Source organism: Dermacentor variabilis, chromosome 2 (genome assembly GCF_050947875.1).
Source record: "Dermacentor variabilis isolate Ectoservices chromosome 2, ASM5094787v1, whole genome shotgun sequence".
Taxonomy (NCBI): Eukaryota; Metazoa; Arthropoda; class Arachnida; order Ixodida; family Ixodidae; genus Dermacentor; species Dermacentor variabilis.
In genome coordinates this window covers 254,982,735-255,054,823 of record NC_134569.1, presented here as the reverse complement: position 1 = coordinate 255,054,823, position 72,089 = coordinate 254,982,735, and the positions used below count along the sequence as shown (strand labels likewise).

General features: G+C 45.3%; 1 protein-coding gene across 1 annotated transcript; it reads left to right on the top strand.

Moving 5' to 3' along the window:
* Positions 1-20,803: 20,803 nt before the first annotated feature.
* LOC142570765 (uncharacterized) lies at positions 20,804-22,830 on the top strand. Its single transcript, XM_075679103.1, has 3 exons — positions 20,804-20,926; positions 21,990-22,299; positions 22,457-22,830. Exons 1-3 carry the CDS (start codon positions 20,804-20,806, stop codon positions 22,828-22,830), a joined length of 807 nt encoding a protein of 268 aa, XP_075535218.1.
* Positions 22,831-72,089: the final 49,259 nt, after the last annotated feature.

Here is a 72,089-nt window from a genome sequence, read left to right as displayed (position 1 = left end):
AAGAGAATCTTGTCGTCGCTACCTACCTCCAGCGCGCCGAAGAAGCCCGACAGCTCGCCCGTCTGCGGATCAAAAACCAGCAGCGTACCGACAGCCGACACTACAACCTCCGACGACGCTTCGTCGAGTACCAGCCCGGCGACCGTGGTTCGGTATGGACCCCGATACGCCGACGAGGACTGAGTGAGAAACCATTGCGACGCTATTTCGGACCCTACAAGGTCATTCGACGTATTGGCGCACTGGACTATGAGGTCTTGCCAGACGGCATTTCGCATTCACAGCGACGTCGCGCACGACCTGAAGTGGTCTACGTGGTGCGTCTTAAACCGTTTTACGGACGCTAACGATCTGTCCTTATATTGTTTTTTTCCTTTGCTACGAGTGCTTATTTATTACTTTCGTTTATTTGCAGCATCGGGTCGATGCTTTTTAAGAGGGAGGTATTGACACGTGTACTTGTCTTTATCGGGCGACATGTTTGGCCGCCTAAGAAATGTTATCGCACAGCGCGGGACGCGCCTGCATGTATCCGAAGTTTCTGGAAAGTTATCGATGCTTCTATCCGCTGTCTGTTGTCACTGAACCTTGTGTTATCTGATTTCATCGCTTGACACGAATGGTGTAGAACTTTGTAGAAGGCATGCGGGTCCCAACGATTAGTCTGGAACATTCGATGACTGCTGTATAAAAGCCGACGCGCTTGACCCGCTGATCAGATTTTCGACGATCGCCGAGCGTGTTCGCCGCTGTCGTTGTGCTATAAGTGTAGCCTGTTTTGTGGGCATAGGTTCGCCCAATAAAGGTTAGTTTTGTCGTTCACAGTATTCATCATCATCAGCCTGGTTATGCCCACTGCAGGGCAAAGGCCTCTCCCATACTTCTCCAACAACCCCGGTCATGTACTAATTGTGGCCATGCCGTGCCTGTAAACTTCTTGATCTCATCCGCCCACCTAATTTACTGCCGCCCCCTGCTACGCTTCCCTTCCCTTGGGATCCAGTCCGTAACCCTTAATGACCATCGGATATCTTCCCTCCTCATTACATGTCCTGCCCATGCCCATTTCTTTTTCTTGATTTCAACTAAGATGTCATTAACTCGCGTTTGTTCCCTCACCCAATCTGCTCTTGTCTTATCCCTTAACGTTACACCTATCATTCTTCTTTCCATAGCTCGTTGCGTCGTCCTCAATATAAGTAAAACCGGATTCGTAAGCCTACATGTACCTGCCCCGTAGGTGGGTACTGGTAAGACACAGCTGCTATACACTTTTCTCTTGAGGGATAATGGCAACCTGCTGTTCATGATCTGAGAATGCCTGCCAAACGCACTCCAGCCCATTTTTATTCTTCGGATTATTTCCGTCTCATGATCCGGATCCGCCGTCACTACCTGCCCTAAGTAGATGTATTCCCTTACCACTTCCAGTGCCTCGCTGCCTATTGTAAATTGCTGTTCTCTTCCGAGACTGTTAAGCATTACTTTAGTTTTGTGCAGATTAATTTTTAAACCCACTTTTCTGCTTTGCCTCTCCAGGTCAGTGAGCATGCATTGCAATTGGTCCCCTGAGTTACTAAGCAAGGCAATATCATCAGCGAATCGCAAGTTACTAAGGTATTCCCATTAACTTTTATCCCCAATTCTTCCCAATTCCGGTCTCTGAATACCTCCTGTAAACACGCTGTGAATAGCATTGGAGATATCGTATCTCCCTGCCTGACGCCTTTCTTTATTGGGATTTTGTTGCTTGCTTTATGGAGGACTACGGTGGCTGTGGAGCCGCTATAGATATCTTCCAGTATTTTTACATACGGCTCTTCTACACCCTGATTCCGTAATGCCTCCATGACTGCTGAGGTTTCGACAGAATCAAACGCTTTCTCGTAATCAATGAAAGCTATATATAAGGGTTGGTTATATTTCGCAGATTTCTCTATCACCTGATTGATAGTGTGAATATGATCTATTGTTGAGTAGCCTTTACGGAATCCTGCCTGGTCCTTTGCTTGACAGAAGTCTAAGGTGTTCCTGATTCTATTTGCGATTACCTTAGTAAATAGTTTGTAGGCAACGGACAGTAAGCTGATCGGTCTATAATTTTCCAAGTCTTTGGCGTCTCCTTTCTTATGGATTAGGATTATATTAGCATTCTTCCAAGATTCCGGTACGCTCGAGGTCATGAGCCATTGCGTATACAGGGTGGCCAGTTTCTCTAGAACGAACTGTCCACCATCCTTCAACAAATCTGCTGTTACCTGATCCTCCCCAGCTGCCTTCCCCCTTTGCGTATCTCCCAAGGATTTCTTTACTTCTTCCGGCGTTACCTTTGGGATTTCGAATTTCTCTAGACTATTTTCTCTTCCATTATCGTCGTGGGTGCCACTGGCATTGTATCAATCTCTATAGAACTCCTGAGCCACTTGAACTATCTCATCCATATTAGTAATGATATTGCTACTGTATACTGTGTTGAATAACACAGTATTGCTACTGTGTTATTCAACGTCACCACCACGTGACAGTATTCAGTGAAAACAGTGAACAGACAGTGGAGATACAGGGCCAAGAAATACCTCGGATAACAGAATATAAATACCTTGGTATATGGATAAACGAAGGCAATGGATATATGGAAACACAGGAAAAAACCATAACAGTCAAGGGGAAGAGAAGTGCAGCCATAATGAAGCACAGAGCGCTATGGGGATACAATAGGTACGAGGTCCTCCGAGGTATGTGGAAAGGGGTAATGGTTCCAGGACTTACTTTTGTAAATGCGGTTGTTTGCTTTAAATCAGGGCTACAATCAGGACTCGACAGGAACCAAAGGTCAGTAGGTCGCCTCGCATTGGGCGCTCACGGGAAGACTACAAATGAAGCTTTGCAGGGGGATATGGGCTGGACTAGTTTTGAAGTGAGGGAAGCTCGCAGTAAAATTGAGTATGAAGAACGGCTGAGGAATATGGAAGAAAGTAAATGGGCTGGGAGAGTGTTCGGGTAACTGTACAGGCAAAACATTGATTCACAGTGTAGGAAAAGAACTAGGAAGCTTACCAGCAAGTATGCGGCCTGTGGGGTGGGCAACACAGCAACAAAGAAGGTCAAGCGGAAAGTCAGAGAGGCTGAATTAATCTCATGGGTGGCGGCAATGGAAAAGAAACCTGCCATGAGTAACTACTTAAGAGGAAAAAACGATATCAGGAAAGAAACCATTTATGATAAATAAAAGGGAAGCTCATCACTTTTCGAAGCGAGATCGGGATGCCTTAGAACACGCACCTATAAAGCGAGATATAAGAAGCAAGAAGAAGCATGTGCTTGCTGTGGTAAAGCTAGGCAAACTACGGAGCATGTTTTATTAGAATGTGAAGACGTCTACGCAGTGGTCGATTTAGGCACCACTGGCCTCCTTGAAGCCCTTGGGTTCAGCGGGAGCATGTGGTAAAGCAAACAGGTCCGCAATAGACATTAGTAAGAGGCGATTGGAGGATTGGTGGAAGAAAAGTAGGGAAACGACAAAAGACGGAGACGTACAAAAGCACAGTTCGCAATAGGGGATCAGAAAATTGGGACGTGGTAGTTCATAGTGCTTTTCTTTCTTTCTTCATTGGTTAACCTAGGTAGGATATTAGGCAGCATAGTAGCAAGAGCTTGGTGGCGCAACCCACCGCCCCGTTCCAAAGGGGACGCTCATAACATCCATCCATCCATCCGATGCAGTCACGCGGTTGCGCACACGCGCGCAACCGCGTGACCCGCGGTGTCTGGCCGGCGCGACAGCGTTCCTGTTTCTTCGCGGCTGCCAAAGTGTTCTCTCGTTTACGGCAATATGTGTTTCGCTGCTGACATGTTAATGTGAGTGCCGGACTTCGCCGAACAGATGAATTCCAACGCAAAAAACGCGAGGCATCGTCACTGCTTCGCCCCTGGCTGCACGTCCGGCTATGTGTCGTCGAGGCAGCAGGGAGGGTGCTCTAAACATAGGAGGGTGCTCTGAGTTGCATATTTCTTCAAGGTCGAACGTCTTAATTTTTTTATTTAGTGGAAAGTAATATTATTGCCTCCCCATTTCTTAGTGGGTGTTCAATGTTTAATGTTTTTCTTTCAAATTACACAGAAGCATGTGTAAATGTGATATCTTGTATTTTGAATTACCCTGAATGTATGATGTGCAGTGCTTTGTTATTACTACGATGTGCAATAAATTTTTGCTTTGCTTTGTATTACGTGTTCTGAACCCCACTCACATTTTTTAGGAGTAAGCTGACGCTTCATATTACCGAAACTTAAGGAGTGGAAGACACCGGCCAAAGAACAGCCAACCTTTCTTTCTCTCATTTAATACCCCTTTTAATTTCCTTTCTACATATTCTTTTATGCCCTGAGGCAATAAACAACGTTATTTAAAAAATGCAATCGCACGGACCCGAAACATATTGTAATCCTAATTCTTTTGGTCTGTGTCTCCTACTGTCGTCATGCACTATCTTGACGACACGGGACTCATTCGGACCCTTCAATTCCTGAAACTGAAAGGATTCGCGAATAACGCTTTAGATAAGCCGATGTGCTACGCAGCAGATGTATTGCAGAGGCAACCATTCGATTTTAATGTTTTTGTTTGTGGTGTTTCACGTGCCAAAATGACTCAGGCTATGAGAGATACCGTAGTGGAGGCATGAAGGACTCTGGAAATTTAGACCACCTGGGGTTCTTTGACGTGTACTAACATCGCACAGCAAACGGGCGCCGTGTTTTTCGCCTCCATCGAAAAGCGGCTGCCGCGGCCGGGGTGCCATCCCTCATCCTCGGGCCCAACAATCGGGCGCCCTAACCACTGCACCACCATGGCTTAAAATTGCTTCCTGTCAGCCGTAGTCACGTTCGACTAGCGTTGAATGAGCTAAACCAATGCTTGCAACAACATCACTGAAAGGCCGACGCGTTGCGTGCACGGCAGGCCTGTGTCCTTGCGTATGCTCAAAGCCAGCGGTGCGTACCATGCATCGCATAACGGCCAACAGCGCCACCTACGCCCGGCTTGAAATGGAGGAGCGGCTTCCATGTGCCGTTGGCGTCACCTCTCTCATCTAGCCACCATAGAACATAGAGTTTCTTACAACAAATAATTTTTGTTGGAAACTCTATGGGTCAGACAGACTTTAAACCACGGAGGAAGTATAGTGCCTAGAATGTACTAGCCAGTGTTCCGTGCACCCGCTCTTTTCAATGGAGGAGCGTGGTGCCGCCTGCAATGAATGCCCACGGTGGCCGACAGAGGTCGCTGCCATACGGGTGGGTGCAGACTGCGCGTGTCGTCTGCTTCGCACATCAGTTTCGCAGCGGTTGCGTCGGTTTCTATGTTTGCGTTTTCTGTCTTATTACAGCGTTGCATGTTTGTTCTTGGTGTTGTGAAAGAGTGAGTGCGTCGCTGCTGTGTTTGTGTGTTTGTCATTACCAGAACTATGCGGCGCCAGTGAAAAAATGCCGAAGCTAGAGTGCAAGGAGAGGACCTGCTTTGTGCCGTTGTGTAGAAGCGGTTACAGCTCGAACAAAGGACGTGTATCCTTGTTCACTCCACCATCTGATACGAAGCGGTAGCAGAATGGGCAAGAATGACCAGGAGAACGGACAAAAGGCTGGCACCAACTGCTGTGGTTTGTGCAAAACATTTAGAAAACAGTTTAGTCCAGCGTGCGTTCTCTATCACCGTGAACGGCGTTGTCCACGAGATTCTCCGCGATAAAACACGCCTGAAACCCTACGCCATACGTTTCCTGAGTATCCTAAGCGTGCACGTTGTGAGTGCCAGGAAAAAAGAAAAACAAGAAAGAAGGAGCAGTAGTGCTTTGAACTACGATACTACAGGTTATGCTGCACGAAAGATCACTGCCAAAAATTATTCACCACAGTGTGCAGGCTTAATTTCTTTGCGTAAGTAAAGCTGAAGCTAGTGCCGACGCTGCTTCATATATTACACTACCCATTTTGACAATGGAGGCCTTGTCTATCTTAGTCAGACCTTGTCAACCGCCGTGAAGGCTATGGAAGATGCTTTTGCTGTGTTCTTTAGCAAAAACAAGTTACATGTAGCGAGTCTAGCTGATTTTTCAGATCAGCACCAGACACTGGCCTTTCCACAACTAGGGTGCCCAGAGCATGAAAAACTAGCTTTGACAGCAGTTGTGAAAGTTCTATGTTTTCTTGAGGTTTCGGTTTTTTGTAAACGGCATCAACAAAAAGAGGGAAGCGCGAAGGCAACGGCAGAAGCTCCTTAAACTGCGTCACTGCCACTAGATCTATATTCTTCATGTATGTGTGCATTATATCATCTAGTGCTGTCTTGTGCCTGCGTGACTGTTGTTATGCTCGAATAAAATCTTTGTTACGCTTAAATAAAAGATCTGTTTCCTATTTTTGTTCACATATATCAGAAATAAAAAGAAATCTGCACGTATTTACCAGGTATAAAAAAATGTATAGTACACGGAACACCACAGTCCATTTTACAGGCTAATTTATTTATTCATTATCATACCCTCGAGGCACAATGGGCATTATGAGGGGATGGGTACATGGTTTACACAAAATCAAAAACATTCAGACCTATGAGGACAACAATAAGATAAATAGGCAGAAACAACAGCAAATAAAATAAAAAGAATGAACAGCGAAATTCCAGTCATTTCGAAAGATGATCGGTTACAGCGGTCTTGAATGGTTATGCATTAATATACCATTAATAGAACAGTAACGTACCCTTATAATTCTTTTCCTTCATTAGAATAAACAATGTAACCTAAAACTTACCCTTAAAAAATTACGCTGCCATCATCGCTAGAATAAAAAACAAGTGGTCTTAGCTATCGCCTAAGAGACACGAAGGCGAACGCCTTGTAAAGCTCATTGTAATTCACCTTATTCTCCTGTAATCCTCTTTCATCCACTGTTGTCCACCTTAATCCTCCTTAATGCACATTATACCGCCTAATTCACTTTAATCCAATCACTAATCACTAATTACATTCGCTATTCATTAATCATTTCTTATACACGGCTGGACATGCTTTGGCTCGCTTCTGGTCTTCCTTGGAACGCGTGACATGTTCTGTATCTCACAACACGACTTTGAAACATGGAGATCTAAGGCTTGTGCCTTAAAAATTGCATTTTCTGTTCGCCAGCACAGAAACACGAAGTCCCCCGCTCGAAGCCGAGCTGAGCTAGCACAAGCTTTTCCCACAAGCGACAACGGCTAAAGGAGCCTGTTGTAATCAAAACAAACCCTAATCAGTAATCATCTGCCTACATTTGAACTGTGCTGCTGCTATGGCTTAGTAAAAAGAAGAAGCGAAGAAGCCCGCTTGCCGACGCTGTGGAAACACAGCGGGCTACGAAGACCGGATGGTTGCCGCGGCACCCACCTGCACTGCAGCGCTCCTAGCGGCAGGCGCCGGCATTCATTGCATCCGGTGCCACCCGGGAGGCCGCGGACGGCACATGGCTGATATATTCTAGGCACTATAGAGGAAGGAAACTCACGAGAGGCCCTGCCGTCACTCTTTGTGAAGCTAAATAGCGTGCTCGATCACCTTGCCCCGGGGTCGCCCCGAAAGCAGAACAGTGCCGGGCGATATTAGCAGGACCAGTTTTGAAGTGAGGGAAGCTCGCAGTAAAATTGAGTATGAAGAACGGCTGAGGAATATGGAAGAAAGTAAATGGGCTGGGAGAGTGTTCAGGTATCTGTACAGGAAAAACATTGATTCACAGTGGAGGAAATGAACTAGGAAGCTTACCAGCAAGTATGCGGCCTGTAGGGTGGACAACACAGCAACAAAGAAGGTCAAGCGGAAGGTCAGAGAGGCTGAATTAATCTCATGGGTGGCGGCAATGGAAAAGAAACCTGCCATGAGTAACTACTTAAGAGGAAAAAACGAAATCAGGAAAGAAACCATTTATGATAAATAAAAGGGAAGCTCATTACTTTTCGAAGCGAGATCGGGATGCCTTAGAACACGCACCTATAAAGCGAGATATAAGAAGCAAGAAGAAGCATGTGCTTGCTGTGGTAAAGCTAGGCAAACTACGGAGCATGTTTTATTAGAATGTGAAGACGTCTACGCAGTGGTCGATTTAGGCACCACTGGCCGGCCTCCTTGAAGCCCTTGGGTACAGAGGGAGCAGTGGTAAAGCAAACATGTCCGCAATAGACATTAGTAAGATGCGACTGGAGTATTGGTGGAAGAAAAGTAGGGGAACGACAAAAGACGGAGACGTACAAAAGCACAGTTCGCAATAGGGGATCAGAAAATTTCGGCGGGGTAGTTCAGAGTGTTTTTTTTTCTTTTTTCATTGTTTAACCTAGGTAGGATATTAGGCAATATAGTAGCAAGAGCTTGGTGGCGCAACCCACCGCTCCGTTCCAAAGGGGACACTCATAATATCCATCCATCCATCCGGTGCGCTTTGCGCCGTGGTGGTGGCGCACTGCGGAGGGCGCGGATAGAGTTACTCTATGTGCTACCAAAGGTGCTACCTTGGGTAGCATATACGCCCCGTGCACGCCGACGGACGCGCCACTCGTGGCAGCCTTGCGCAGAACACGCGGGAGAGGAGCCTGGCGCGCGCCGTAGTTTGTTGTGTCGTTGATCGTGCTTCTCTGTCTTATTCATGTTTTCAGAGCAAGATAGGCAACACCATTCGCACGTGTGGGGTGGCCATAGATTCAGGGAATGTCGAAGAAGAATTGTTGCAGGGTGGGGGGCTCAAATACCGGTGAAAACGTGCCGGTGATACGGTTCTAATCATGCCCGGCAAAGCGTCAGCAGCGGGAGCAACGGTAGCAAAAATGGATCGTCACTTCGAAGGGAAATTTCTTGTTCTCATCCTTTCCTTTGTCTCGTCGGTGTTTTTTCCACTCGATCATAGTTAGACGCGTGAGCAACGAAGTTCGTCTGCAGTGCAGCATGAGGTTTAAAGGCATTTCGCTAAAGTTCGGAATGCTGTTTGCCGCTTATATTGTTTTCCGCTTCTTTAGAGCGTTGCGCTAGCTATAGGCAACACGACTGCACGAGCGCATTGCGTTGTATGTCTAAACTACTGAAGTTTGCAAGAACTGAAATGGTTGGTTTCATGTAGCGCAGTAAATCCTCGCACCAGCTGTCGCGCACTTCATGTATTTACATCTATTTTATGCCTGGCTTTGCGCATGTTTAACTGTTGCTAGTTGCTTCATGCATAACTCTTGTCGATTCTTTTAAGCTGCGAAGTTGTCACCCTGCTTTGTTTGTAAATGGTATAAATCACGCTGTGTCTTATCGGAAGGGCACCAAGAAAGTGCTTCTTTAACAGCTTTATTCTTTTCGCCCGAGGGCATCTTAGATATTGTTTGCGTTTTTGGAAATGTGTTTAGTAAATAGGTACTTCAGGGCGAGAATTGCTAATAGCTAGCTGCTGCATATGGTATTTTTGTTCCATTTCTCGCTGAAAAGTTCGCGTTCCATTTGGGAAGTCATCACACATCGATCTGCCTCAGCAAACTTAACACGCCGAGTGATTTGTTTGTTTCACAACGTAGTCCCTTCTTGCATGTGAGTTTTGTACTCAACTGAATTCTTTCTTATACTTACGCCGCAGACGACTAAACCGGGCCTTGGCGCCAGCGCTCATCTACTTTGACTGGCGCTGCTCTGCCTTTAAGTATATCAATTGGCACCTCTCTCTAGTAATATAAAAAGTTACTGAAAAGTTAGTCAGTCTTTAGCTTTGTACGTTTCCAAGCAGCTCCCTTGGGGAATTTAAAATTGCACAAACTGCAGCGGGAACGGTAGTTCATCGGCGTATGCAACAGAATTGCATCAGCGGTACAGCACTAACACGCGCTTTTATTAACCCGTGTGTTTGGTGACACCGTTAGCTAGTGTACGCGTTTCAATCAATAAATTGGCAATTACTCTTTTTGAGGCGACTTCGACTGCATTTATTCGGCGATGTCACATGTACTCATCCGCCGAGAAATCACAACGGCGTATGCAGAGATTGCACCTTGCGGATTTTGATATAAGTCTGCACTAACGACGGGTGCTTATTATTCAGGTGCAGAAGCAGCATTGCGGCAAGGGTAGAATAAAAAAAAAACCATTGAGAAATCGCATCACTCAACAAAATTTATCGGCTATAGTGAACATGAGCTCCACGTCATGTAAATGGGGTTCATGGCGTTTGTCTGTGGGACACACCTTGCACGTATGTGGATCATGTTGTCCCAAACACCGGTAACATCGTGTTCATACCCACTCGCACAGAGGTCAGCATCGTCCCTACAACTGTCACCGCAGAAGAGGCAGCCTGGCACCCGAACAAAGGAGAAATCGCAGCCGCGAACTTCAGCCATCCTTGCTGCAAAGGGTTGTCGTCTGCTACTGCTCCCGCGTATACTGTTGGAAGCGTCCGCTAGGTGGGTTTCAGTGGCGCCTCTATAGGCGGTGCACGGGGCGTATACAGTAACTCTAGGCGCGGAGGGTCAACATCGAGGCACGGCTACAGTGAACTAGAAGCAATTCAGTGCAACGAGCGGAGGGGGCTTCGCCTTGCGGCTCGTGTCACCCGCAGTGGCACCCGTGGCGGCGGCGCTGCCGTCGACCACTCTTGAAGGCGACAGGTCTGGGCACGCAGTACCATTGCATTTCAGCGGTGTGTTTTGGTGGTGGCTTTTTGCTCTGTGCGGTTGTGCGTCGCAAGCGTTCTTTTGTGAATGCGGCCACTTGCATCAATGAGTGCAAAGCAACGTCTCAACCATTGCTACGCTCCAGGGTGTAGCACAGTATACGCCCGAACTAACAATGCGAAGAAGCTATCTTTATTCAAGGCGCCTGCAGACCCGGAACGGAGGTGCGCGTGGGAGAGAAACCTACATAGAGCCGACAAGCCGCTAACCACAGACTGCGCGGTATGTGAGCTGCATTTTGAGCAGCGCTTCATTGTTCGGGACTATGTGCACCGTATAAATGGGGAGGAAGTTCGCATCCCACGCGGTACGCCTACGCTTACTCCGGACGCAGTCCCCACAATTTTGCCAAATCTACCAGCTTACCTGAGCAAGCAGCCTACTCCCTAGAGGAACGAAAGAAAAAGGAAGGGCGATGACGAAGTCCCACCACGAAAAAAGGCACGAGGGCAGCTTGCAGAGACGACAGAGGTTGACGAACCTACGGGTGCGACGGTTGACAACGAAGTCTGTGTGGCCGCGACTGTGGCTGCGGTGATGAAAATAAAAGTGCCTGGGAAGCGCTGGACGCTACATGAACTTCACGACGCAGACGGAGTATGTTTTACTTCATGTTCCCTCGACTCGCTCTCAGGTGAGGTGAATGTGGAAAAGGCCGTGTTCTTCACTGCAAACAGGGCCGGTGCTTTGCACTCGAAGACGTTCGTGCTGGGTAAGCAGGTGGCTGGCGCGTCAGTGGCAACTATTCAAGATGCTATAACCACTCTGCTGGAAGCGCATGATATGCATCTCTGCAAAGGCGCAGCGTCACGGAATGAAAGCTGCCTAACTACCAGCTTAACAATGAGATTGCAAGGCCAAATTAGGCGCGAGGCAAGAGCAGTTTATAGTACTAACTGCCTAGGCAAGACAACAAAAGAAGGAACGGCTTGCGTCGTTTGCAAGTATCTAAGAAAAGCCCTTGTTAAGCGGCAGTGGCGCCTCGAAAGGCGTCAAGGTCAGAACCAAAGTTGCAATAATGCTAGCTCGCGGTGGCACGGCAGTGTTTTGAAGAAGCTGCAAGCATGTACCCGTAAAAACAAGCGGCTTTTATCGAAGGTAGACAAGCTCGCCTTGGACCTCAAGAAAATCAAAAGCGAATGTGCTGCAACAGCTGAAGATGTACTTGCTGAAAAGTTAAGCTTTTTCTCACCAAAGCAGCAGCTCGCTGTCAGGCAGTGCTTCGAGGCATCAAGAAGGAAGAGTCCGCGGGGCATGAAGTACGAGAAAGAATGGATCCTTGAATGCATCTTGCTCAAAATGAGAAGCCCAAAGCTGTATCAATATATGCGGAGGCAGAACATTTTGGTACTCCCAAGTGAAACAACCCTGCGTAAATACACTGCTCAGTACAGAAGCGGCTACGGGTTCAATGAGAAAATGCTGAGTGTGTTGGAAAAGAAGGTTGCCCACCTGGATGTGTTCCACCGACATGGTGGAATAGTCGTGGATGAAATGAAGCTAGCTGAACATTTGTCAGTGACCACAGGAGCGAAGATTGAAGGTTTTGTGGACCTGGGCCCGTACACACCCGAAAAAGAAAAAAACATTGCCATGCAATCATGGCCTCGTAGTGATGTTTGTGCCACTGGTTGGCAGCTGGACTCAGGTTATTGGTGTTTTCGGAAGTAACGAGAATGTGAAAGGGGACCTGTTGGCCAAAATTGTGCTTGAGTCCACAATTTTAGCAGAAAGGGATGGCCTGTTTGTGGACTTCGTAACTTGCGATGCAGCGGCCTGGAACAGGAAAATGTGGCGCATCTTTAACATTCGAGCATCTTTGAAGGAAGTGGTCTGCAAGAAGCCCCATCCTGTTGAGAGCAGTCGGTTCTTACATTTTCTCTCTGATTTTCCTCACCTAGTAAAAAACGTGCGAAACAGGCTTCTCACCACGACTTTTGACACCCCTGATGGTGCAGTTTCAATGCAGTTTTCAAGAGAAGCTCTCAAACTGGATAGCAATGCTGTCACTATGAAAGCAATGCCTGGAATAACCAGCGTCCACGTATTCCCCAACAATTTCGAAAAAATGCGGGCAAATTATGCATTCCAGTTGTTTGGGCATGGTCCTTTGAGGTCATTCTTTCTTTACCGTACTCAGTTGGAAAGGAGCTGTGGTAAAATTGAAGCGACAGAGAAGTTCTTCATGAGAATGAAGTCACTGATTGCTGTGATGACTGCAAGGTACACAGCCGAAGCTCTCCGACTCCATTCTGCAGGTGAAGAAACCATTAAGGAAATGCTCCGTTTCCTGGACGTCTGGGAGCGCCATGCTGATAAGAAGACATTTCTGAGCGAGTCCACTGGAAAAGGCTTAAGAGTTACTCTAACAAGTACTCTTGAGCTTCTTCGCTATTTGCATCACCAAGTTGGCTTTAGCTACTTGTTGACATCCCGGCTGAGCCAGGATAAAGTGGAAAACTTTTTTGGAATCGTTAGACTCATCTGGCTGCAACTCACACCCAACGCCACAGCAGTTTCTGCTAACTGTTAACTGTCTCTCTTTTTATAACTTGGCGCACAGTGTTGCAGGCGGGAATGCAGAGGGAGATGTCATCAGTTCTCTTCTTGATGTTGGGGACCGGGAAGAAACTTGAAAGCAACAGCTGATTGACCAGATGAAGCTTTGCACAGAAAAACAAGCGGTACCTTCGAGTTCACATGGCAGTGAAGCAGTGGAACACGAGTACCATGTCCAGAGGAGCGACTCAAGGCTTATATATTACATTTCCGGATACGTGGCCAAAAAGTGTGTGCTGCCCACCAAATGTTGTGCGTGTAATGACAGCCTCTCACTTCCAACAGAAGAAAGGCGCCGCTTGCATGCTCCAGAATTTGTGCGCCATAATGATGAAGGAGGTTTGCTCTACCCCTCGGTGGAACTGTTCCGCTTTATAACAAGGCTTGAAGACATTTTCACTAATTGCTTTAGTGCACAAAAAGTTCATTGGGAAAGCGTAATGGACATCCTGCATATGATTCATTGCGCCGCTCCCTTGAAGGTGGGATGCAGAGATCATGCAGAAAGCCTGACTCCTCGCATAGTCAGCTTTTATGTCACCACACGGCTCCATTTTTTTATCGAAGGCTTGAATAAAGCACATATGCTGTCAAAAAGAAAGGCAGCACAGCACCTGAAGCTAAGCAGACTGACTTAGCCCAATTTCTAAGCTGCTTCTTAAGTGCATTAAAGCTCTCGGGATGATTCTTGCGCTATTACAGAGCGCCTGCAATAAAATCGTATGGGACAGAGAAAGCAGTTTCGAAGTCGTTCTCCCTTCTTTTTTTCTGCGCGTCAGATTTCGTCTTGTGCAGCACGTACTTTAAAAAATTACCGACGATTACGTTACTTCCTAATGCGAAATTTGAGCGCAGCAAATAAGCTGTTTCACCTTTTGGATAGATTGAGGCAAAGAAATCGAGCAACACATGTATGCGCTATCACATAATTTTTTTAATTTTTCACACGTATTCCTTTAACAAAGACTCCACTAACAGTTCTTGACAGTCATGAAGGAAGCTTTGTGGTCGGAGAAATAGACTGATATATGTTCGACTTGGTACACCAATGCTTGATTCTCAAAGACGAGATCTATACAAGTGCCTCGCGAGGTTGTCACAGCCGTGGGGGAAGCAGAGGCTAAGCGCCGCCGCCGAGAAGACCCTGCCGTTCGCGCCGCCGAAGCGGAGGCTCATCGCCGCCGTCGAGAGCAACCAGCAGTAAGCGAGGCTGAAGCAGAAGCTCATCGCCGCCGCCGAGAAGACCCTGCAGTTCGCGCCGCCGAAGCGGAGGCTCATCGCCGCCGTCGAGAGCAACCAGCAGTAAGCGGAAGCGGAGGGAGGCGGCGTGTACACCCAGCGGCAAACGATGGGGGCAGAAGCGCGCACAGCAAGCGGACAACACGATAAAGGGAGGAGGGAAGAGATAGCAGCGACTGACTGATGCCGCTGACGGCGATAGTGAGTCAACCCCAGCTATCCGCCACACAAGAACAGGGGGGGGGGGGGACCCTTTCCTCCTCTTTCTGCATGGCGGCGACGGTGTTCTATGCAGTCACGTTATCTTGACTCTCTAGCGGCGTCAGCGGCATCCAGCGGTATCAGTCGGTCGCTGCTAGCGCTGGGGGGATGAAAGGGGGGCGGAGCTGGTTACGAGGCCGACGACGACGCCGACGACGACGACGACGCGAAACCCAGGAACGGACGCCAAAGAGCTGCGCTCTAAAATGAAGTGCTTTCTCGTGTAAATATTAAATCAGCCTTAATTTGACGGATATCTGTGCATGTGCACCCTAGCAGACACTGCAAACAAGGTGTCTTTTGCGATCGCGAACATCATGCGAATATTTGGTCCCGCAAATTACAATTGCTTCGCAAAATTTAGTACTCGCAAATTATTCCGGTATTGCCATCTAGTCCGAGTTGACGACTAAGCGTGAAAAAAGAAATTGCAGCGCATCGACTGTCCTTCGTCTGCTACCGGCTTTGCTTATAAGACACGCCCAAAATCTTACGGCCACCTCAAAGACCTCTACGCACATAAAGTACCCAAAAAATAATTGCAAACCCAAGCTGAATTGCGTTAAAACAGCGGCTGTACATAACCAAACACGCTTTCTATTTTTGTGTGCCACGTACGCTTCATAGGGGAAAGAGGACGAGCTTTCAAGAGCGGTCGATTGCAGCGCCGCCGCTGCAGGTGCCACCGCGCGCGTCAGCGGAGAGGCGCGGTCGTGCCACTGGAAAGTATTCTAGTACACTGTAGCACGGCCACTCGATGGAAACAAGGTGCGGCCTGCCGAACGCGCCTCTCCTCCTGTGATTGCGATAGTTCTTGTTCTCTCCGTCGCGCCGGTAGTGGCGCTGCACATAGGCGAATGAGGGGGGCCCACGGGGACTCGGGAGGCCAGGTTAGGTAGTAATGAAGAAGGTGGAACTTCAGACTAGCATCACCGTCAACAATAGAAAAAGTATCGTCGTGCGAAAGGCTACATAACTATGCACGGCGGCAGATGAAACGAAAAGTGGTTAGAGATTGAGGAGCAACAGTTAAATTGACAACTAACAGGTGTGCATGCGGTTACAGAAACGCACCTTAGAGTCTCGGGAAGATCCACCAGTGATTGAGAACTATGTTTGGGAAGGGTGTGGTGGTTCCACGGCTTACATATGAAAACGCAGTTATTTGCTTGGGGTCAGGCAATGCGCGCCGGTATGCGACACGGCGTCGAGATATTGTGTGTCGATTGCTCGCGAGAGGGTGGCAGGCGCGATATTCGGCAAGGGAAAACGAAGCAGAAATAAAGACAGTACGAGAAAAATGAAGACAGGCAGGTACCGCAGAGTCACTTAAGTCCTCTATTCGTGTGTGCTTACACCGATGACTTCATCAATGATGTGGATTTACGAGTATCTTCAGTTGCTTTCTGTGTCGTGAAGGAAGCGCAGCTTCAGATATGGAACTAAAGATATAGAGTGGTGTTGACGTGCAAAACACGGTTTTTGTTGATTATGAGCACACTTTTAAAAAAAGAGGGCTTCGTTTAAGATGACGCATGACTCACAGAATGCAAATTTGTCTTATTTGAACACTACTGTTCAAGGTTTGCAGTCTTCTCTACAAACGCAGGACCTTGCGGGAAAGATGCTTTCTTGAAAGAATGAGCACACTGTCCAAAGAGCTGGTAAGATCACCAGCCCAGTTCGCCAGGAGGGGTCTCAGGAACTTCTTTAGAAATATCTCGCAAAGCTCTCGACAGTGATAATGGTTCGTACACTTTGCACACCACATGAGCGGGCAAACCGTGAGGTGTGGGAGCACAGCACATGAGAGGAGGTGTCACAGTTTCCCACAGCGATAAACTTCAGCAGACTGCAGAGCTAATTCGACGAAAGTACACAGCAGCTTGCATAACCAGACGACTTCAGGCCGCGGGTAGCTCAGTCCACCTTGGTCAAGACTGAACGTGAATTGATACGCTCCAGCCCGCGAAGCACTTTAGTCGCACATTGCATTCACGGCACGCCACCTGTATAATTTCACAGATTCAGATTTAACTAATTGCGCCAATTGTGTTCAGTTTGACCAATATACAAATGGCTAATCATAGAGTAGGCATGGTCATTTAAAAAAAATAGAGCTCACCTTTTGCTCACAGATGAAAGCCAGGTACCCCGCCATGTATGTGAGCGGTGCGAACTCAAGGTGTGGAGGGACCTCGTCGTGCTTCATCACATGCTGCAACTTCCACAACACTGCCAAGGCTGCCTCCGGTATAGCTGGGTCTTCTCGGTCACTGTCGTGGTTCCAACTTTTCAGCGCTGTCTTGCACTCTGAATTTGATGGCGCGTTTCCAGTGCTGGCAGCCTGTAAAATCCCGACCTGTGCCCCAGAACGCTGGTTGGCGATTGCCACTTTTGCAAAAAACAAAACACTAGACACTTCAAGAAGCAAAGAGCAGCCGAACCTTCGGCAACTTTTCTGCTGTGAAGACTGCTGCTCTTTCATCAACTCGGTCATTACCGCCATTGAATTGGCGGAAGCAGCTGAACACAGACTCAACTGGATCGCTGTTGAGCCCACGGGTCAGTACGAACTTTAAGCTGCAGTTTTTTAAAAGCCAAACAAAAACAAGTATGGTTAACACCTAGAAGTCACGCATCACATTAGCCAAGCTATAATCAGAGCGTAAAATTAGCAGGCAAATTTGCGCAAAATTTGTGCTTACCCCAGGTCGGTCAGCATGTACTCAACGACGGCAACCGTTGATCTAGTTGTCATTACGGTAGCCTCGTAGGTCTCCTTTGTAAGCGACTGCATACGGGCTTTCATGCTTTCCCGTCTCACATTTTCGAGGTAACTGATGAAGTCAACTTCAAGTCAAGCCAACCTATCATCCTCAGTTTTGACGAATGGCCTTTCCCTCGATTTCCAACCGGAAATGTCATGGAGGTCATACCACAACCCAACATACTTCATGAACGTGATAGTTGACCGACAATCCTAAAATTGCGCAGCCTTCTCATGTGATCGAGGACTTTTTTGAAGGTATTCGTGGATGGCGATTACCGTAGGCGAGTAGAGCAATGTCGCGCGACAGACCTTCATCTTTTCAAGATTGCTGGGTTCAACGTGAGCTCGGCTCAACAGTCGCACTGGCTTAACAAGCATATCTCTCTGGATGTTGTAGAGTGCCTTCAGGAAAACGCCTCCTTTGATTGGCTCGATACCGTCGGACATTTCTCTTTCCAGCAAGTTCGTCCTTAAGTTTTTGATCAGGTGGCTGGGGTCAAATGACAAAAATAGAGGCTCGCCTTCGCGCTCTGGATGCGGGACGACATGCTGGAGTGTGTTGTCTTCGGACAGGTTCCGAAACATGGCTTGGCAGGTGCAGCACGTTATGGCAGTGGCAGGTGCGACACACACTACTGGTCGGCGTTTCTTCGAAGCCGCGGGCAGCATGTATACAGGGTACGACGGAAATTGAGTCGGCACGCCTGTCGGCCGCAGCACCTTACGTTTTAATCCTTCCTTGTAGTCGTCCTCCTTGAAGTGAAGCGAACAAACGACGGCCCTGGAGTTCGGCACCCACTGGCTACCTTTGTCGTTGCCTTGTCGCGAAATATGCCGCAGCCTGACATCCCGGAGTTGTTCCTTCGCCGGCAGCTCGTGATAAGAAAGGTCGGAGTTCCTCGCAGCATTGGATTTGCATCGCGGCACACAATAGTTCTTTGGCATTGCGTATGCCGTGACGCATCTAATAACTCCACGTTAGAAACCGGTAACGAAACAGCTGTACGATAAAATAAAAACGTACGTGAAACAGGAACCACGCTACTTCGCAACGCTTGCTTCCCGGCGCATGGACCGCATGGACGGCCGGCTCTCCCTCGGAAACGTGCGCCTTACGATGGATGGATGTTATGAGCGTCCCCTTTGGAACGGGGCGGTGGGTTGCGCCACCAAGCTCTTGCTACTATGCTGCATAATATCCTACCTAGGTTAACCAATGAAAAAAGAAATAAAAACACTATGAACTACCACGTCCAAATTGTCTGATCCCCTATTGCGAACTGTGCTTTTGTACGTCTCCGTCTTTTGTCGTTTACCTACTTTTCTTCCACCAATCCTCCAATCGCCTCTTACTAATGTCTATTGCGGACCTGTTTGCTTTACCACTGCTCCTGCTGAACCCAAGGGCTTCAAGGAGGCCAGTGGTGCCTAAATCGACCGCTGGGTAGACGTCTTCACATTCTAATAAAATAAGCTCCGTCGTTTCCCTAGCTTTACTGCAGCATGCACATGCTTCATGTTCCTTCTTGTATCTCGATTTATAGGTGCGTGTTCTAAGGCATCCCGATCTCGCTTCGAAAAGTAATGAGCTTCTCTTTGAGTTATCATAAATGGTTTCTTTCCTGATTTCGTTTCTTCCTCTTAAGTAGTTACTCATGGCAGGTTTCTTTTCCATTGCCGCCACCCATGAGATTAATCCAGCCTCTCTGACTTTCCGCTTGACCTTGTTCGTTGCTGTGTTGCCCACCCCACAGGCCGCATACTTGCTGGTAAGCTTCCTAGTTCTTTTCCTACACTGTGAATCAATGTTTTGCCTGTACAGATACCCGAACACTCTCCCAGCCCATTTACTTTCTTCCATATTCCTCAGCCGTTCTTCATACTCAATTTTACTGCGAGCTTCCCTCACTTCAAAACTAGTCCAGCCCATATCCCCCTGCAAAGCTTCATTTGTAGTCTTCCCGTGAGCGCCCAATGCGAGGCGACCCACTGACCTTTGGTTCCCGTCGAATCCTGCTTTACCCCTCATTTAAAGCAAACAACCGCATTTCCAAAAGTAAGTCCTGGAACCATTACCCCTTTCCACATACCTCAGAGGACCTCGTACCTATTGTATCCCCATAGCGCTCTGTGTTTCATTATGGCTGCATTTCTCTTCCCCTTGACTGTTATGATTTTTTTCCTGTGTTTCCATATATCCATTGCCTTCGTTTATCCATATACCAAGGTATTTATATTCTGTTACCCGAGGTGTTTCTTGGCTCTGTCTCTCCACTGTCTGTTCACTCGCCGTTCACTCGCTGTCTGTTGTTCGCTAGAGTCACTGTATATGCTACCGTACCTGCGGTAGCACATACAGTAACTCTATTGTTCGCCGATGTGCAGCGCCCCCACCCATAGTAGCGGCCGCAACTGAAAACTCCGCTTGTCACTCCCTCACCCACTGACGGCGCGTCATGCGGCAGGCCGCACCTTGTTTCCATTGAGCGGCCGTGATCGAGGACAAAACTGCACCCCGTGAAGGGTGCTTGCATGCAGCGCTATTTTATCCCTGGTGCGCAAAAGGTGCGAGGACACGCGCGCGCGCACATTTTATTGTTTGCAGGTGCTGAGCATCCGCGGCAAGCCCTTCAACCTTATCGAACTACGTGCTCCGTCATATCTGGTTGCAAACAAACACCAATGGATTTTATAATTAATCCTGACGAGCCGTTCCTGACGACCCGTTCAACGAAGCTGCCCACTTTCGGCCGCTCTTCACCGCATTGTTTTTGGACGAAGTCGATCAGCATGTAGTCTTCGCTGTCAGACGAACTTGAAAAAAGCTAATCGATTGCGGCAACTAGCAACGCTTCCTTTCTCATTGCCGACATCTGCACTTGCTAACACCGTTGCAACCGCAGCTATCGGGCCAGAGCGTCTGCGGTTCTGCAGTCGGGGCTCGGCAGTGCGCGCGCGCGTCGCGCGTCCCGCTGGGCTTACTGGGATTGCACTCCGGCGCACCGCCGATTTTCTCGGTGCGAGACGGGGCAACGGAAAACCGCTCCAACAGGGTGCGCTTCCGGTGATCGAGGAGAGGCCCTCTCTAAAAGCGGAAGGTAAATCTGCAGGGCAGAAGTTCTGGCGATATGTCCAGTCCTTGGATTGGACTGATATACCCCCTGTTCAGTTTCGAAATTCGGTCACCCGAGAACCAATTACAGAGCTTGAAAAACATCTCGCCTCCCACTTGCGCCGCTTATATGGCCAAGAAGAGGGAAGCGAGGCCACAGCTGCAGGAGAATCATCACACGAGCCTGAACACGAGACTTTTCCAAGGGAGTTGCCAGACGAGGGTTTGGGTGTGCGGTGGCAAGTCAGCGAAGGTGAAGTTGATCATGCATTGAAACATGTCAGTGCCCGTACAGCAGCTGGACTGGATGGCCGCCAGCAGGAGTACTAAAAGGTTTCGGTAAGGAGACGAAGAAACAGATTGCTGGAGTGTTCACCGAGATCATTGAAGGTGCGCCAATCCCAAGGGACTGGCAGCTTGGCCGCGTGGTGTTTATACCGAAGAAAGGAGGCCAAGTTGATCTTATTGAAGATTACCGCCCACGGACAGTTACTGGAGTGCTCTACAGGCTATTTTCAGGAATCGTAAAAGTGTGGATAAGCAGGTGGGCAGAGGCAGGGCATTTGCTTACGGAAATGCAGAATGGTTTTCGTCCAGGTCGACAACTAGAGGACAATTTGTCTGTGCTTAGTGAGTGTGTGGCAATTGCCAAGGAAGAGCAGCGCTCCCTCCTGTGCTGCTTTCTAGATGTAGAAAAGGCATATGACAATGTACCACACGCTGCACTTTTTGACTGCCTGTCTGCAATGGAAATCCCGGCTACATTACTATCTATAGTGCAGCGCCTGTACAGAAACAACATTGCCGTTGCTCGCTTTGGGGATGCACTATCTGCACCTGTCAAGGTGACGAAGGGACTACGCTAGGGAAGTCCTCTATCCCCACTGCTATATATCCCGTATGTGGCCAGCCTAGAACGCAGACTTCTCAGCAATGGTCTTGGTTTCCAGCTAAAACTTAATACAATGGGCATGGATGAGAGGTGTAGACTACCTGGTCTCGCCTTTGCTGACGATTTTGTATTGATGGCAGAGTGCCCGCAGGATCTACAGGCGCTCATAAACATCTGTCAGGCAGAGATAAATCGCCTTGGGCTCTGCTTTAACTACAAAAAATCCGCAATAGTCCCCCTCGCGGGCCCAGGCATGGATGAGGGCGAAATTAGGCTGGGAGACGAGGTTCTGATGGTGTGTTCGACATACAGATACTTGGGAGTCCTAATAACATGTGAACTGGAGCTCTGGGGCCACCAAGAGGACATCCTCCGCCAGAAAGCACTTCGGGCGCAGTGCATCCTTCGTCGCCGATGTCTGTAGGGCTGCAACCGGTTTGTGATGGTCCGCGACCTATGGAAAATCGTCCATGTACCGGCGCTAACCTTTGCGAATGCTGTGCTTTGCCTCTCGGCGCCCACACGGGAGTGGCTGGAGCGACGCCAGCGAGAGGTTGGCCGGATAGCTCTCGGCTGCCATGGTGCGGTTGCCAATGAGGCTATACAGGGCGACCTAGGCTGGTCGAGCTTTGAGGCTCGGGAGGCGGTCAGCAAAATCGCATACCGTGGCCGCCTGCTCGACATGCCTCGGGAGCGGTGGGCGCGGCGTGTATTCGATTACCTGTCAGCGACATGTATGCGCACGCCGTGGGTGAGGCGCTTATATCGCATAGAAAGTAAGTATGGCCTGTTTCGCTCCCCTATCAGTGCAAACTCACCGGCGGATAGGATAAAACAGGCGCGGCAACGAGTACAAGATGAAGAAGAAACACGTTATACGAAATATGGCAGCAAAGTCGACGTTGGCTGTGTACCGATGTCATAACTCTTATTTCATGGTGCACTTATATGACAATTCCCTCGGGAGTAGGTTGCTCTTTGAAGCAAGAGCTGGTGCGCTCCGTACACTTGTGCGCCTTCGAAGCATAAACAGTGATGTGAGGTGTTGGGCGTGCGGGAAAGCGGACGAAAGCATTGAACATGTGGTGCTACGGTCTGAGGGCATCGGGCCATCTGCCGCGCAGGCTTTGTCTCTGGAGGCTGCCCTTGGTTTCGATCAGACTGGTAGAGGGGACGGTGCTTACGGTGTAGACAGAGCCGTGGTCGCAGAGACAAAGAGGCGCCTTGAATGCTGGCGAGCGGCACTTGCGGATGGACCCCAGTGACTGCTTATCAGTGTAGCGCATTCTCTCCTTTTCTCTTCTTTCTTTTGGTGTTCTTTCCTTTTCCTACCTGTGCCTGCTTTGCTCGATAGGTAGGCAATCGAGCGTCATTCTGGCTTGGGAGTGGTTGCCACGTCCACCCGATACAAAGGGTGGGCCACAATATCATCATCATCATCATCATCATCGATGGTCGGTGCGTCTGTGCGCACCGGTGCGGCTGATCGAGGACGCTAAAAGTGAAGCCGGAAGTTGGCGTGGCTCATGGTGTTGCTCCGCATCTCGGGCCAGCTCTCCTCTCTTATTTACCTTTAGGCTGTTTCACATGCTGCGACTGCAACGACGAAAATCTGTGCTGTCGCACGCGTCGCAATGCGATTTTTCGAGGGCTCATTTCACATAATTGCAATTTCAACAATGCGACTGGTGCGACGCCCAGGGTTGCTTACTGCCAGGTTTCATGGCACACGCTGCATAATTCTTTTATTGTAGTGAATAAAACGTTTACACTATAATATTGTTGACTTCTCTTCATTAGAAGCAAATAATATGTACGTTTACTAATTTGAAAACGTTAGTTAAGATTTGTCTTGGGGTGCGCGACGGCGGTTTCTGTAGTTCAGTGCGACATCGCGCACCTAAACAGCTGTTCGCAGGTGGTTCAGCGATTCTTTATTCTGTGGTTCAGCGCTGTGTGTTGTCTTATCTACCTTCTATGACCGTTTCGTTCTGCCTGCGCTACAACAATCTACAAGATGACCTATCGACAAGTTCATATAGCTACCCTCACCGTATATGCAGTATTCGGAATTCGGCTGCCACGAAGTTGTCGTGTCAGCCCAACAAGATCCTCGCGCTATCCGTGCTCAGCGTCAGCTTCTGGAGAAATGATGCTTGTATATTGCCCGTCATTGCGCATATGTGGTGCCTGTTCCTAGCCATATTCTTAAGCCAAACGCAACAAGAAGCACCAACCCGAACGCCTGCGTGTGCCCCTGAACGAAGCCTCAAACGATCTGTGTGATTACGACGTGGAGTGAAAATTGTGTTGTGAAATTCAACCTTAGCGCTAGCCTGGTTCGTCCATCGCCGTGCTTGCGCTGCGAATATATATATGGCAGCTCCCTCTAAATATTTCTGAAGGCGCAAAAGCCGACGCATCAAATGTTTCGAGCAGTTACCGTCACTTTTGTAGAAACTTGTACGTTGTAACATAGAATTCTAAAAGACACGCTTCTCGTCCACTTTGTTGTCCCGTGTCTCGCGCTGGTAGTATACTCGGAACTTCTAACAAGGAGACCGTATCAATACGCGCTATCCATAATGCAGGAACGTAGGCTCACGGCAGGCGCACTTGCCGTAGAATTTTTCAGCTTTCTGCTCAGCCTCGCACGCCTCTCACGGTTAGCCTGTTTTTGTGGAAATAAATATTATTATTATATTATTAATGTTATTACATATTATAGTTTCTTCACTGTAATTTATAGCAATCATCCAGATTTCTTAAGCTAGTCATGCATTTAACCTGTATTAGATCAACATTGTTACGACATGCTTATGGGAGTCATTTCAAACTAGATTGCTCAGCCAGAGAAAGTACAAATGCAAGCCTCAATGTTTATTCCAATTTGGTATTCCTAAACAGATTATATTGGCAGAATTTTATGCCTGCTTGCATTTCCTGCAATTCAATGTTCAGAGCTGGAAAAACTGATTCCTTTTCTTGCTGTCGAAAAGCTGCTTCAATGTCAATAGCAAAGTATAATTATTCATTTCGAAAGTGTTAAGCAATGGCTATATGTCTAAGCTTATCAATGCGTTTTTGTTCCACGAACACAATTAAGTTTTCTCTCTCCCTCTCATTGACAGCCATGGAATGAAACCGTTCACTTTCATAAGTATCCGGATGCAAACATTCTGGAGTTTGTCCTGAGCATTTGTCTGCATCCTATAGTGTGCATGTTTGTATCAAGTTCTCGTGTTACAATCGCAGTGATCTACTCATATTGTTATATTGCAACAAACAAATTTATTTCACTTTGTTTTCAAATCTACAATGTGGCCATGCAGTAACGACTGCATTAATAAGCCAAAAAGAAAACTGCATATTCAGTGTACGTGTTGGAATCTATGCGAAGTGAAGTTTTTGTCAAGTGGTCAATTGAATGCTGTTAAAGTAACTGCGATATATACAATTTGTCTTATTTTCAACAATCCAACATGTCATCTTTTGCAAGGTTTGCTTATGCACCGCATAGGTCACAACCTTAATGTCATGTAGTCTTTATGCATTACACTGTTCACAAACCATACCAAAACGCAAACGGCAGTTAATGTAGATGCACGCTGCGATACATCAACGCAGTGACGTTTGTTGAGCAAGGAATTGTGCGAGGTGTATACAGATGAATGAATGACGTGCTTATGTACTTATTTATTTATATACCTCGCAGGCTGCAAGGTTGTAGTATTATGCAAGGGGGAATAAAAAAGTTGTTACAAAAGGAAGAAGGGCACAACATTAAGAAAAAAAGCAGTACCAATACATTTTACCCAACGTTTTTTACGGGCACAACATTATGCAATACTCAGCAAACAACAACAGAAAAAGTTACTGCCCATGCATCCTGTACAGACGGTAAACCAGCGAAGCTGAAATTTGCAGCCCCGGTGTTTATCACTGGGTTAATTCCAATGGTTTATTCAAGTATTTCTATATTATTGGTTATGTCTGTGTTTCTTAATGAGGTTATGTACATGTTTGGCTTGGGTTTATCACATTGTTTATTTGGAATGCCACACATTGCACTTTGGAAGATCACCGTCATGGAAAGTGCAATGCGTGGTTCATTTTGTTAATCCAGTGGGTCCATCAGAGTCTTTCTGAATTATGTTACGCACTTGTGTTTTGTAATGCGTTAAAAATAATGTTTATGACTCACTTATGCACTGTAGTTACGAAGTTACACGCCGGGGCTGCACATTTGATTTAGTAAAATACAGGGACACATTTGCTGCACGCGCGCTCTGCTGCTAGAGAGAAACGACGTCACTATCGGTCTAGCCAATGGCCCACCACGCCTTTGCTGTGAGATAATAATGACATCATGATCTTGTGTTAATCCCATCCCCCTCTGTGTCCCTTCCCTGCAATAATACGCAAATAAATGTATGTTTGAAATGCATAAGCATTTCTATGTCTACCCAACAAGAAATGTCTCCGGCCATCATGCAAGACGAATGCAATGGCTCACACCCCCTTAAACAATGGCTCATACCCCTACACTAGGGTTTTTGGGATCGGACCATGAGTGTTTCGCCTAGGCATATACAGCTTCACTGTAAAAAGAATGAACACCTTTCTGCTAGAGACCAAGACAATCATGAGGTGCATTAACAAATGAAAGTTTATTGAACATGCCGAGTAAATTCTGTTGGACAAGCGAATTTACACAAAAAGCAGAAGAAAGATCTGATGTGTGTCCGTACAGATCCCAACAGGAAACGCATCCATCTCTGAAAGTGTAACAGTGGCCATGCTGACACAAGATTCTCCCAGTGTATTTGCATCTACAGCATCCATAATTTCTCTAGGCAGCCGATCTCCACAGTATGCTAGCTTCTTCCTCTACAATGCACTCTCCACATTTTAGCGTGCATTGTAGAGGAAGAAGCTAGCATTCTGTGCAGATACGCTGCCTAGAGAAATTACGGAAGCTGTAGATCTAAAAATGCTGGGTTAATCTTGTCAGCACGGCCTCCGTTAGAAATGGATGCATTTCCTGTCAGGAAACGTACAGGAATTTTTGCTTCTCCTTTTTGTGTATGTTCAGTCTATTGCTTGTCAGCGAGCATTTACTCGGTGTGTACATTAAACTTTTGGTTGTTAGATCATCTCGGTTTTCTTGTTTGTCCTATGTGTTCTCTGGTGCCAGTTGCAGCCAGGCTATTCGTTTTTTTTAGACTGCAACAATCCACTTTAGTGGCCCTCATGATACCATATAAAATCTTTTATTTGGCCAATGTAGCAAGAATGTACAGTGTGAAGCAGTAAGAACAGGGTACGCTAACTTTTGATTAAAAGGTTTATTGTGAAAATGCAGTGATCTATAAAGGTTACCACGAAGTAGTACAGCAATCATCATCATCATCATCAGCCAAGTTACGCCCACTGCAGGGCAAAGGCCTCTCCCATACTTCTCCAACTACCCTGGTCATGTACTAATTGTGGCCATGTTGTCCCTGCAAACGTCTTAATGTCATCCGCCCACCTAACTTTCTGCCGCCCCCTGCTACGCATCCCTTCCCTTGGAATCCAGTCCGTAACCCTTAGTGACCATCGGTTATCTTCCCTCCTCATTACATGTCCGGCCCATGCCCATTTCTTTTTCTTGATTTCAACTAAGATGTCGTTTACCCGCGTTTGTTGCCTCACCCAATCTGCTCTTTTCTTATCCCTTAATGTCACACCCATCATTCTTCTTTCCATAGCTCGTTGCGTCGTCCTCAATTTCAGCAGAACCCTTTTCGTAAGTCTCCAGGTTTCTGTCCCATATGTGAGTACTGGTAACACACAGCTGTTATACACTTTCCTTTTGAGGGATAGTGGCATCCTGCTGTTCATGATTTGAGAATGCCTGCCAAACGCACCCCAGCCCATTCTTATTCTTCTGGTTATTTCAGTCTCATGATGCGGATCCGTGGTCACTACCTGCCCTAAGTAGATGTAGTCCCTTACCCCTTCCAGTGCTTCGCTACCTATCGTAAACTGCTGTTCTCTTCCGAGCCTGTTAAACATTACTTTAGTTTTCTGCAGATTAATTTTCAGACCCACCCTTCTGCTTTGCCTCTCCAGGTCAGTGAGCATGCATTGCAATTGGTCTCCTGAGTTACTAAGCAAGGCAATATCATCAGCGAATCGCAAGTTGCTAAGGTATTCTCCATCAACTTTTATCCCCAATTCTTCCCACTCCAGGCCTCTGAATACCTCCTGTAAACATGCTGTGAATAGCATTGGAGATATCGTATCTCCCTGTCTGACGCCTTTCTTTATAGGGATTTTGTTGCTTTCTTTGTGGAGGACTACGGTGGCTGTGGAGCCGCTATAGATATCTTCCAGTATCTTTACATATGGCTCATCTACACCCTGATTCCGTAATGCCTCCATGACTGCATAGGTTTCGACTGAATCAAACGCTTTCTCGTAATCAATGAAAGCTATATATAAGGGTTGGTTATATTCTGCACATTTCTCTATCACTTGATTGATAGTGTGAATATGGTCTATTGTTGAGTAGCCTTTACGGAATCCTGCCTGGTCCTTTGGTTGAGAGAAGTCTAAGGTGTTCCTGATTCTATTTGCGATTACCTTAGTAAATACTTTGTAGGCAACGGACAGTAAGCTGATCGGTCTATAATTTTTCAAGTCTTTGGCGTCCCCTTTCTTATGGATTAGGATTATGTTAGCGTTCTTCCAAGATTCCGGTACGCTCGAGGTTATGAGGCATTGCGTATACAGGGTGGCCAGTTTCTCTAGAACAATCTGTCCACCATCCTTCAACAAATCTGATGTTACCTGATCCTCCCCAGCTGCCTTCCCCCTTTGCATAGCTCCTAAGGCTTTCTTTACTTCTTCTGGCGTTACCTGTGGGATTTCGAATTCCTCTAGGCTATTCTCTCTTCCACTATCGTCGTGGGTGCCACTGGTACTGTATAAATCTCTATAGAACTCCTCAGCCACTTGAACTATCTCATCCATATTAGTAACGATATTGCCGGCTTTGTCTCTTAACGCACACATCTGATTCTTGCCTATTCCTAGTTTCTTCTTCACTGTTTTTAGGCTTCCTCCGTTCGTGAGAGCCTGTTCAATTCTATCCATATTATAGTTCCTGATGTCCGCTGTCTTACGCTTGTTGATTAACTTAGAAAGTTCTGCCAGTTCTATTCTTGCTGTAGGGTTAGAGGCTTTCATACATTGGCGTTTCTTGATCAGATCTTTCGTCTGCTGCGATAGCTTACTGGTTTCCTGTCTAACGGAGTTACCACAGACTTCCATTGCACACTCCTTAATGATGCCCACAAGATTGTCGTTCATTGCTTCAACACTAAGGTCCTCTTCCTGAGTTAAAGCTGAATACCTGTTCTGTAGCTTGATCTGGAATTCCTCTATTTTCCCTCTTACCGCTAACTCATTGATCGGCTTCTTATGTACCAGTTTCTTCCGTTCCCTCCTCAAGTCTAGGCTAATTCGAGTTCTTACCATCCTATGGTCACTGCAGCGTACCTTGCAGAGTACGTCTACATCTTGTATGATGCCAGGGTTCGCGCAGAGTACAGCAATACAACTTTATAAAGACTAGTGCTTGATGAAACCAAACAAAAAAGCAGGAAAGGGAGAAAATACATATACATATATATATATATATATATATATATATATATATATATATATATATATGTACAAGTCCAGGAAAAAAAACATTGCGATCACCAAGTCTGCATGTAGCTACCTTCCAGGAAACTCATTTTTTCCCAATGGCATGGAACTGGAAGAATGTGCTTGTATAAGCCAGCTGTCAGTCTGTCTACTGGAATAACAACAGTGTTTCTTGAAAGGTGCTGGCATGCAGGATTGGCAATTGTAATCATTTTTTTCTGCACTTGGAATTTTTCTCTATTTTCTTTCTGTAGCATTTTTATTTATGTTTGGCTGCATCAAGCACCAATTTTTATCTATCCTTCAAAGGCGTCTTTGTTTTTCTGGGGAAAACTCGGCGAAGGCAGAAGATGGAAATTCAAGGCGATGGGCAGCATGAGAACAAGGTGAAAGTAGGAGCCAACGTTTCCACACGTGGACCTTGAAGAAGACAAGTCCACTTGTCGAAACGTTGGCTCCTGCTTTCACCTTCTTCTCGTTTTGCTTATCGTCCTTTTTTTCTGGTAATTTATATAACTCGCCACATTTTTACAAATGAACCTCAGTTGAAAGTTAGTCCTCATCCATATCTAGTGTCATCCTGTTGATACTGCTTCATGCTATGCACTCTTGCAACATTTGTGTGTGTGTGTGTGTGTGTGTGTGTGTGTGTGTGTGTGTGTGTGTGTGTGTGTGTGCACAAGAGTGGATTTGGATGTGAGATCGGGCCCTTGGGCAGAGGTATCATTCTTCTCCTGCGCAGCCTTATGAATTCATTAACTATAGTGCAACAGAAATGCGATGGACAGAAACGAAGGGAACACACAGAGCGCTTCGTTCTTGTCTGTTGTCTATCTGTTGTACTTTAGTTAATAATGAATACACACAAACTCATCTAGTCTTCAGTTATTATGTCGGGCTTATAAGCCCGCTTGTGTCCTGGAATATCTGCATGGCTATGTATCCTGTAATTTAATTTCTAGCCATGTGCTTGCAAGTCGCGTGTCGATCTCCTGATTTTCCTGACAATCTTGTGTGATGTGCAGGCCCAGACAGTTTCTGGTGAATCCATGCAGGGGCAGGGTGCAATCTGCACTACAAGTGCTGCTTTGATTGCTTTCAGTTCAGCTTTTCTAGGTGTAGGATGACCTGGAATGGTACTCACTCATATGGGGTTTAGTTTTATGTAGTGTCATACTACTGTTACACAGCTATTGCCAGATCAGTGTACTATATGTGCCTTATGTTTGCTTGCATCTTCATGATTAGCAACCTCCTCTGTGTTTGGCAGTTGCATGTAGTCTCCTGGCCTAATTGTTTGCCCCCATATTTCACGGTATGGGCCTGTTGTGGTTCAAGTTCAGGTACTCCCGAGGTTGTGTTTCTGAAGGGAGCTGTAGTCGTCTTTGCATCTCATATGCTAGCTGGCATAGTATCTTGGGACGAGGTTCTGAGCTCTTGAGACAAAGAATTTGTGATGCAGGCTGCAACTCTACTCTGTCTAGGTGCTTGTTCGTTAGCTCTTTCTCATAGAGGTCTTCAAGCATGGTACATTGGAGAGACCTGTTATTACTACCCGATGCCTGTATTCTATGAGTTGTCTTTTTTTGTGTGCTGCTGGTAATTCATACCGTACCATACCTTGGACACAAGCGCATCATCTGCGATTTTCTATAGTATCCACTCGTCCACCCCCATTATTTCTAGATTATTCTTTTCACCAGGTGTGGAAGTTGCGTCCAGGCATTGCATAATTGTTTCACCCACGTGCTGGCTCTGCCATCATGGGCTTACACCAGCTGAGGATTTGTGGATGTTGACTTGCGGGCATATTTGTCCAGCTATGTGGATCACAATGTGCAATCTGGGGTAGTTCTTGATTCTAGTCTTTCTTTTTTTTCCGACGTCGATATGAGCTGACTTATCAGAAAGCGAGAGGCCAGACTGGCCAAGAAAGTCTGCAGTGTTGTCGAGGGCTTGTTGCATCATTCTTGATTTCAGTATAAGACAGCTTTCCCATAGACTGTAATACACCATAGGCTGTAGTGTTTCTTGTAGTATGCCCGTGTTGTTGGTGTGTGTGGGCCAAGTGTACCTCCAACTCTCACCTGGAATTTTCTGTCTTTCAGAAAGTTACTGTTTAAGTGCTCTACCAGAAATGTTTTTGCTCATTGTTCCTCTTATTAGTGCAGCATGAGGTACTGCTGTTAAAATCCTCTTCACACTCTCTTCATTCTTTCATAAGCGGTATTACACAATGTCCTGTAATAATGTTTCTGCTGCTTATGGCCCACTCATATCTGCCAGAAGGGACAACTCTTGAAAAAGGTTTTCTTTGTGCTATGTGTGCGACGTAGTATGAGCATTCATGCCTTGACATTTATACATCTGTAGAACCAGCTTCCTGACAGAGTACCTGCTATACCTGATCATGCTTATTTGTGCAGTGCTGTTGAACAATACATATTGATGCAATGAATATTTACACACTCGCATTATCACGAAAGATGGTTGTTTTAAAATTCTGCCATTTGCTTTCTATTGGTGTTAGATTTTGCATAAGCATGCCCCCCTATGCAATAGTATCTTGAAGTGTAAGGGTTCAATAAAAGGTGATGAACTAAGTCTAAGTGCAAGAGCTTTTTTTCTCACCTATGACTCCCATCGAAATGCGACTTCCATGGCTGGCAAATCAACCCCTCGCCTTGTGTTAGCAGCAGAATGCTATAGCCAAGTGGCAGGTAAACAAATTGAAGAACAATATTTCTGTCTGTAATTCTTTTTCTTGCCTGTATGTAAGTAAAGTTTGGAATAAGTTTGTCATTGCAAAAAAGCCCAGTTTGGGGTCTTTTATTGAATTAACCACATATTGTGTATAGTTGAAATGCAGAAATTTGTTCTAAAATCCTCGGGTGATATATGTTCTTGCAAGTAGCATGGTATTTTATTACTTATAAAGATAGTAATCGCAGCGGATATCGTTATATGGCTTTACACACTAATATATGTGATCACAAACTTATTGGAAACTTACTAGAAACATGTAAGGCATGAATGTTTCTGCACACTTGATCAGCTGTGAACGTGCAAGAACTGCTTGAGCTGGCTGACTTCACTGCACAGTTTTGATTTACTTTTCTTCAGCGTGTCGTTTTATATTGTTTTATCCCCACAAGAACAGGCTCTTTGCCTGCTTTTCGCATTGTTGCACCAGTTCTAAATAATTGTGCAGGAGGGTATGTTGTCACTGTGCCACTATAGCAGGCAATTTACTTAATCTACTAGCTGTACAGTTAATTACCTTGCAGAGCAAGTGTTCATACAGATGCATTAAGGATACAAAGTCCGCAACATAGTCAATGTTTATTAGTTTCTGTGCAAGAAAAAAAAATTATCCAAAGAAGAGGTGCAGCTTAACGTGCATGTAATATTTTATCCAAGCCACGGATTTAATGCTATCGTAGCAAAGTCATTACGATAGCCTACACTTTTGCTCTGTGAAATTTAATAAGAGGGAAGATAAGCTTTCAAGATGCATAGGGAAATTCATGCTTGAAAACCGACAAGAAAATGCAACTGAACGGTACCGCGTTCAGCGCAACGTTGAAACTACGGGTACTTTGCTGTCTTGTCATTTGCCCTTGCCGAGGTTGAAATAATTCAAGCTGCTCCGTAAGCGCGATTTTTGCATGCTACTTAACAAAAGAAAATTGTGACGACCTCGTCGTCTGCAGGGGATTGAACACCTCCTAGCACTGAGAACTTGCAAAGGCGTACGAAGCAAACGTGAAAACGCACTTCATTTGCTGTGTAGCGTGTCAACAATCAACAAACGCATAGCAATCGGAGAATGCAATCTGCGGTACAAGCTTTTTATTCTCCCTTCGCGTACGTACCGAATTCGACGATCCACGTCTCCGCGCATTGCACTTGTCGTGCGAGACGCCATTTTCGAAAACGAACCAGCGAAATAGCTCCGTTGACAGCTCTCCGCGCAATTTCGACGGAAAATCGCAGCAATCGGTGCGACGGTGCGACTGTGCGACCAACCGGTTGGTCGCAGCGGAACAAGGGGGGGGGGGGTGGCACTGCGACTGCAATTTTCATCGCAAACGACGGAAATCGCACTTCCGGTGCGACGAAAACCGCATCATGTGAAACAGGCTTCACCCGCAAAACCACGCCGCGCTGCACGCAATCGGGCTGCTCGGACGCGCGCGCTCCGCAGCAATACTAAACAAAATCATGTAATCGCGATGTCTCAATGCATTACCGTTGCCGAAGTTATGTTGAAAGAAGTTACTTCGCAAATTGGGCCGTGAGGTCGAATCGGCTGCTTTTACCGGCTTTTATGAAAATAAACATGCTTTATCAGGATAACCAAATGAGCTATTCTCATCAACCGCGGATACCGGCCGCTGCCCAGTTCTTGCGCGATTTTTAAAAAAGGTCACCTTTATCTCTGACTTCTACTTGCTTTTCTCTGCTTGGACTTCCTGAGGCGCTCAGACGATCTTGCGAGCTAGACGTCTGCTGATACGAAAAAAATGTACGCATTCTCACTGCACAGCAAGAACGCACTGGAGACAGGCACGTACGACACACCGACCCATTTGCGATCCATATGGAGTTTACGAGCACAAACACATTCTCGCTTGAGGAACCGTCGTGCTTTATTGAACACAGTTCGGGTGGCCGCGCATCACTACGACAGCGCGCCGGCGAGGAGGCAAAATGTCATTTCTGACTTCGTGTTTAAATTCATTGACTGCGGCCTGAGGTGCCTGGTTGCGTGATGCTTCACGGTAAGTGAAGCATCACGCAACCAAAGTTTTGCGATAGCCTGCGCAAGGTGCAGAACAGTACGCCCGTAGAACCGGCCGACATGCAACCATGGAACAGCCGTTTGATGCGTTCGCAGGCGTACGTTCTGTGGAGTCTTGCCGTCCCTTGCAGCGCATCCGCTAACCTTCACTTCCCTGCGCTTCTCGCGCGCACAGATAAGATACGCCTGCGGTAGGGAGGATTCGTTCCATAAGTCAAAGCAGCCGCTTCTTTCCCATCTTCCAGGATGACGCGTCGGCTGGCAGGCGCACGGTGCCGAGGGCAGCAAAATGCACATATTCGGCGTAACGCTCCATCAGCACGTGTATTGAGGTACACCTGTGCAGATGTGCGAAGAACCTCGAACGCGCTCTGCTTAAAAGACTTCGTGATTCGCGAGTACGACGACGAACAAGCAACAGTCGATGATGTGTGGCGTTTTATGGCGCAAGGGCCAGGTATGGCCAAAGAGCGCCATGACAAATGTAATGTTAACGGTGCATTGTGAATGTTGTAGACAATGAATTCCTCATGGTATATGTGACATGGCTGTAAAAAGGCCTAAAATTTGTCGCTGTGGATGGCGTAAAATATAATGTTGCTAAAATAATGACACTAAGTAGTGCTGTGGGCTATGGCAATGGGGTTTCGTTAAAAGCACGATGCAATAAAACATAACGTTGACACTTGAGCTTCAAGGAATTCTTTGAGTACAGGGGCCGTTATACATGCGCTAAAAATTGCCTGGCCAAATGATTTCCAGAGTGTCTGTTTCCGCTAAAAATTCTAAGACTAGTCTCGAATTAAAAAGCGGTTCATTGCTAAAAAAATTTCGCGTGAAGAGGTATACTTTCGCGATATGCAGAAATAAAATACTTTTTTCTCTGTGGTTCCATTGCAGGGCATTGAATAAGAACGTGCAGGACTGTGAGATTTTGGCCGCACTTACTACAAGTCGGAGGATACCCCCCAGTCAAGAGGTAAGAGTGAGTGCCGTAAGAGTGTCCGATTCTTAATCGGCAAAGGAGCACTTCGTTATATCGAGATGTTCTTTCCGATACCCAATCTCCTAATTTGGGTTTTATCAAGTCCAGTTTATTTGATATCTGAGCATTCCACTGTTGCTGTCATTGGATTTTCAGCTTGTGACGCAAGTAGGCTTTAAGATCTGTGGCTGGGATGGGTATGTTTATGTCGGTGTCACTAAAAGCTACCGAAGTAGCTTCCTCGTCAGCAGCTTCATTGCCTTTTTTGCCACAGTGGCCAGGTACCCAGTAGGATGATCGTTTGTTTAGCACTATAAGCTGAGCATAGCAATGTATACAATTGATTAAAGACAGTGTTTTTATGTTTACGTACATTCATTAGGGCTAGGACTACACTCAATGAGTCTGAACACAATAGCCCTAGTCAGATTCGTTTGATTGATGTGCTTTACTGCGAAGAGTATGGCATATGCTTCCGCTGTAAAAAATACATGTATGCGGGTTCAATGTACCGGATATTAAAAATGCTGGTCCCAGTGCTGCGTAAGCAACACCAGAAGGAGACCTAGAGGCATCAGTGTAAAATTCAGCACAAGGACACTTCTCCTGAAGCTCAAGGAAATGCGAGCGTATGTGTGCTCGCTTTGATATTTCTGCAAACGAGACGTCACATTCGATAGTCTTCCACTCCCAAGGCGGTGGAAGCCGCGTAGTTGCCATTATGACATTCTCTAAAATCGACGCGCCCGTTTCTTCGGACAATGCTTCCAACCGGAGGGACAGAGGAGATCTAGTGCCTGAGCAGTTACGGCAAAGCCTAGCCGTAGACATGTCGTGAATAACTGAATAACTTTCCCATTTAGCAAGCAAGCATCTGTAGTGAGGAGGAAGTTTTCAACTAAGCGTCCTCTGGCATCACAATGACTGCTTCCCCTAAGGGTGTTGTGTGCATTAAAATATCCAACGACAATGTAGGGTTTGGGCAGTTCATAGATAAAGGTGTGAAATTCTGTTTTTGAAAGTTGGTAGTTCGGGGGGATGTATACAAAGGTAATTGTGATCAACTTACTAAAAAGTACCGCACGGACTGCAACTGCCTCTAGGGGTGTTTTAAGCTGTAGTTGCCGGCAAGCAACACCCTTATCTACTATTATTGCCACACCGCCAGACGAGGCGAGGGCGTCGTTGTGGTCTTTTTCATAAACGGCATACTGCCGGAGAAAGTTCGTGCGTGAAGGATTAAGATGTGTTTCTTGGACACACAGCAACTTTGTACTGTGCTTATGTAAGAGCTCCTTAATGTCGTCTAGGTTAATGAATGAATGTTTATTTCATCTTGAATACACTTTCAAGAAAGGTGCAGGGGCAAAAGGCGCACAGCGCCTGACAGAGGCCCCTGTACCCCCAATATACGCTTTTATTATACATTTAGTGGTAGTTCATTGGCAGTGAGCGGACACACATAACGTTACATATTTTAACACATTGTACACGAGTTTACACAAACTGAGAACAGAATTGACAAAATTATTGGGTTACAGTTTGTTTACTAATATAGACGGTGAAATAAGAAAAAATGTTCCTCTTTTCCCCCCTCTTCCCCTTTCCTCTCCCGGTTCACAGGCAATAACGTACAGGTTATACAGGTAAATTACCATAGTACACTAAAGTGCAGCATATAACCATGAACATGTACGTATCCACGTAAAACAGAAAAACAGGAAAAAAGCGGGTTATAATATATTTATGTTGCAAAAATCGCTCTCTCAAACACTGTATTAGTAACAATTCCTTCACATGGTTTTTGAAGGCGTTTCTAGTCATACTGAAATCAATGTTATCTTCTAGCTTATTTAGGGTTGTTAGTACTTGGTACCTGGTTGTTTGTTTACCATACTTGGTCCTTGTGTTTAGGGTCCGTTTTCTTTTTAGGCTCATATCGTAAGGAGCTTCATTAATGTTTTCGTGTATATATAGTGCATTTATATATATATATACTGCAGTAGTTTAAAATCGTAAACGTCGTTAGCTTTAAGCATTCGGTATTTAAAAAATAATGGTAATGTGCTTAGTTCATGACATGGTCCCTGATAGTTTTCATAAATGCGCAATATTTTCTTTTGTAGAATAATGAGCCTGTTGTAGTTAGCTTTTGTTGTGGTACCCCATACCAATATGCCGTACGATAATCTGGAGTAGAACAGTGAAGTATATAAGTTTTGTTTCAGCCAAATAGGTATTAAGTGTGCAATTTTGTACAAGCATCCAACAGATCGGGAGAGTTCGGTAGCTAAATTATTAATATGTACATTCCATGAAAGGTGCTCTTGGAACCAAACACCAAGAAACTTTTGCTCCTTAACCCTGCTTATTTGTTGCCCTTCAAAACTTAAAACTATTTCTCTACTTAGTGGTTTGTTAAGTGCACGAAATATTATGTGCTTTGTTTTCGCTGTGTTAAGCTGCAGCCTATTTTTCCGGAGCCAGGCCGCGAAGGACGCAAGGTAAGTGTTGGCCCTTCTTTCTAAATCTGTTAAATCTGTGGAATTAAAAAAGATATTAGTATCATCGGCATACATAATAAGTTCAGGAGAGTTGGGTATAGTTACAATGTCATTAATGTAAACAAGAAATAAAAACGGTCCTAATATTGACCCCTGTGGAACTCCTTGTGTTAACTTTAGCTGTGATGATGTGGTGTCTTTTATTTGCACGATTTGATAGCGGTCACTTAAGTAGTTTTTAACGAGCTCAAGTACAACTCCCCGCACACCATATCTAGACAGTTTGTGCAGTAGGATATCGTATTTTATTGAGTCAAATGCTTTTTGTAAGTCGAGAAATAAACCAAGTGTTAATTTTTTACTGTCAATGTTTGTAAGTATGCTATCTTTAATATAGCACAACGCTTCTTCAGTTGATCTATTTTTTTGAAATCCATATTGGCTACTAGACAAGATTTTGTGTTTGTCAAAAAAAGAAATTAGCCTTTGGTTAATCACACTTTCAAAGATATTGGACAAAATGGGGAGCACCGATATCGGTCGGTAATTTGATAAATTATTTCTATCACCTCCTTTAAATATAGCTCTTACTCGTGCTATCTTAAGTTTAGGTGGGAAAACACCGGTTGTTAGCATGAGATTAATAATGTGAGCAATTGTCCCCGAAGCAAAGGGGGATATTTGTTTTAATTCTTTGGAGCCAATTTCGTCAATTCCAGGGGCGACGTTACTTTTCAGCAGCCTTATGGACGCTTCCACTTCAGTAGGAGATGTTGGTTGCATGAATATTGTTTGTTCTAACATGGGTATAGCTGTAATATTAGTCTCACAATCAGTGGCATTAGGCTCTTCATAACATCCTGCATTTATGAAATGGGCATTCATTGAGTTAGCCAGATCCTCACCACAAGTAGTTCTACCATTTATAGTCATTTCCTTTATATCACCAAACTGTTTTTTTTTCTATTTGTTAATGCATTTACCATTTCCCACACCTTCTTAGGGTTGTTATAAATGTTCTCAAATTTTACTGTGTAGTAATTATTTTTAGCTTTTCTTAAATCATTGTTCAGAGAATTTCGGATTTTTTTGTATCTACGAAACACTTCAGGATCCCGGCAGCCAAGGAATTCGTGGTATAATTTATTTTTATCCTTTATACGTTGATATAGATTTTTGTTTATCCAAGGTTTTCCGTATTTCTTATTTCTACGCACCACGATTCTCTTGAATGGAAATGCTTTGTCAAAACAGCTATAGACCACGCGAAAAAACATATCATATGCAATGTCGACATCGCGCTGCTCTAATATTACGCTCCAGTCCGGCCCTTGAACTAGGTTAACGAATGCCTCGCGCGAGCTATCATTGAAGTTTCGTAGAAATGATACCTGCTCATCAGCCTCATTTTTATATCGAGTAGTTAGTAGAAAGAGTGGCAGATGGTCGCTAATATCGGAAGAAAAAACACCCGGTTTTATATAATCTGCACTGAGGTTTGTTATACAGACATCCAATAACGTAGCACTGTGTGTTGTGATTCTAGTGGGTATATCTATATAATTTTGACAGGCATACGTTGACAACAGGGTCGTAATTTCTCTAGAGTACGGGTCTGAGGATTTCAGGTCAATATCTATGTCGCCCATAATGACAAATGTGCCCCTATTGAAAGCATTGTCACATAACAGTGTCTCAAAGAAATGAAGAAAATTTTCTTTTTTTCCTAGCGGTGGCCTATAGACAACTACTGTTAGTATCTTGCCAACGAGTAAGGCTAAACATTCCACATCGTCATTCATGACGGATAGGTGAGGCAGCTTCTCACGTGTAAGCGTGTCCTTAAAATATATAGCAAGGCCCCCTCCCTTCCTTACGCTACGGCACAAATGCTCAGAATGGTACCCAGGTAGACACGGTACTTCATTTCCCTGAATCCAAGTCTCTGTGAGCATTAGTACGTCAAATGATACAGTACAGGAGCCTAGAAAGTGGGTAATGTCATCAACTTTATTGCTGATGCTCCTGCTATTGATATGCAGAAAGCAAAAATTATTTTTGGAGAGAGAGAATTTAGAATTGAAAGCATCAATCGTGTAATAATTTATCTCATCTTCTAGCACGGCCATGACAAGAATGAGGGCCAAAAATGTTCAGACGACGCTACGCTCGAAAGTAAGCCACTATGAATGCGGAGCCGTATCAGCACATATCTTACTCAGATCTGATTGTGTGGCGACACGGATTATAGGCGAGCCTTCATCTCTTCTTGCCAAAATTTTCCCGCCGTTTGTCCAGACAAATTTCCAGTTTGCAGCTTTCTTTTTTTGGATTGCGGCTGAAAGCAGCGCCTTATTAGCTTGCGTGAGATTCTCGTTTACGTAAACAGGCGTCTTCGTCGTACTTCCAAGCACTGAACTGTCTATCCTTTGTTTTCTGCATTTAGACAAGAACGCGTTGCGTTTGCTCCGTCGCACAAAACGAGCAACTGTGCAGCCTGCTGCGAGCCACGTACCCAGTGACACGTGTCAAGATCGGCTTCTTCGACAATCTCACCCACGCTTTTCCCAATTTTTTTTATTGTGTTCACTGGATCTTCTCCCGCCAGTGCTCATTTATTTCTACATTATTGAGGCGCTGGTATTGCTCCAGTTCTTCACAATTCTGAACGAGCCTTTCGTTTTCCGCTTTCAGTACGCTATTCTGGTTTACTATGTCATGCATTTCCTTCCTGAGCTGTTTTATGTCATCTGCTCTGCCCTTTACGTCATTGCCAATGTCCGTACAGAAGGATACGCTGTCCTTCAGTTCCCTCATATCTGATCTGTAGTCTCGCTTAAAAATGTCAAATGCTCTCACTAATTCCCGGAGGTCTTTTATAGCCAATGCATCTTTTTCAGAATCGCCACCGGCGTCTTTTGCAACTCTCTTTGCCATCGCAAACACGTTTACAAACACTTTTACAAACACTTTGCGCTAAGCTCGGCAGCAGTGCGCAGAAAGAAAATAGCACCAAAAGATTTTTGTGAAACAAATGTCTCACCTGTAAGGCAAAGCAAGATCCCTTAACTTGCGCGTCTTTCGAAGCACCGCTGCCGAACTGAGCGATAGACAGGCTGTTGCAGCTATATATCGCTGTCGGTTCCCTGGTGGCCTTCCTGGCTGTCGTCTCTGCGCAGATCCGTCGAGCAGGTCCGCCAGGCACGCAGGCTGGTATCGCGACGATATCCCGGCAATGGTCACGAGAAGCCTCCCTTCCGCTTTGCGATGCCACGGAACCACACCTGTTTGTCTTGCGATGGCTGTAAGGCAAAGCAAGATCCCTTAACTTGCGCGTCTTTCGAAGCACCGCTGCCGAACTCACGGTACTTCATTACTCCGACAAGAGTAAACCCCTGACGTTCCATTGTATTATCTGTGTATCCATTTTGTATGTGTTTTGTGCTAGGTGTCTAAGAAATATAGAATAGATTATCTAACGAGACCTTTCCAGGCCCCCTGAAACTAAATCGCTCTATCTTCCAGACGCGCTCGAGGGAGCTGCGCCGTTCCTTGGGCGTCTGGGACGCCGGATTTGTGCTCGTATCCACCTACTCGTCTGAGGCGGTGGATACTGCCTGCGCGGCGAGCACTTTCGCGGGAATGTTGGGCCGATCTGATGATTATATGCCTGGTTGGTATTTCTTTGTCATCTCGCCTTATTTTTATCCTTTGTACCTTGACGACGTTCTGTTCTTGCCATCCTTCTAGTAATTCACTTTCGGTAAGTTCGATAAGGTCATCTTCCGAGATGACACGCGCGCACTGTGTTCATCGACCTGTGTGGTCCTACAGAAACGGGAATGTCACCAAACGCTACAAGTTTTGAGAGTTTGTCATATTGTGGCTTCTCGCGAACTTCTGGTAGAAGATCGCCACTTCCCATCTTCGTTACTTTATAACCTGGGCCTATTGCTTCAGTGATAGATTTGGCTACAAGAAATGGTGATATCATTCGACTGTCTTCGTTTCGTGCTGACTGTGGATAATGTGGTATTTAGGAAAGGACACTTTCGGTTGCATGAAAAAGTCGAATTGTTCATCAGTGCGCCCCCTCTTCAGGGAGCGATCAGGTAATAGGGGAAAAGCTTCAGCCATAAAAAAATGGCAAATTCGGCGGCCATGGTAGCCACCCACCGCCGAGCCCAACAAGAGGACGCTACAAGATTGGAAGCCTGCAAACTCCAGCCATGCATCGCCACTATAACCTAATATAAGATACCCAAGGTTGGATAATTACATCAGGTTAACCCTTGCCGCGCAGAATACGGAAGTGAGTAGAAATGAAGACAGGAAAGATGAAAAGTCTAGAGAGAAAGACGAACATTGAAGAGGAGGACAGGAAAAGGCGTCTGCCGATTTCCTCCAGGTAGGTCAGTCTGGAGGTGCCGTCTATGTGAAGCCGAGGCCGAAGAGGTGTGTTGCCTCCGCCGGGGGGCCTTAACGGTCCGAACACCCAGCATCGGCTCAACCCCAGGATCCCCCTTTCCCCAGACACGGCTAAGCCGCGCACGGCTACACGCGGGAGGGTCCAACCCTCGTGTGCTCTGTACGTGGTGTCGCAACACACCAAACGCCTGCTGACGCAGACGCCCCTGCGAGGAACAAGCAACAGTTAAGCAACATGTGTTTTAATATGCACAAAAGCAAGTTGCTACTGAACACGAGCTATGTATTCATAACGTACGTCTACGTGCCGCAAATGCACCATATGCGCTGTCAAAAGTAGGAATCACTGACCTGCAAGGCGTTCATTGTACAGATTCTGAAACGCATCGGTTTCGGCCTGCGATGGCACGTTAGCATAAGTCCGCCAAAAGAGCAATATTTCCCGCGGATATTCCTTCGTCCGTTGCCATTGCCGTGGCGCGGTACATTGCGTACCGCGTTGCATGCACGTTCATTTCACGAACTTTATTTCCTCCTGTCCCACCTGGCCATAGCAACATCCGGGAGAGCACGGTGCAGATAACGCAGTGCAACAAAACACGGAGACCAACGCAAACCTGCCCGCACGGCTCCTTTGCCACGGTACGAAACCTGCGGAGCAACAGGTGTGAGCGCACAGAACTAAAACAAAGCCGCCATTGTGGCCCGAAAGGCGTGGCCGCTACGGCAAAGAAATAAAAGATGAGGAAAAAAGAGGAGAACCTACTACGTCAACTCCTCCACACTTTTCTCCTATAGCGCGCGGAGAGGGTAGGGCCTCTCCTGTTTCCTTCCTCCATGCTTTAAACCATGTAGGAAGGAAACTGAGGAGAGGCCCTACCCCCTCGGCGCTCTAGGAGAAAAGTGTGGAGGAGTTGACGTAGTAGGTTCTTCTTTTTCTTGCTGTTTTTTTATTTCATTGCTGTAGCGGCCACGCCTTCCGGGCCACAATGGCGGCTTTGTTTTGGTTCTGTGCGCTCACACGTGTTGCTCCGCAGGTTTCGTACCGTGGCAAAGGCGCCATGCGGGCAGGTTTTCGTTGGTCTTCGTGTTTTGTTGCGCTGCGTTATCTCGATCGTGCTCTACCGAATGTTGCTGTGGCCAGGTGGGACAGGAGGAAGTAAAGTTTGTGAAATGAACGCGCATGCAACGCTTTACGCAATTTACCGCGCCACGGCAATATCAACGGACGAAGGAATATCCGTGGGAAGTTTTGCGCTCTTTGGCGGAATCATGCTAACGTGCTAACGATTGTTTAGGGCCGATTTACGCTCGAGCCGCCCATCGCCGCAAGGCGCACCGCACGCTTGCGGTCGCGCGAAAAATTGCACGTATCCAGCACTTGTGCGCAAATTACCATTTACACTGTGTGCACAGTGTATACCTTACACATTGTAAACCGAAACTTGTGCACAAGTGTTTGATACGTGTAATATTTCGCGCAAGCGCACGCATGCGATGCGGAGCGCGCGCGTCCGGGCGGCCCGGTTGCGCGCAGCACGGCGTGGTCTCGGGAAGAGGCTCTCCGCAGTACGTGCCACATGGCTCTACACTCCACATGCCCGGCCGTCTCCTAGCAACGGAGACTCCGCGATCGCGGCCGGAAGCAGCCGTAGAGACGTGAGCGACTACACATTCGCGTTTAATGCAGCGCGCGCTAGCGTACGCCTAGCGCAGACGACTCAGAGGACCCAATAAAATATGTCGCTTTACAGTAGCCGAAATCAAGCTTCGAAGAACTTGCAAGATACGAAGGCTCTCAGGTAGGCATATCTGAAAGAAATGTTGCATCTACAGCTGCTGCAACAGGCATTTATATGTGCTGCATGCAGGCAGCCACCCGCGGCTGTGTCTTTGATGAAGGTATGATGAAGATATTAAGGTTAGCGCGCGTGTTGCTCTACTCTATCCGAACGTTTCTGCTGTACAGGTCATTAATTTGAGCGTTTAAGCACCGCCCTATGGTAAACGCGGCAAAATACTGCAATTGCTGCCACACGCGAACTTGGCGTGGCAAACACTCCGCAACGGCAGCAACGGCGGTGCGCTTCGTTATTTACCGTACGGCTGTTCCGGCTGCGCTGAAACTCTCCATTCTAAGGAGGGTGCGCTGCTGTGGCGGCTGTGGGTATCTCCAAATAGTGCGCGTATTGCGCGGCATACGTGGGGCATATGGGTTAGGCATGTGGCTGTGGGGGCTGGCAACCAAAGCCGTGCAAACTAGACGTCCGCGCAGGTACAAGCGAAATATCTTGAACAACGACAAAAAGCCAACGCTGGCAGCCGCACTGACCACTTCATAAATGGCTGTTGCGGCCGCGCGCATTATTTTTATCGCACTAATGGGCATGCAAGAAGAGAAAATACGGACGCTGACCACGGTGCATGAAGAATCAGAATATAGTTTATGTTTGCTAACGCTTACTTACTATAAGTACAAAGCACAGAATTAAGGTCTCGTATTCGAGGACTTGCCGTGGCAAGTAAGACGAATAATGTTGCTACAAGAAAGCTACATCACAGGCATACATTTATTATACGCTGTTACAAATGAATGTAAGGAATTGTTAAATCAGCACAAAACTTACATTTGAAACTAATGAGTAATATATATGGTGTAAGTGCACATTGGCAGCAGATAAATAAATATGTCACAAAAAGTACTACAAGAACATTGCAGCAACCCACAAGGACACACAAAAGACTGGTATATCAGTAGCATTTCTTCGAATTGTTAAATCAGCACAAAACTTACATTTGAAGGTAGTGAGTAATATATATGAGGTAAGTGCACATTGGCAGCAGATAAATAAATATGTCATAAAAAGTACTGCAAGAACATTGCAGCAACCCACAAGGACACACAAAAGACTGGTATATCAGTAGCATTTCTTCGAATTGTTAAATCAGCACAAAACTTACATTTGAAACTAATGAGTAATATATATGGTGTAAGTGCACATTGGCAGCAGATAAATAAATATGTCACAAAAAGTACTACAAGAACATTGCAGCAACCCACAAGGACACACAAAAGACTGGTATATCAGTAGCATTTCTTCGAATTGTTAAATCAGCATAAAACGTACAATTGAAAGTAATGAATAATGTATATGAGGTAAGTACACATTGGCAGCACAGAAATAAATATGTCATAAAAAGTACTGCAAGAACATTGCAGCAACCCACAAGGACACATAGAAGACTGGTATATCAGTAGCATTTCTTCGAATTGTTAAATCAGCATAAAACGTACAATTGAAAGTAATGAATAATGTATATGAGGTAAGTACACATTGGCAGCACAGAAATAAATATTTCATAAAAAGTACTACAAGAACATTGCAGCAACCCACAAGGACACATAGAAGACTGGTATATCAGTAGCATTTCTTCGAATTGTTAAATCAGCATAAAACGTACAATTGAAAGTAATGAAGAATGTATATGAGGTAAGTACACATTGGCAGCACAGAAATAAATATTTCATAAAAAGTACTACAAGAACATTGCAGCAACCCACAAGGACACATAGAAGACTGGTATATCTGTAGCATTTCTTCGAATTGTTAAATCAGCATAAAACGCACAATTGAAAGTAATGAATAATGTATATGAGGTAAGTACACATTGGCAGCACAGAAATAAATATTTCATAAAAAGTACTACAAGAACATTGCAGCAACCCACAAGGACACATAGAAGACTGGTATATCAGTAGCATTTCTTCGAATTGTTAAATCAGCATAAAACGTACAATTGAAAGTAATGAATAATGTATATGAGGTAAGTACACATTGGCAGCACAGAAATAAATATTTCATAAAAAGTACTACAAGAACATTGCAGCAACCCACAAGGACACATAGAAGACTGGTATATCTGTAGCATTTCTTCGAATTGTTAAATCAGCATAAAACGTACAATTGAAAGTAATGAATAATGTATATGAGGTAAGTACACATTGGCAGCACAGAAATAAATATTTCATAAAAAGTACTACAAGAACATTGCAGCAACCCACAAGGACACATAGAAGACTGGTATATCTGTAGCATTTCTTCGAATTGTTAAATCAGCATAAAACGTACAATTGAAAGTAATGAATAATGTATATGAGGTAAGTACACATTGGCAGCACAGAAATAAATATTTCATAAAAAGTACTACAAGAACATTGCAGCAACCCACAAGGACACATAGAAGACTGGTATATCAGTAGCATTTCTTCGAATTGTTAAATCAGCATAAAACGTACAATTGAAAGTAATGAATAATGTATATGAGGTAAGTACACATTGGCAGCACAGAAATAAATATTTCATAAAAAGTACTACAAGAACATTGCAGCAACCCACAAGGACACATAGAAGACTGGTATATCAGTAGCATTTCTTCGAATTGTTAAATCAGCATAAAACGTACAATTGAAAGTAATGAATAATGTATATGAGGTAAGTACACATTGGCAGCACAGAAATAAATATTTCATAAAAAGTACTACAAGAACATTGCAGCAACCAACAAGGACACATAGAAGACTGGTATATCAGTAGCATTTCTTCGAATTGTTAAATCAGCATAAAACGTACAATTGAAAGTAATGAATAATGTATATGAGGTAAGTACACATTGGCAGCACAGAAATAAATATTTCATAAAAAGTACTACAAGAACATTGCAGCAACCCACAAGGACACATAGAAGACTGGTATATCAGTAGCATTTCTTCGAATTGTTAAATCAGCATAAAACGTACAATTGAAAGTAATGAATAATGTATATGAGGTAAGTACACATTGGCAGCACAGAAATAAATATTTCATAAAAAGTACTACAAGAACATTGCAGCAACCCACAAGGACACATAGAAGACTGGTATATCTGTAGCATTTCTTCGAATTGTTAAATCAGCATAAAACGTACAATTGAAAGTAATGAATAATGTATATGAGGTAAGTACACATTGGCAGCACAGAAATAAATATTTCATAAAAAGTACTACAAGAACATTGCAGCAACCCACAAGGACACATAGAAGACTGGTATATCAGTAGCATTTCTTCGAATTGTTAAATCAGCATAAAACGTACAATTGAAAGTAATGAATAATGTATATGAGGTAAGTACACATTGGCAGCACAGAAATAAATATTTCATAAAAAGTACTACAAGAACATTGCAGCAACCCACAAGGACACATAGAAGACTGGTATATCTGTAGCATTTCTTCGAATTGTTAAATCAGCATAAAACGTACAATTGAAAGTAATGAATAATGTATATGAGGTAAGTACACATTGGCAGCACAGAAATAAATATTTCATAAAAAGTACTACAAGAACATTGCAGCAACCTACAAGGACACATAGAAGACTGGTATATCAGTAGCATTTCTTCGAATTGTTAAATCAGCATAAAACGTACAATTGAAAGTAATGAATAATGTATATGAGGTAAGTACACATTGGCAGCACAGAAATAAATATTTCATAAAAAGTACTACAAGAACATTGCAGCAACCCACAAGGACACATAGAAGACTGGTATATCTGTAGCATTTCTTCGAATTGTTAAATCAGCATAAAACGTACAATTGAAAGTAATGAATAATGTATTTGAGGTAAGTACACATTGGCAGCACAGAAATAAATATTTCATAAAAAGTACTACAAGAACATTGCAGCAACCCACAAGGACACATAGAAGACTGGTATATCTGTAGCATTTCTTCGAATTGTTAAATCAGCATAAAACGTACAATTGAAAGTAATGAATAATGTATATGAGGTAAGTACACATTGGCAGCACAGAAATAAATATTTCATAAAAAGTACTACAAGAACATTGCAGCAACCCACAAGGACACATAGAAGACTGGTATATCAGTAGCATTTCTTCGAATTGTTAAATCAGCATAAAACGTACAATTGAAAGTAATGAATAATGTATATGAGGTAAGTACACATTGGCAGCACAGAAATAAATATTTCATAAAAAGTACTACAAGAACATTGCAGCAACCCACAAGGACACATAGAAGACTGGTATATCTGTAGCATTTCTTCGAATTGTTAAATCAGCATAAAACGTACAATTGAAAGTAATGAATAATGTATATGAGGTAAGTACACATTGGCAGCACAGAAATAAATATTTCATAAAAAGTACTACAAGAACATTGCAGCAACCCACAAGGACACATAGAAGACTGGTATATCTGTAGCATTTCTTCGAATTGTTAAATCAGCATAAAACGTACAATTGAAAGTAATGAATAATGTATATGAGGTAAGTACACATTGGCAGCACAGAAATAAATATTTCATAAAAAGTACTACAAGAACATTGCAGCAACCCACAAGGACACATAGAAGACTGGTATATCTGTAGCATTTCTTCGAATTGTTAAATCAGCATAAAACGTACAATTGAAAGTAATGAATAATGTATATGAGGTAAGTACACATTGGCAGCACAGAAATAAATATTTCATAAAAAGTACTACAAGAACATTGCAGCAACCCACAAGGACACATAGAAGACTGGTATATCAGTAGCATTTCTTCGGATTGTTAAATCAGCATAAAACGTACAATTGAAAGTAATGAATAATGTATATGAGGTAAGTACACATTGGCAGCACAGAAATAAATATTTCATAAAAAGTACTACAAGAACATTGCAGCAACCCACAAGGACACATAGAAGACTGGTATATCTGTAGCATTTCTTCGAATTGTTAAATCAGCATAAAACGTACAATTGAAAGTAATGAATAATGTATATGAGGTAAGTACACATTGGCAGCACAGAAATAAATATTTCATAAAAAGTACTACAAGAACATTGCAGCAACCCACAAGGACACATAGAAGACTGGTATATCAGTAGCATTTCTTCGAATTGTTAAATCAGCATAAAACGTACAATTGAAAGTAATGAATAATGTATATGAGGTAAGTACACATTGGCAGCACAGAAATAAATATTTCATAAAAAGTACTACAAGAACATTGCAGCAACCCACAAGGACACATAGAAGACTGGTATATCTGTAGCATTTCTTCGAATTCTTAAATCAGCATAAAACGTACAATTGAAAGTAATGAATAATGTATATGAGGTAAGTACACATTGGCAGCACAGAAATAAATATTTCATAAAAAGTACTACAAGAACATTGCAGCAACCCACAAGGACACATAGAAGACTGGTATATCTGTAGCATTTCTTCGAATTGTTAAATCAGCATAAAACGTACAATTGAAAGTAATGAATAATGTATATGAGGTAAGTACACATTGGCAGCACAGAAATAAATATTTCATAAAAAGTACTACAAGAACATTGCAGCAACCCACAAGGACACATAGAAGACTGGTATATCAGTAGCATTTCTTCGAATTGTTAAATCAGCATAAAACGTACAATTGAAAGTAATGAATAATGTATATGAGGTAAGTACACATTGGCAGCACAGAAATAAATATTTCATAAAAAGTACTACAAGAACATTGCAGCAACCCACAAGGACACATAGAAGACTGGTATATCTGTAGCATTTCTTCGAATTGTTAAATCAGCATAAAACGTACAATTGAAAGTAATGAATAATGTATATGAGGTAAGTACACATTGGCAGCACAGAAATAAATATTTCATAAAAAGTACTACAAGAACATTGCAGCAACCCACAAGGACACATAGAAGACTGGTATATCAGTAGCATTTCTTCGAATTGTTAAATCAGCATAAAACGTACAATTGAAAGTAATGAATAATGTATATGAGGTAAGTACACATTGGCAGCACAGAAATAAATATTTCATAAAAAGTACTACAAGAACATTGCAGCAACCCACAAGGACACATAGAAGACTGGTATATCTGTAGCATTTCTTCGAATTGTTAAATCAGCATAAAACGTACAATTGAAAGTAATGAATAATGTATATGAGGTAAGTACACATTGGCAGCACAGAAATAAATATTTCATAAAAAGTACTACAAGAACATTGCAGCAACCCACAAGGACACATAGAAGACTGGTATATCTGTAGCATTTCTTCATCTAGCCCACATGACACACCAGAGTGGGATGAAAACACAGACACGTGCTAACTTCCAACAGATTGATTTTCAGAAGCGTCTCACACATATATATGGCAATGAACAAGAGCATGCGCATTCACAACTGCGTTTGTAACATTTGACGTGATACACGCACAAAGAATAGGCCAGTACAACAATCAAGAAAAAGTTGACTTTCCAAACACATGATGGATAGTTCAGCTGTAAATTGCAATAAAGAAACTAAAATTTTTGTCGGGTGGTTTTTTGTTGCACCTCCCGCCAAGTTTTTCACTCCTCATGGTTGAGATAATTTTTTGTATTAAATCAAAAATGGTGGGCACTCGCACACACGTCCCCAAAAAATTTTCAGCCAAGGTTCTCAAAAGCCATGGTAGGCTACGTCGACCGCTATTTCCAGCTAAGTATGAAATAAATGAAATAACAACATATTTTATGTTTAGCAGATTCCAGTGAACCACAGTGCAGATGAGCAAAATCACGGAAAATCGTTAATGGAGTGTGAACGAAAGAAACAGATGAAGCTGTCACGCTAAATGTCTCTGTCTTCATGCCAAGGATTACAGTCTACCTCTCACTAACTCTAGCAGTACGAACGAACAAAGAGTATAACACGACATAATGGGAGCGTCAAATACGAGACAGGCACAGCAAAAAAAAAAAAAACATTGGCATACAAGCTACGAAGGATGCAAATGAAGAATTGTTTTATTTTAGTATTTTTATTTCCAAGCACCAAACATATATGAAGGCTTACAATTATTACAGTGGTGGTTTGTAACATTCCATCATAATTTCAGCCTTTCTGCCCATCCTTCCCCGTAAAACCCAGTGCTCCTTCTGGCGCAGATGGTCCTTGTGCAACTGCAATTTCTTCATTGCATCACCAGCAACTCCAGTTGCTGGTGATGCGAATTCTCTTTTTTTTGCTTTCACACCTGAGCACCCTTTTGTCGGTGAACCTCTAACAGCAATTCCATTGCTCGTGGTCACATTTTTTTTCAGCGAGCATTCTTAGCTAATGTAACGAGCCAAGCAACTGCTGCAACACTGTCATCATGAACGTAGTGCAGGGAAGACAGTATGCGCTCAGTTTCAGCCCTTATCTTCGATTTGAAATGGCGCCTGCTCTGTTCAGATGTTTTCTGCAAATCATACTCAAGATGTTCAGTGACTACATCACCTAGCTCTTCAGTGTATCGTGCATCAGAAGATGTGCAGCCTATAACCGCATGGGCAGTCATATTCGGCCCTTCCCTGTATTCTGCAGCCAGACGTGAAAAAACCCACCAATCAAGAAGCAAAAAAAAAAAAACTGCAGCAAAGTGCTTGCATGGCAATTTTGACCTGTTAAAGTCGAACCATGTACAGCTTGGAGTGCTGAAGTTAACTTTATGAACGCCCCTACCCTCATTAAAAGAACGAATACGGAATGCTCCTTCACTGCTGTTGTAGCTTCGACGGGGCGGCCGGACGAAAGGGTTACGGCACGAGGCCTAAACGGCCGGGGCGCGCAGCGCCGCAAGAAAAGAGCCGGACTGCTCCAGTCGGGGACCAGACAAAGAATGAATGTTTATTTCTGAGGAGGCACTTACAGCGTTTGGCGCTGAGTGGCGCCCTGATGTAAAGACCCAAAACCGAAACCAGAAGTTACGGATACCACATCACCTCTCTCTTGAAAGGAAACATGATCTACTCGCTCTCCTCGCAACAAAAGTCACGAGTCAAAGAACACATGTTAGTACTGTAAAACACATGATTAGTGATACATCTTTACACAATAGAAAATGATATCTCTGGCTGCCCCATTTAAAAAAAAAACGCACATGAACACTGAATATGAGTTATTGCACTCCAGATCTGCAGTTGCAGTACCCGTCTTGGGAGGACGATGAGATGCAGTCTTGCACACACAGATAATACATAGAAAATTCACAAAGTACATAAGTATACAGTAACAACCATCTGTGTGCCCCCTGGGACAGCACTGATGGGTGGCTCATTCGCCCTGAGCCTGACTCGAGACAGTCTCTGTGGCTGTCGTGGATTGGCATTGTGCGTAAAAGCACTTTACACTCCATAGTGCCCCCCCCCCCTTAAGAATGCTAACGACTTTCAATGTTAAAACTTTCTTTTTTGGCATGAAGGACAAATTAGTACGGCGGTGACTACCGTAGCGAAAATGCATACATGTTTATGCTGCAAGAAACGTAACATACAAGAAATGTATGGTATCCCTTCTGCGGGGATGCTAAGAACTGAAGAAGTGTTCCTACAGCTAGGATCCACTGATAAATCTGCAGTATAGCAGTAAGTACAGCGTGCGTATAGCCCCGTTTATGCTGCTAGAAATCCCCCCCATTTGTAGGATACGGCTTAAGTCTTATTCAGCTAACAAACATGTAAGGAAATACCTTTGGCGTTAAGAGCAGAATTCGCATGGGAGGGTTGAAACCTCTGTAGACAGTAACCTAAGGCAACAGGCTACTTGGAAACAATCCTTAAATCGTTCCGGAGGTTGTCTATGGCGTGTAGACCTACGGAGGACTGGTTCAAGTTGTAGAGGAGGAACAGCAGAAGTGTTACTCGTACTGGGGCTAGAAGGTGTTTTTAGAGACCTGAGTGCCTTCAGGGGCAGTGTCTAGGGGAGGAGTGTCGCACGGACGTTCAGGAGACTGTTCTGTCCGGGGTGGACCCGGAGGTGGTGGTGGTGGTGAGACAGGTGGTTGCAAAGAAGGGGTTGCAGCAGGAAAATGAGTACCAGTAGGAACTGGAAGAAAAGGTGGAAAACCATCGTCAAAGGATGTTCCATCATTGAAATGACTCCTTTCATTTGTTTCCCCCTGACGTACCGAGTACTTCACCAGTTTAGACTCGTTCCAACGCTTGCCATTTTCAAGCTGGAAAGTACTTCGACCTACTGTGCGGTAAATCTTGAACGGACCGGAGTATTTAGGACCAGATTTCCGTGAAGTACGTACCCTAACCAGATCGCCTGGCTGAAACTGAGGACATCTAGTTGCGCGACGACGATCCACATACTTTTTAGTATTTTCCTGTTTTTCACGTACTCTACTCTGCACTTCCTGGCGCAACTTTGGAGAATAAAATTCAGGATGAATTGGAGGCATGTTTGCAACGTCCAGCCGAGTTCGTGGTTGTCGACTATGGAGCAGCATAGCTGGAGACACACCGGTAGTCATATGTGGACTAAACCTGTAAATTGCCAAGTATTCTAAGACCGCAAGTCTGAGGTCTCGCTGTTCCAAAATAGCAATCTGTATGAATTCTTTAAGGACATGGTTAAATCTTTCTACCTGGCCATTGGCCTGTGGGTAGTAAAGAGAAGATAAGAAATGCTTAATGCCTCTTTTCTTCAGGAAGTTTTCGAACTGTGCAGAAACAAACTGTGGTCCATTATCGGACACTATAGCATCAGGAAATCCTTCCCTACTGAATATGGACATGAGACTGTGCATGATGGCTTCCGATGTGACGGAAGGCATAAAAGCAACTTCGGGCCATTTGGAATGATAGTCAACCATGACCAAAGCAAAACGAGGATACTGTGGCGCACGATCAAGAGGGCCTATTATGTCTATGGCTAACTTTTCCTATGGTCTTAATGGCCATTCGACAAGTTGTAATGGCGCAAAAGATGGTTTGGCAGATTTATCTGCTTGTTGGCACACAAAGCAGTTTCCCACAAGTTCCTCAACTTGCATATCGATGTGAGGCCACCAGTAGCTGCCTCTCAATCTTAGCTTGGTTTTTGTGATGCCTAAGTGACCTTCATGAGGAATAGACAGGATTGCCTGACGCAAGAAAGCAGGAGGAACGATACGTTCACCTCGGAGAAGCAGATTATCCATGTAGGACAATTCGGACTGTACAGCAGCATACGCCTGTAACTCTGGCGGAAGGTCCGCCGCAGTTGTCCATCCTTTTACTATTTTGTCTTTTAATGCTTGGCACAGTGGATATGCCTGTGTGGCTGCTGGGAATTCCTCCTTTGTAATACAAGATGAAACCAGAGACACTATTTCCTCATCTAGTGCTGGTTCACATTCGGGAGGGACAGGTAGGCGTGACAATGCGTCCGCAGTGACATTTTGGTCACCTTTACAGTACTCATGGGAGAAATTGTAATACAGCAATCTTGCATTCCACCTTGAAATTCTTAACGGTCGCTGTCCAGGACCCTTTGAATATAGCAATGCGACTAGAGCTTGGTGATCAGTTCGTAGAGTGAACTGTCGACCCCACAAGTAAACATGCGAATGTTCACACGCAAACAGAAATGCCAATGCTTCCCGTTCGCCTAAGGAGTACCATCGTTCTGCGGAAGATAACGTACGAGAAGCAAAAGCTACTGTAAAGAGCTCATTTCCGCATTTTTGCTGTAGGACAGCTCCTATGCCAACGTCAGAAGCATCAACCGTCACAACAATAGGCAGATGCGGTTGGAACATGCGTACCACCGGGCGTGATGCAAGTAAGTCTTTATTAGCCTGAAAGCTGCATTCAGTATCCCGATCCCAGACAAAGGCTTGTCCTTGCCTTAGAAGTTTCCTTAGCGGTTCCACTACGTCAGCATACTGCGGGATAAATTTAGCATAATATCCCGTGAGGCCCAGAAATGACTGTAGAGCCTTTTTGTCCTTCGGCTGTGGTGCCTCCACGATTGCCTGAATTTTACTATCCATCGGCGATATGCCGTTTGCGGAAATTTTATGTCCTAGGAAAGTTAATTCTGGGACACTGAATACGCACTTGTGGTTAAGCTGCATGCCTGCATTACTTATCCCTAGACAGGACTGTTTGCAAATTTCTGTCGTGGTCACGTTGAGTGTGACCCCATAAAAGCACATCGTTAAGGTAGCACGAGGTGCCTGGACAGTCTTTCAGAACAGATGACATGATCTGCTGGAAAGCGGATGGCGCAGATGCCAAACCGAAACACACACGCTTGAAGCGGAAAATACCGTCATGAGTTATAAAAGTAGTCAGCTCACGGCTTTTCTCGGATAATAAAACCTGATGATAAGCGGACTGCAAGTCCAACTTACTAAAAGCAGTAGCACCAGCGAGTCGATGCAACAGTTCGTCAGCTCTCGGTAGTGGAAAGGCGTCAATGATGATAGCCTTGTTGGGGTCTCGAAGATCGACGCAAAGTCGAATGGAATTGTCCTTCTTTCGTACGACGACGAGCGGAGAAATCCACTCGGACGCAGTGACTCGTTCGATGACATCAGCTGATTCCAGGCGTTGCAGCTCGGCGGAGACTTGCTCCCGGAGAAGCAGAGGTAGAGGACGCAGTTTCGCTGAGACTGGTTGCACTGAAGGTCTGAGACGAACGTCGTGGACAAAGCCCTTTGCAAGTCCCAATTGTCCTGAGAACAGATGGGCGAACTCTGTTGGAGCGTTGTGCGGAAGAGACGGAGGCTGAGCGCTTGGGTCAGCTGGAAGTCCTGATACTTGACATGTGAGCGAAGACCCTTGAATGTCAATGCCCAAAGCTTGAATGGCATCTAAGCCCAGAAGAGAAGTGCCTTGGTTCGTGACGTGAAATGTCACTACTGCAGCGTTGTTGCGATACTTGACGAGCACGGAGAAACGTCCTGAATGCAGACTTTCTTGCTGCGAATAATTCTTGAGTCGAAGACTCGAAGGAGATAATGGAAAAACCTTGAATATTTGGGGTTTTACGTGCCAAAACCACTTTCTGATTATGAGGCACGCCGTAGTGGAGGACTCCGGAAATTTTGACCACCTGGGGTTCTTTAACGTGCACCTAAATCTAAGCACACGGGTGTTTTCGCATTTCGCCCCCATCGAAATGCGGCCGCCGTGGCCGGGATTCGATCCCGCGACCTCGTGCTCAGCAGCCCAACACCATAGCCACTGAGCAACCACGGCGGGTTAATGGAAAAACCTTGAAATGTTCTTCGTATAGGGAGCTGTTCATCAGCGACACTGTAGCTCCTGTGTCCACGAGCAACTTGAGTGTAATATTCGCAATGAGGACTTCGGTGCGAATTGTTGCCGGACGGAAATTCGGTGCTTGAATTGTAAGCACAAACGGGACTGTTGAGGCTGATTCTGTATCAGCGGTAACGGAAACAAGCTGCGTTCGAGCAGGAGGCTGTCGCTGCGTTCGGTTCCTCGAACGGCAAACCGAAGCGTAATGTCCCACTTTGCCGCACGCACGGCAGGTAACGTGCTTTGCCGGACAGGCTGGATCGGATGCGATGTGGCGAGGTGAACCACATCGGTAACAATGGGGTGCGACTTCTCCAGTGGCTTCGCAGAGTTCGGGCCGGACGTCACGTTGGCCGGCCGCTCGATGCGACTGCCCGCCACGCCGTTGATCGCCATCTTGAAGGCGCCGGGTCGAGGGAGAAGGGGGGCGGTGACCGCCATCTTGCGCGCCCGGACGAGGAAGGAGATGGCTGGCGACGCCATCTTGGCGTTGCGTCGAGACGCGCTGAATAGACGAGTTGCAGAAGACTTCAAGTTCCTTGTCAACTTGCTCCACGCTTAGTCCGATTTCCTCGGCTTTCTTGAGCGTGAGGGACGATCCTTCGTACAGTAGCCGTTCTCGAACACTTTTTGATGCGACGCCTTGGAGAATTTGGTCGAGAAGAGACTCGTCGTGCCAAGCGCCGAACGCACAAGCAGGCGCTAGCCTTTGTAGCGCGGTGACGAAGTCCTGGAAGGTTTCCCCAGGTAGTTGCTTCCTGTCCCGGAAGATAATGCGGTGCACCAGGGGATTGGAGCTTTCTTCGTAGTTCTGGTCGAAGATGCAAAGAATGTCTTCGAACGTAGCGGCCGTCTGGTCCGTTTGCGACGCGAGGTCATAGTAGAGACGCTGCCCCTCGAAGCCTAAGTTGCTCAGTAAAATGGCCTTCTTCCTCTCGTGTTGTAATGCTTCGCATCCGGTCGCCTGAAGAAACGTGCAAAAAGAACGTTTCCATGTGAGCCACGGTACCGAAGGAGTACCGGGTAATGCAAGGAAAGGCGGCATGGGAGGTGCGAACGCCATGCTGGGCACGGAGAACAAAGGCGGGGGAGTTGCAGTTGACGGAGGAGGCGTAGCTGCGGCGTCTTGCATGCCGGAAGCAGGAGGAGGAGCAGAAGTACGGCAAGGGCACGTAGGAAGCAGAGCAATGGTTTACCTCGTCGCCAGTTTGTTGTATCTTCGACGGGGCGGCCGGACGAAAGGGTTACGGCATGAGGCCTAAACGGCCGGGCGCGCAGCGCCGCAAGAAAAGAGCCGGACTGCTCCAGTCGGGGACCAGACAAAGAATGAATGTTTATTTCTGAGGATGCAATTTACAGGAGGCACTTACAGCGTTTGGCGCTGAGTGGCGCCCTGATGCAAAGACCCAAAACCGAAACCGGAAGTTACGGATACCACAACTGCCAACTTCCACGTCCTCGGACCTGTAATCAGACGCTTGTGCAAGCCGCTCCATAATGTGTTTTGCTACAACAGGAGGCCTCCCATGGAGAAACTCAGGCACAGAATGGTGGTAAAGACGGCATGAAGGTGAAAAAATCAGATTCGCCTGCAAGAATTGCACCTCTTTCTCTGTAAAAAAATGTTCAACCAAGACTTTAAAGGCCCCTGCAGACTACGGCTACCGCTCTTTCCAGCTAAGTATGTCTTGAGCTCCTTGTTTTTTGATTCAGTTCCATTGTTCGTGCCAAAAGGGAGGTGCAACCTATACATCCTTACCTAAATTTCCTTTACCGAGAGCCATTTACTGCTTACATAGGCTTGCAACTTCTCATTTTCCTTCCATTGTGGTGCCTGCTTCATAGCTTCAATAGCTTTTGTTAGATTATCCTCATTCGCACTGGATGCTACTTGCCTTAGCATTTTCTTCACAATGTCGACATCTTTTACTTCATCTTCTTTTTTCGAAATCCACCTGTGCCAAGCCTGTCCTCTGTGAAAATCACACAGGACTGGCCGACTGTTCGCGAGGCAGCAGAAAGTGTGCCGATTTCCTCCTGGCTGTAGTCCACCATCCAAAACTTAGGACTCGGAGTTGGGTTCCAGGCCCTAAAGGTGTTTAGCGCCTCTTCGATGCAATCGGCCGTTTCAGATTGTACCATGAAGGCACCAGGAATATCATAGGAACTTGCAGTCTTCACTACAATAAGCTGTAGGGCATAATCCGTTGTTTTATATGTGGCGTCAAGACATACCACATCATCACTATACTTCAGCATCAGTTGCTTCATGAACTCAGCCTGAATGCAAAGCAGCAGCGTCTGCTCGCATTCCTGTGCCACAGTTTCCAAAGCGTCATACTAAGGTAACTCATCCTGTGGCTCCTCTAGCCCTTCTGAATTATTTTTGATTGACTTCACATGACAGGCTCGAAAAAGACATCTTGTTCCAGCTGCTTTCTCAATCATTTGTTCAACATGCATTGCTACATTTTCTTGATCAAGTGAACTAAATCTATCCTTGGCCTTCTGGATATGATTTTTATGTCTGTCTTTGTAGGGTAGAAATCTCTGCATGTGGTCGGGAGGCACTGCTTGTTCGAGAACAGTACATCTCGGACTAAAAACCTCAGACAGCTCTCAACTGTTTTTACAGATGTCACACCTTGTTGTACAAGCTCACAAATTTTTTTACACTTCTGAATTTATTGGCTGCGCGTAGCCTGTACACCGGGCATCAATGTCATGGTTGCAGTGACTTTTCCTGTCGGACATGCAGACATAGAAGCGATGCTGGCGCAGAACAGGTTTACCACTAGCTTCTTCTTGCAATGCCAACCTCAGCCGGGACATCACTTCCTTCGAAGCTGTCTCGCGCTGCCATTTGGTACATTGTTATGAGATGTTAATCTAAAGCGAAAAGAAAAGAGCAGATCGTAAACAGAGTAAACAAGATTAAGTGGTTCTGAATTTTGTCTGAAGGAAATAATAACCTCTTTCAGTGACAAAGAATAGACATAAATTTGACATACGAAAGCAAAGGCATGGCAGCTTAAATGCATAGGCATTAGAAGCTCATGTCATTGTATTGGTGACATTACAGAACAATAACATCAATACAATGACACAGCAATAATTCTAAACAATTTTTTACAGCTTTATCAGCATTTACCAGGGGGTCTATACATGGCCAAGCCTCCTTTATCCACAAATACTGCAATTCAGTGCTGTAAAGCGCACTTTTTTTAATGCTTCGCGATCGAGTTTCACCTGTGGCATCAGATGCTGAGATTTTGCATCAAGAATTGCAGTATGATTAAGTGAAAAGATCCAAACACAAGTCACGAAATAATAATTATAACAAATAAGAAAAATGTTGTAAATTTATGCAACAGTCAAATGCATTACAAAATGGAGACTGCCCATGTTTGTCAAGGAGAATTTCAAGATGTCTGTACAACACTCTTGGTTTTTTGGGCCTTGTAACATGCGCAAGCAATTGTACTGTGAAATCAAACTCATGCGTTCCAAAACCAGCGTTCCAAAAGAAGTGTAGAGAGGGATATATAACATCTCAACAAGCATACTTGGATCATAAGGTTATTGTCATGACATAGAAATAAATTAATAAAACAAGTAGTTACGTTCACAAGCTGAATAACATTTCATTCAGTGATTGTAAAAACAGTCATAAATAAAGCTGTAAAACTTGTAGGTTGAATAATTGTCCATACATCTCCAAAAATTGGTTATTAAAACAAGGGTTCAGAGGTGGAGGCGTTTACTTAATATTTAAAATTGCTCATACTCAGTTCAGCCACTTTCAACCAAAGACACATTTCTGCACTCGAAGAGGCGCAAAGAATGTCATTCAGTACTGTATGCACAATCCACATGCATTGGCAAAAACATATCTTTCATAGCGCATATTTCAAACCACAAGTTTGTTTCACAAAATTAGTGCCAACTAGTTTTGCTTAGTGGATGCCCCCAATTTTAACACTCCAAATAGTCCTAAAATAGTTAAAGTCAATGTATGGAGAGAGTAAGAGCTTTTTATGGGAAAAGAAAAATGAGAATTTAGGCATCATTTGAAATTCGCTTCATGTCAGTTCAGTACTTATTTGATTGCAAAAATCAACATTTTATTCATGACCGCTAAGCTGATGAAGTGAATGTCTAAGCTGAAATGGTATAATTTCAAGTCCCTTAATTTAAAAATAAACATGCAGCTAAAAAAGGCTGTTTACGTTATAATTATAGTTCATATTACTGGGCTTCCAGCGAGTAAATCAATCCCAACGTCAAAAAGTTATATATAGGCTATATGTGTATTTGCTTACCTTGAATTCCGGGAACAACGCCACTTGTTTTACATGCATCATTGCAGTGCAGCCCTTCGTCGTCGTTCTTTGTAACTTCACCTTTTTCGTTGGAAGGTAGCTGCTGACCATTCTGCGTCTTTCTCCTATTGAATGAAGTGAGATATCGAACATAAGTACTCAATAAATAATGACAGTTGCATTTGGATGAGTGCATGCAGTTAGTGCATTCATCTTGAGTGCAGTATTGGTTCCTTGCTCATGCACGTCCTTTATGGAACAATAAGTTCCATGGTCGCTTTGGCTCCTGCCAGTTGTCAATATTATAATTTAGCTTCGGAGCAGCACTCCGCATCTTCCCTTAGGCACTGGCACGACAGCATTTGGATCACATTTATATTAGCATTATAGATCAACCCTCCCTCCCTAACTCCTCCCCTCTTCACCCCCCACTGAATTCAGTGGATTTTAGAACAAAGTTTATAGTGTATAGTGATAGAAATGCTAATAGGGCTGGGTGCTTAAACACTTTAATCTGATTGTTACCTAAAGTTTGAATAAGTGACAATCTTTTAAGTATCGCTTTACTGATTTACAAGCATATAGTACCTAAAAAGGAAGAAAACTACATTTGAAGGAGACAGGTCATTTTTAATGATGTCCAATTTCACATTATTTATGCTCCCTGTGCTACTCATGTATGGATTTGCCTGAGCTCTGCTGTGTTCATTTTGCAGCACGCCATTGGTAACAAATAAACCTTGCAACCAACAAGCTGGTTCCAATGTGTCTTACAACACACTGACGAGTTCATGTTCACTCCTGCTTTTTAAGCACTTCATAAGGCACCAAAAGAATGACGTGTGGAATGTGTTTTGCAATATCTTCACCAATTTTCTTCAGGTTAATGTCAACTGTATGAACGTGACACCCAGTCACCTTCGTATTTCTCCGTGCTACTAATAGCAGGCTTACAAATTTCGCTTATTATATATTTCCGTGAATTCTGCCATGACACACAGCACTGGAAGTCCCTACTAGAGTACGGTTTACCTCAGTCTAACCGCACACAAGTGCGTGTCACATTTTTAGATGGTGTTCTTGACTGATATTAAAGTTAATACCTCCATCGTTATTACAGCTATATTAAATTGATCAACAGGTGAATGGGTAAATTTCCACACCCTGAATATGAACTAATTAAAGAAATATGAAAGCATCCTGAATAAATAGTAAACGTTAACGATGCCGACAAGCATAGACTTCAATGGATGCACTGTCCACTTCTGTTTCTTCAGAAGCATTGCCATTGCTCAGTTCTAACGGTATTTTATCATTACAGAAATTATATAAATACTCACTTGGAATACTTGTCCATAAATCTGTTAACGGTAAGCTCCTGTTCTCTATAATGAATTACTCCCGACCAGTTTCGTCACTCCACATCCACCCGGTTCACTTCTACCAACAGCTGTTCATTACGACAACCTAGAACTAATCATGGTGATTTCACTACTAATTTTTCCGCCACACAACTCAGAAACTCATTAACTTGTCGTATTAAGATACACTCTCATTTATACACACTTAAATCGACCCTCCGTTAATTTTTTCACTCAGTACGTTCATTTCATCATCACCATTTTATTATCAATTATTTTGTGTTATTAAAATACCTTACAGTGTTAGCTATAGTATCTCATTTTAAACAGTGTCTTGTGTGGCATATAGGTGCCTTAGATTTACTTATTCTACTCATCTCTAGCGGAAGGTTCCTTGTAAATTCTGTTGACTATGGGACCTCCCTCTGTACGCATGAATTATTCCCCATTAACCTAAAAAAACATAAACCTAAAAACACAACATAAAAACACAAACCTAAAGAAAATGCATAACCTTGTTTCACGGCAGTGATGGCATGTATGCCGTCGCGAACGCGCATAAGCAGCATTTCGTGCGACGCACGAGCGACCCGCGCTGGCTCCGCGCAGTGTGCGCGCCACGCACTCGCCGAGCACTTCTCGAATCTCACGCCTTGCGGCAGCCCCTGTTTGGGCAGCCTTAAAAGGCATGTCTTCATTCACGACCACATGTCCGCGCTGAGAGCTGAACATCAGCCTGCCGGATGTGAAATCAATATTTATACCATCGTACCGTTGATCTTGACGCGGTACGTATGTACTACACGCTTGCGATGAACATTTTGGCTTCACGGAGTGCTCAGTTTGGAAACACACACTGGCCGCGGCGAGGTCCCTCAGAAGCTCTTCGTATATTTCTTTGGAGTCTGCATAACCGGTCCAGGTGTTTTCAGACTTTTTCAAGTCCCGCAGGTGCCGCTTTAAAACTTCAGCTGCTGTCGGCACGGCAGGCTCCATCGTGACCCCGGCCACAGAAAAAGTGGTTCGAAAATCTGCTCACGGCCACGGGCACACGGGCACGCCTGGTGGTGTAGTCGTATATTATAGTTTGTGATTCTCTGGTCACTTCTCGTCTGCTGCACGCGCCGGCACAAGCGGTGGTACCACTGCTAGGCGACGGCCGGGCATGCGCAGTGTACAGCCATGTGGCACGTACTGCGGAGAACCTCTCCCGTAATGTAAACAAGAGAGGAGAGCTGGCCCGATAGGCGGAGCAACGCCATGAGCAACGCCAACTTCCTGCTTCACTTTAGCTTCACAAAGAGTGACGTCAGGGCCTCTCCTGAGTTTCCTTCCTCCATGTTTTAAACACAGCAATCACCAAATGGGGCGTCCATGCCCACTGCCTCACCACGCGGGCAGCCAGCCTCGGTGCGCAAATAAACTTGACCCCATTCCGCAATGCCGGAATGTCTAGGGAACAAACGCATACAATACGTGCTAAGAAACCTCCTCCGTAGTGCCTAGGCGGAGTCCTATTGACACGTACTTGTCTTTATCGGGCGACACGTTTCACCGCCTAACAAATGTTATCGCACATCGCAGGACGCGCCTGCATGTATCGGAAGTTTCTGGAATGTTATCGATGGTTCCATCCGCTGTCTGTGACCGAACCTTGTGTAATCTGATTGCATGTGTGCGCGACGCGAGTAATGTAGAACTTCGTGGAAATCAAGAAAGCCGTGGTGTTTGATTGGACGCCGAAGCACACGGAAGAATGGCGTCAAATATGCCACACTTTAAGTAGTCAACCGTTGCTGTCGGCGTTCGACCCAAGCAAAAGAAACAAAACTCTCGTGTGACGCTTCACGCAGTGGCGTAGGCGCCGCACTCTTGCAGAGCCACAACGGCACTTGGAAACCGGTCGCGTGTGGATCGAAAACACTTCCGGAAGCGGAAAAACGCTATTCGCAAATAGAAAAAAGAAATGCTAGCCATTGCATACGGCTGCGAAAAATTCGATCACTTTGTGTACGGCCGAAAGGCGGTCATTGAGACCGACCATCGCGCTTTCATTGTTATCTGTAAGAAAGCAATCCGTGACATGCCACCCAGGCTACAACGTTTCTTTATGCGATTGCTGAGATATGACTTCGACCTGCAATTCGTTCCAGGAAAATAGCTCGTGCTCGCGGACATGCTGTCTCGAGCACCCAGCAATTTGGACACGGATGCGGTTGGCACCGCTGACGTAGAAGTGCACGCCGTGAGCACGGCATCTTCACTCATCAGGGACGAAACATGAAAGCGCCTCGCAGCAGAAACAACGAAGGATAGTTACCTGAAAGTGGTACTGCAAAACCTAATAACGAATGAGCCAATAGACGGTCCGTGGAAGCCATTTTCATCTGAGCTATCTGATATTAAAGGTGTCCTATTCAAGGGGTGCAAGGTAGTAATTCCGAGCAGCATCAGGCGAGAGACTTTGCACGGGATTCACGAGGGTCATCTAGGAATCGGCAAGTGTAAAGCTAGGGCTCGTCGTCTCGTCTTCTGGCCTGGGATGAACTAGGAAATCGAGGTGTTCGCTCAGAGGTGCGCTGCATGAAAAAAGTATGCGTATAACCTGCCGAAGGAGCCACTTATGATGCGTCCCGTTCCGGACCACCCTTGGTATCGCGTAGGAATCGACATATTCCACTACGGTGGGAAGTCCTACCTGTGCGTCTATGACGCCTTGTCTAACTTCTCAGAAGTAGAATGCCTGAGAGACACTACAGCCAGGAGCGTCATTGAAGCGACTAGTGCTATATTTGCCCGTTATGGCATTCCAATGGAGGTTCTTTCGGACAATGGTCCCCAATTTTCTAGCAGAGAATTTGCCACGTTTTCGCGCACTTACGACTTGAAACACATTACCTCAAGTCCGGAATTCCCACGTTCCAATGGGTTATCGGAAAAGGGGGTACAGGTGGTGAAGAGACTCTTAAAAAAAACGACCGAAGCTAACCAGGATTTCTGGCTGGCACTTTTGGCTTACAGGACTTCCCCCTTGCAGTGTGGCCGGTCGCCAGCAGAGATCCTCCAAGGCCGCCAACTACGAACACTGCTACCCGCCTTGGAATGTGCACCAGCCCACCAAGTTGTCAAGCACCATCAGCTTCAAACTTCCGCGCAGCCGCTAGCACCGCTCCACAAAGGCGATGTCGTGCGAGTCCAGACCGGCACGTGGGCCACGAAAGCACAGGTTTTGAAACCGTCGATGTACCCCAGGTCGTACCATGGCATCACGCCGGAGAGGCGGTCCTTTCGGAGCAATCGCAAACACCTACTACCGACCGCGGATACCTTCCAACGTGACTTTATTCCCAACGGTAGCGACGCGGAACCAGAGTGCTCGACATCCGCTCATCGCACCGACGACGCAGCGCCGAGTAACAGTGTCGCGACAGCCGCGGACATGTTCCACAGTGTGCCGCCAAAGCCAGCCAGTGTTACGGCAACTGCGGACAGATCGCCGCCTACACCAGCACCGAGGAGGTCCCTGAAGCAAGCAAGACCACCCCAACAACTGCAGCATGATCAGAACTTGGAACATATTTCCTAAACACGCTATATCCTTATTTATATGCTTTACTTTCGTTACAAATGTGTAACCTCGGGAGTCGTCACTATACGACATCTGTAAATAATCGCGCTGTTCATTTTATTTTCTTTCTCGTAACGAAACAGGATGTATCGTATCGCGTCTGGCACGTGTGCTATGCATGATAAGCCGAAGGGGCATATTCCTACTTCTCTGTATATCGTAGCATGATCATCTGAGGGGCGTTGCCCCATTTTACTGTATAAAATACCTGCTCAATAAATCCCGGGCACTCGTGCTCTGGCAACCGAAAGCATTGGGCCATGCTGATACAAGCAAGAAACCCAAGAAAGCGAATGGGGAATAGGCCTCGCCGCAGCTTAGGTGGTTAGAGCATCGCACACGTAATGCGAAGAGGTCGGATTGTTCCCAACCGGCCGCAAGTTGCATTTCACCTGAATGTATTGCCACTAATTTATCATTTCTTTAAATCAATCTGCAACTTCAAGTAATCTCCCTTATAATGTCCTCACAGTCTTTGTTTGTTGGCTGCTCATGCTACGAAGGATAAAACTCGCGCTCCCCGGCTGACCCCCTTTCTTCTCGACCTTACATGGCAAAAGACGAGAATCTGGCAATATTGATGCCCTCAGGTAGCATGTCCGGGTTCATTTCACAGTTGACTTCACCTAGAACGATCACGCACTTGTGACGCCTGCGGTAGAAAGGATTTCGCACATCCGCTGCCAAGGTTTGTAAGCTGTGGTTTTGCCTAAGATTCCCAAGGTTAGTAATTACATACAAATTCCCAAGATTTTGGATGGGGAAACGACGTCGGCGTAGCATAGTTGGTTAGAACATCACACGCGTAATGCGGAGACGTTGGATTGTTCCCCACCGGCGGCAAGTTGTAGTTCTTCTGCATGTATTGGCACTAAATTATCATTTGGGCACGGCAGCGCAGTTGCGATGGTGGCATCTAACCGTTTCGTCTTCGTCGTGCAGCTTTGCTTCGTCCTGCTGTGTTCCGTGGCTGGGGTGCGCACGGACCATCCTGAACACGCCATCTTCGCGCAGACCGACCAGACCAGCGCGCGAGATATCGTGGTCGAAGATTTGCACGTGCAAGGTGGTCTTCGCGATTCACCGTGGGACTGCAGGATGCGTCACTCGCCCGCGCAGCTGCACGACCGAGAAGCAGCGCCTCGCCACAGCTCCTGCATAAAAGCCCCCCCCCCCCCCCCCCCCACCGCACTGCGGCTTCATTGGGCACGGCAGCGCAGTTGCGATGGTGGCATCTAACCCTTTCGTCTTCGTCGTGCAGGTAAGACGATATGGTTTATGCTTTCGGTCAAACGACCCATTTATGCTATTGCTGCCGTGCCCATGGTGTTGCCTTTCCGTGGATTCAGTCGGTTGTATATTTATTTGCAGCGACATCACATTGTATTTGAGAGAACTGCTATTGTTGTGCGGTGCTGTAGAATCTAACCCGGGACCTGACATAAACCGGATCACCAAACAACTTAAGTACATAGCCGATGATATTAGAGATATTAAAGAAAGACGCCTCGTTCAGATGGACCAAAAGTTAGGCGTGTTAACAGCAATCGAGGCAAAGGTGTCATTCTTTGAAAGTGAAATAACAGATATGAAGGTGCGGTTGCAAAGGCTTAAAGAGAGAGCCGAAGACCTCGAAAATCGGAGGAGACGAGCAAATCTGTTAGCATACGGCCTCCTTGAAACAGAGGGAGAAAGCAGTGAAAGCCTAGAAGCGGCTGTGAACGACAACATAATTAAAAACACTCTTGGTCTGGAACCCGTTGGTTTTGAGCGCATCCACCGTTTAGGTAGATACTCAAGAAATAAAGCCAGACCAGTCATATTCAGGCTTCTTGACATTAAACAGAAGACTCAAATATTACGAAACGGCTACAAGCTAAAAGGCTCCAACTTGTCTATCGGAGAGGATTTCAGCCTGAAAATGCGGGAGATTAGAAAAAAACCCTGGGAAAGTGCAAAACCCAAACGGGAAAAACACGAAAAAGTCTCTTTATCATACGACAAGCTCTACGATAATGATCGCGTATTTGTTTGGGATCACGAAAAAGTGAAAGGGTTTTACTACAAAAAAAAAAAAACATAGAAAGAAATCGTCCATCAACCGGAAGTCAAACAAGCGCGAGACCCTAACAAGGAAACCCGAGTCCCCAACAGCGCTTAACATAAATGCGAAAAGCACAGTAAACAGAGTGGAACTCCTGGAAGGACGGTTACTGGAACACAATCCCGATACAGTGGCCATCACTGAAACCTGGCTATCCCCAGATATCTTCAGTCACTAGATATCTCCACCAGGTACTCTGTTATTCGTAAAGGTAGGCCGTCTCGTGGTGGCGGCGTGGGCCTGCTCCTTAAGAATGATAGGTGTGTCACCTGAACGGTCTGTAGAAGAGAAAACGGTTCGAGCAAACACATTCAATAACTTTTTTCTTTTCGGTTTTCACATCAGATAATGGCTTAATTCCCTCCCTACCCCGTCAACTAACACCATCGATTCATTAAACATTACGAATGCCGGAGTTCTTGATCTATTGCTTAATCTCGACATCAAGAAAGCTAACGGGCCAGATAATATCCCGAATGAGTTTTTAAAACCCTATGCAGAATGGTGTAGCCAGTACCTCGCCATTATATACCGCAAATCACTTGCGTCCGCACAACTACCAGATGACTGGAAAAAAGAGAAGGTGATTCCTATACATAAATCTGGCGACAGCAACAAACCTTCTAACTACAGGCCAATCTCACTTATCAGCACATATTGTAAAATATTGGAACATATCTTCAAACACATCACTATATTTCTCGAGCAAGAACATATATTAATACCTCAACAACACGGCTTTAGAAGTGGCCTCTCAACGGTCACACAACTAACCAAAGTAGTGCATGACCTTGCGCTCAACCTCAACAACCGAAGCCAGGCAGACATGATTTCAGTAAAGCATTTGATTGTGTAAGCCATGTAAAATTAGTTGCGAAACAAGAGGCTACGATCGGCGATGGTGAGATTACTGCATGGATAAATAACTTCTTATCGCATCGAACACAGCACTTTATTGTAGATAGCACTCCTTCCAGGTCTGTAGCTGTCACCTCCGGTGTTCCCCAAGGGTCAGTACTGGGCCCATTGCTATTTTTGATATTTACTAACGACATTGCTGCTAACATTGAATGTGACATTAAGCTCTTCGTGGATGATTGTATTATTTATAAAGAAATTATCAGTTACGCAGACCACTTATTATTAAACAGAGCACTCGATTTGGTGTCCAATTGGTGTAAAGAATGGCAAATGTCAATTAACACCAGTAAATCTGTATGCATGTCCTTTACAACATAAAAGAAGCCTTCGGAATTTACTTACGCCCTCGGTGACACTTGCCTGAATAAAGTAAATAACCACAAATACCTAGGTTTGACATTCTCTTGTGACCTTTCATGGAACTTACATATTGATAATATTACTTCAGTCGCATTACGCAAGCTTTCTTTCTTAGACGATGTTTACGCCTTGCGCCGAAGCACACCAGACTACTAGCCTATACAACTTTTGTTCGCCACCCGCCGTGGTTGCTCAGTGGCTATGGTGTTGGGCTGCTGAACACGAGGTCGCGGGATCGAATCCCGGCCACGGCGGCCGCATTTCGATGGGGGCGAAATGCGAAAACACCCGTGTGCTTAGATTTAGGTGCACGTTAAAGAACCCCAGGTGGTCAAAATTTTCGGAGTCCTCCACTACGGCGTGCCTCATAATCAGAAAGTGGTTTTGGCACGTAAAACCCCAAATATTGTTATATTAACTTTTGTTCGCCCTGTCTTAGAATACGCTAACATCGTCTGGTTCCCGCACACATCAACTAACATGTCAAAACTAGAAAAGGTGCAAAGGAAAGCTGTGATGTTAATTTTTAACAAATACAGGCTCTATGACTCCCCAACATGCCTCTTAAAGGGAAACTGAAGATTCTGTCGAATTCAATAAGACGCTCATATACGCATGCGGGAACCTTATAAACCATGTAGGTAAAATTTGGGTTTTTTTTTCAATTAGGAGCGACGTAATCGTCGGTTAAAATTGCGCTGTAGCTCCGCCCCCGGTCGAATGCCGCGCGCTGCTGCTGACGCTGACGATGCGAGCGGAGACAGGAAACCGCGGTGTTGTGACGTCAATTCTAGTGTTTTGTTCCTTCGCAGCCTGTGCGACCGTGCCTGACCGTGCTTGTTTCTGCGTGCGTGCCATCGTAATCTGCTTCGATCGACCCTGCATTCCTTTGTTGGTGCGTCTGCGTGTATGTAGAGTGGTAGTCAACGTGCGCAGCATCAACTGAAGTGGTGGGCCGATCATGCCGGCTTTCTGTGCAGCCTACGGTTGCACGAGCACCAGCGGCCGCGACGATGTTGTCTTCCATTGCTTCCCACAAGACAAGAAGCTTTTAACGAAGTGGGAGGCTGCTGTGAAGCGAAAGAATTTCAAGCCCTCAAGAACAACAGTGCTGTGCTCCAACCACTTCCGTGACGACGATTATCACGAGAATTTATCATTAAAACGTGCGTTGGGTTTGCCAGTCAAGTCGGCTCGTCTAAGGCCCGGCGCAGTGCCGTCAGTGTTCGCGTACACAAGGAGCATAAACACGAACTCGCCCAAACCTGAATTTTGATTTACTGCGAGCTCCTTCGTGTTAGCACGCTGAACGGAAGGTGCATGTTTATCTCCCGCCCTTGACGCAGGTTTCGTCGCAAAGCGCCGCGAATTTCCTATTTGCAGGTGTGTTGTAAAACAGCCTGCATGCAGCTACCATAACGCAGTGCAAATGTAGAGTTTGCATGTGCTGGAAAGCCGGCGCACGCCAGGACGCTACGCTCCCCCCTTCTCTCGCGCACAGCGAGAAACCGACCGTCTCACGTAGCCGACGGAATTCGCCACCTTTACGACTTCGGTTACGAGTAATGTGCGATGGCGCACAGATGAAGGTCACTACACGTACTGCATGAACCGGGAAGCTTTTCACGCGTTTAAGCCGTCTTTGTAAATTGCCGACAGCTTTGGACAGCGCACAAATGCCGACGATGGCATCCCCGCTTACGTTCCTCGAGGAGGCATGCAGGAACACAACACTGCAGTTGTTTGACCGGAAACGAGCTCACTAGATCGGCGAAAGATCGGCGAGATCACTAGATCGCTTTGCAATAAACATACTCACCAAAGAGCATTTCCAACACGAGGAGATCCCAAGACTTCGCTTTCGTTCGCGTCGAAAGCACTGCTCGCACCAGCATCGTTTGCTTCTTCGAGAGGCCGGCTCTTCGCACTCGGCTGGTACATGTAGGGAGTAACGCCGAACTCCTCAGAAAAACGCAGTCTCTCTAAATTTTCCATTACCCCTTAATTTTCCATTACAGCACCAAACTACCTGGGCTTCATGTGTAGCGGCAGCGGTCGGTCACTAGAGTTGACGTCACGAGGCGCCCGACCAATCACAGGCGGAAACGAGACGCGCGAGCTGGGCGTGTGCGCTGCTGCACTTTTCGTCGAAATAAAATGTATTTGCGCTTTCTTTCGCTCAATTTCGAGACGATATTCGAATTCGGAGGGTTAAAAACCATTATGTACACATGTTCACTCATTTTTTCTGGAAAACCTTTCAGCTTCCCTTTAACTAACGCAGGCCTTAATACGCTATCGGTTAGAGCCAGAGAAGCCCGCTTAAAATTCCCCTACCAGCTAATGCACGGCAGTTATGATAGCCCGAGCTAAGTACATTACTTTGTCTACACCACGTCTATCGCGAAAAAATAATCCATTTACACTAAACCAGTACAGTGTTCGCAATGACACGTTCAAGTTTTCACTTTTCCCACGTGCGATCAAAGAATGGAGTCTCCTCCACTCAGACATAGTTTCCTCTCCGTCGCTTTCATCATTTATCAACCTACTAGACACATCCAACAGAGAAGACGCCACTTAACGCATCCACATATATTAAACTGCCATATTTACTTCTGCGCGTGGAACGTCTGCATTTACACCCCCAAGCTATCCGCTTCTGCGCGGTTATGTGTTAGCTTTATAGCTTCTCTAATCTTAAATGGGTCATTTATTCGCAAATTTTTATATAATTTCTAGTAGTACTATATTATTATATTGTTATACCAGCTATATTGTTATATTGTTGTGACCATATTGTTGTACCAATCAAAAATATTGTACTTCACATCGTCATTGGTGATTTCTACAGTAGTTAAGGAAGCTTTTTCTCTGTGCTTTCTTTCTTTTACTGTGCCATGTATAATGATAAGTTTGTTTCTTTTTGTAAAACTGCCCCCCTGCTTTGGCCTCACTGAGACTAGCAGTACTGCAAATAAATAAATAAATAAATAAAACATTTCTTTAATTCAATTGCGAAGTACAATTTATTTCTCCCATATCGTCATCGATGCCTATGTTTGTTGGCTTCTCATAATACGAAGAATAAGAATCGGGTTCCTTGGTTGACCCCCTTTCTTCTCGATCTTACATGGCAAAAGACTAGAATCTGGTAACACTGATGCGCTCAGGAAGCATGTCCGGGTTTATTGTACACTTGCCTTCACCCAGAACGATCACGCACTCGTGACGCCTGCGGCACAGAGGATTTTGCACATCGGCCTCCAAGGTTTGTGTGCTGTGGTGCTG

Coding starts and splice junctions, on each gene's coding strand:
- LOC142570765 (XM_075679103.1), top strand. CDS start 20,804: ATGGCCAAGAAGAGGGAAGCGAGGCCACAGCTGCAGGAGAATCATCAC. Junction 20,927..21,989: donor GCGGTGGCAAGTCAGCGAAG/GTGAAGTTGATC, acceptor CGATGTCTGTAG/GGCTGCAACCGGTTTGTGAT. Junction 22,300..22,456: donor CGATTACCTGTCAGCGACAT/GTATGCGCACGC, acceptor GAAATATGGCAG/CAAAGTCGACGTTGGCTGTG.